This window comes from Athene cunicularia (assembly GCF_003259725.1).
Source record: "Athene cunicularia isolate RWA chromosome 6 unlocalized genomic scaffold, athCun1 chr6_part1, whole genome shotgun sequence".
Taxonomy (NCBI): domain Eukaryota; kingdom Metazoa; phylum Chordata; class Aves; order Strigiformes; family Strigidae; genus Athene; species Athene cunicularia.
In genome coordinates, this window is record NW_020799105.1 from 15420552 (window position 1) to 15484167 (window position 63616).

Below are 63616 nucleotides of genomic sequence, written 5' to 3' on the forward strand. Positions count from 1 at the left end.
GTGGGTCAAGCAGCCAAGTGACCATGGAGACCATGAGGGGGGGGTGTGATAAAGTGATATCCACAACAACTGGGTTGATAAAATGATATCCCTAACAACTGGCAGTGTGAAAAGCCAACACACATAAGCAGCTCTCCAGACTCCTCTGATCTTCTGATCTCCAACTGCCCTTCATGGGATGGACTTTTAAATCCTCTTGTTTTGCATAGCTGACCTTATCTCCCCCCTGCCCCCAACCACTGCCATCGCATAGGAAAAATATGTTCCGTTTACATTAATAGGCATTATCTCAATTTACACCCCAGGTTGTTCTTTTTTACTCTTGAATGAACACAGAAATCTGTCTGAGCCAAGTCAGCATGTGTGTTTGAACAGACATGCATGTCTCATGTCTCTGGGGCAGCTAAGGCATGCAGCTGGTGAATGGTTAATTACAAGCCTTGGGGATCAGGATATTTGCAGGCCATTCTTACAATGAGTCATCTTCTCATCCCTTCCTCCAGCAATCTCCTCTCTTCCCCCTCCCCATTCAACCTAGCTTCCCTGAGGTCATTTCTGCAAATACTAGATTGCTCATCAGAGAGGTGGGCTGCGCTTCGGTTTTAATCAATAAATAATAGAATCCTTGTCAGCACCAAGGGAGGTTCCGTTATTTTATCTTTCTGCAAGCTCTTCCCCACCGTGCTGGGGCTGAGCTCAGAATGAAACCGCACCTACACAGACAAAAGATGTGACACATGCCACCCCTGGAAGCCAGAAAGTGAGGGAAGGAATGGGGTCTGGCATGCAATTTGACTTGCAATTGCTTTGTGCTAGCTGCCCTGTCTGGGGCCAGATCCCCAGGACACTGGGTGACCTGGGGGGTGGGGGTAACCTGCTCACATCTTATCAGGGCAGCTTCCAAGGCAAGACCACTTTAGCCCTTAAGTAGTCAACACCTCCTCCCAGCTCCCCCACACCTAGGGAGAACAGGGCTATAAGGGAACCTCAAGGAGGATTTTTTTTCGGATGTTTTTACAGCCCATTATTTGCAAGGTCAGTGCTACAGACCCCCAAAGGACACTTTATTGTGATCAGTACCCAGTGCTTCAGGGTGATTTATATCCCCACTGTCCGAGAGCTTCCTCCAGACCACAACAGCTTCCTGGGGGTCAGTGGCCCCGGTGAATCAGCAGCGCTGCCCACTGAGTCACTGGCTCCTCAGGCCACACCAGATCTGAAACAGAGCTGCGGACTTCATGGGCCTGATCCTGCAACCCAAGTTTCCTCCTTTTTCTGCTGCTGTTCCCCTTTGCTGGAAGGGCTTTGGGTTGCAGGAAGCTGCCCTGATAAGATGTGAGCAGGTTACCCCCACCCCCCAGGTCACCCAGTGTCCTGGGGATCTGGCCCCAGACAGGGCAGCTAGCACAAAGCAATTGCAAGTCAAATTGCATGCCAGACCCCATTCCTTCCCTCACTTTCTGGCTTCCAGGGGTGGCATGTGTCACATCTTTTGTCTGTGTAGGTGCGGTTTCATTCTGAGCTCAGCCCCAGCACGGTGGGGAAGAGCTTGCAGAAAGATAAAATAACGGAACCTCCCTTGGTGCTGACAAGGATTCTATTATTTATTGATTAAAACCGAAGCGCAGCCCACCTCTCTGATGAGCAATCTAGTATTTGCAGAAATGACCTCAGGGAAGCTAGGTTGAATGGGGAGGGGGAAGAGAGGAGATTGCTGGAGGAAGGGATGAGAAGATGACTCATTGTAAGAATGGCCTGCAAATATCCTGATCCCCAAGGCTTGTAATTAACCATTCACCAGCTGCATGCCTTAGCTGCCCCAGAGACATGAGACATGCATGTCTGTTCAAACACACATGCTGACTTGGCTCAGACAGATTTCTGTGTTCATTCAAGAGTAAAAAAGAACAACCTGGGGTGTAAATTGAGATAATGCCTATTAATGTAAACGGAACATATTTTTCCTATGCGATGGCAGTGGTTGGGGGCAGGGGGGAGATAAGGTCAGCTATGCAAAACAAGAGGATTTAAAAGTCCATCCCATGAAGGGCAGTTGGAGATCAGAAGATCAGAGGAGTCTGGAGAGCTGCTTATGTGTGTTGGCTTTTCACACTGCCAGTTGTTAGGGATATCATTTTATCAACCCAGTTGTTGTGGATATCACTTTATCACACCCCCCCCTCATGGTCTCCATGGTCACTTGGCTGCTTGACCCACTGCCTCACACTCCGAGCTCCAGGGTGAGCTGGCTGAATGTGGCTGGGGCCCAGGGAGTAGGAGGAAAGGTGCAGGTGCTGAGTGCCCGTTGACTGCAAAATCACCCTCCTGCCCTCCGTCATGGAAAACAGGCTTTCATCATGTTTGGTGGGCTTTGGATCATGCCGGCCGCTTGCAACTCGAGGACCCCATGGCAGGACTGAGTGGGCGACAGTAGCACGTCATGAATTTGAACACACATCTGCTCAAACATTGCAAACAAATGAGACACCGGTGCTACAGGGCTGAAATGTCAGAGGTAGCTGTAGTGGGCAGCCCTGGCAGCGAGGGCGGCAGGAGCCCTGCGGCTGCTCAGATCCTCAGCGCTTCCTTTGTTTCAAAATCCTTCCTTGCACCAGGGCACCGATACCTCTTATCACAGCTTATCAGGGCGAAACAGTTGCAGGTGAATGAATCGCATCGGAGGGTTTGCTTTCCGAGCCTTGTTTACTTGAGGGCCACACTCTGCAGGGTTATTGAATCTAGCTGTTCAAGAGCTTTCGCCATTCATTTCTGTTCTGAAAAAGCACAGGTGGCAGACATGTGGCACACCACTGACGTTTTCAGGCTGCTTCTGCTACCCGACTTATTCACGTTCAGTCTGGAGATCGTATACTTCCGTGCAGCATATTCCCAACCTGGAAACAGGCAACAATTAGCTGACAACAAACTTTGAGTAACAATGTAATAATAGGATTAATTCCTTTTCATTAGCAGTGCAATGAATGAAACAAATGCAGTACTTAACCATGCAGAATAGCTCATGTGGGGCTATTCAGTTGTCAAATGCTGTCACAGGATTTCATTGAGTTTTATAGCTGTAACTTAATAGATTGGTTTCAGTGGGACTGCCTTCCTTACTTTGCTGTCTCGTGCATTGTGGTGATTAATGACAGTTGCAAGCATCCCCCTCTTGTGCTTATGTCCATTCAAAAATTAAAAAAAAAAATTCTTCTGTTGTCACAGAATATAGAGTAATGACACATTTAGAGAGGATGACGCCTGAGTCGGAAATCTGTGTCAAATGCTGGAAATAGTGCTCGTATATAAAACCTGGAGGAGGGAGTTTAGTCCCTGCTGTACTGGAGTTAATGGTTGCTAGACTCAACAGAATTACGTTTGCTAAGAGTTTTAATCTTGATCCACCGACTTTTGGCAAGTTAATAATTTTCAGTGGTATCAAACCCATTTCCCAGGGGAGCACTGTCCCCCATTAACCCCCTGGGGCCCATTGCTGTGTGGCACTATCCCACTGCATTGCAATCGCTGGGGCTTAATTTCTCCTCCACTTTAATTAAACCAGTTTTAGGAAGCAAAAACATTGATGGTTTGGGTTTTTTTTCCCTTCCCTAGGGGGATATGAAACCTTTAACTCACAATATCCTGAGTGCTGTGTGGATGGAAAACTCCTTTCCCCAGAGAGGACTGAGGCAGAGAGAAACCTCACCAGCCACTGTGAGAAGCAGAGTGCCAACCACAAACCCGCGTATGACCAGGTGTGTGTCACGGCTCTGGTGGGTGACCTTTCCCTTGGGGCTTTTCCCTCCTGCCCCCGGGCTCTGTTGCAGGCTGGCAGGGTGCTGGTGGCCCTCGTGCTGTCAATAAGTTGTTACAGTCCGGGTTAGCAGCCTGTGTGTCAAATAGGATGTCATGTGCGTGCTGTTGGTCAGCATCGCCTCCACCTAATTTCAAAATTAGGCAACAGAAGGAGAAAAAGCACCCTGTCTAGCCTCAAAACTGTATTTGTGACCTGTCTTTATCACACAGCCAGGCAGCATGAGCCATGAGCAACTTGTACCTCCCCAGGAGACTTAAAGCAGGCAGGGGAGAGGCTGCCAGGAGTGTAAGTTTTCCAGCAGACGGAGCATGCTTTGCCTGTGCCCCCTCTGAAACCCCAGGAGGGATCTGAGGCTGGCAGAGGGGGCCGTGGCTGTGGGGCTACTTCTGAGAAGAGGCAGTGGCTCTTCAGAGCTACCCTTGGGCAGGAGGACTGGGGTTTTCCACAGGCAAAGTCATCACACCCCCATGCCTGTCTGGCCCAGGGAATATGTGTGCTCTGAGATGTCAGCCTGTGGTCAGGCTGCTTCCGCCGGGGGTGCGTGTTTCCTGGCGCTGGGGGAGCCCCCCGGTGATGCCCCTCTGCTCCCCTGGGAGCGCCTCCTGCCTAAGGCTCCATCCTGCCACTCCAGGCAGCTCCTGGCTGTCCCTGGTACGTGGGATCTGCCAGGTGGGCAGCTTGGGGGGTTGGAAAGCCAATTTTTCACAGCTGGGGGCTGGCAGCAGCTCTTGTGCATCATGGAAACTTACCCTCAAAAACCTTTGTGTCAGATGGTGGCTTTTTTCTTTTGTGGTCTCGTCACCCAGCCTTTGCTTGCGCTGGGGGAGGAGGAACCGAGATGACATCTTGGTGCAGGTGATGTGGCGGGTGCTGCACCCCAAGGAGGTGCAGGGGGACAGGGGAGCCTTGCTCCAATTTTTTTTGCTTTCCTTCACCTTTGGAGGTCGGTAAGTGAAGGAACTGAGCTAAAGCAGCCTCCTCTTCCGTCATCCTCTTCCTCCCTTATTGGACATGCCTCCCTGCCTCACCTGTATTTCAGTAAAGCCTGAGGGAACAGCCTCACATATGGAAGCACTTCAGGTGCATCCTGAGGGGCTTTAAAGAAAGCCAGAAACATTCTGCATGCGAGTGGGCTGGTTCTGCCTTTGTACCTCGCAGATGTGAGCAAGAAAATGAAAACCTTTTCCCTGCGTGGGCTTTGCCATCACAGTGATTCACTGGCCAGCAGCACTGGGGTACAAAAATGCCAGCGAGGGAGGGACCAAGGCACTCACGAGGGCTCCCTTGCCTCTCTTGGGTATCAGGACTCAAATACCCTTGAAAAGGAATTACATGCTTCTGCTCCTTCTCTTCCAGGGCGGTCCAGTTGAAATCCTGCCTTTTCTCTACCTTGGTAGTGCCTATCATGCTTCCAAGTGTGAATTTCTTGCCAACCTGCACATCACAGCCCTGCTCAATGTCTCCAGGAAAAGCTCAGAGTCATTCAAAGACCAGTATTGCTACAAGTGGATCCCTGTGGAGGACAGTCATACAGCAGACATCAGCTCACACTTCCAGGAAGCCATTGACTTCATCGGTAGGTCCAAATTAACAAACTTCCAGATCTTCATGTATTTTTAACTTGGATCTTCATATATTTTAAAGATCTTAATTTATTTTAACATACATATTGGCGGGAAGAAATATGTTCTCAGATGTCACAGCAAAATTTTAAGCTCCCTCCCTTCCCCAGCATCTCTCCTGGCAGAGGGATTTCCTCAAGGAAGGAAGGAAGAGGGACAGCTGGAGTGATGCTTGCTAGCTGATGCCTGCAAGCAGTTGGTGCTAATTGCTGTAAGGGGCCTCAAGCCAGAGCGTGCCAAGGACACAACTTTTGTAACTGTGATGGGTACATCTGGGACAGGGTAGACAAACCAGCAGACACCTGTGGAAGCTCCTCAGGGACCCTTCCCCAAAATTTTGTACACTTATCAACATATGCATTAGATTCTCTGGAAATAGGCATATACTCAGAAATTACATGAATTTTCATTTCTTTTGTTGTATATAAGTGTGCCCTTCGCTTCCGGTATGCACATTAGGTGGAATGATCCCCTGTGCATCCAGTGCTGCAATACAGAATGCTTGCCTTCTGAAACTTCAAACTAAGTCTTAGAGGTTTTTTTTGGAGACTAAATTTACAGTAACAAGAGCAAGGTTTTTGTTCTTTCCAGGCTGGTAGGCCAAGGAAGAAAAATGTTTTTTCTTGACTGCCATCAGGCAGACAAGGCAAGTGAGCTGGTTAGCCTTATCTTCTTTTCAAAGCAAGTGTAGGTGTAACATTGACACAGCAGGAAACAAAGAAGTGTGGCGGAATAACACCAAAGTCTATTGATTTTTTTGTAAAGGAAAAAAAAAAAATATTGGTTCCTTGGACTTGCATGCCAGACCCTGTAACAGCCAGGTGAAGCAGAGTCAGCTTATTGCCTTATTGTGCTGAGATATCCCAAAGCCAGGGTCTTGGAAATCCACCATCTCCACTTATCACAGAGCTCTTTCTAGTTCCTTTTGATTACGATGGCATCTCACCCTTTAATCAAAAAATATGAGGAGGCCTTTAGAAAACTTTGGGCCATCCCCTCCCAAATCTTCCTGCACTAGGCTGGGTAGATGAGCAGCACACCAGGTGTCAGCCGTGCCAGGTAGTGCAAGGGAGCGGCTCCTTCCTGAGAGGCAGAGGGTGGTTTAGTGGGGTGGAGCAGCCTGAGCTGGGGTGGAGATGGTGTTGAAATCAGTGCTGTTGCTCTCCAGGAACATTCGAGAGAGAAACAGAGTCAAACCCCAGTTATAGACTCGCTGGACTCATTGCTCAGCTGAGATCGAGTCCTTCGATAGTGCAGGCAGAATTGTAAAAACTTGATCTGAGAGTGCCCTGTGAGTCCTTCCCCTTCCTGGTAAGGGACTTCTCATCTTTCAGGGAAATGCTAATGCACAGCACTCTTCTGTCCCATCCCCAACCCCTTCTGATAGTTGTTGAGTCACTTGGAAGTTTCCCAGATTTTGAGTATGACTTTAGTTTTCACTTTTTCTTAAAATTGAGTGTGTGGTGTAGATGCTGGGGATGACTCAAATCCATGTCTTCCTTATTTTGTGCAGTAGTTAAATATAACTGGTTGTGGTGGCACCAGTCCCCCAGCAGACAATCGAAGACAGTCAAATGATAACTTGCTCAGCTATGCCTTGTTTCACTGAGCACTACACTCAGCGCAGTTATCCATAAATTGGAGCTTGCATGTATTGCTCAAGGCAATAGAGCAGAGAACATCTATTTTTGAACTGTATTTTTGTGTGGAAAGGGCTTATTTTAAGCACATTCTCTTTAATCTAATAACAATCATTGTGTTGTGTGAGTAACCACAGTGGCTCCTGTTGTGTAAAATGGGTGCTTTGCATAAGCCTTTTATATCCTGTCTTAAGTCCAAGCATCCTTTAACCAGGCTGTAATTAGCAGCTGCCTACCAGTCCCTGTGTGCTTTGTGGTGAGGCCCCAGGGAGTGAGCTCAGGCTCTCCACCCAAGGGTACCCACCAAGGGTTCAGCCCCTGGTACCACCGTTTGCTGCTAACTGGCCAAGCAGGGAGTTAGGTTCAGACTTCAAAGAAAAGTCCTGTTTTTCTAGCAAAGTAGATGAGAAGGCAGCCCTGCAGCTTTTGAAAGACCTGACAGTGGGAGGGCTGGCCTTGGGTCAGCACTCTGAGCCACAGGCAGAGAAATGCAGGTACAGCAAACTCAAGAATTGCTCAGATACCTGTTCTCTGTCTCAGTGCTCTGCAAAGGCTGTTGTTCCAAAAGAGGAATAGGCATGTGGGAAGGAGACAGGGAAGGAGTTTCCTAAAAAATACAGAAAGAACCAAATCAGGACCCACAGATTCTGAAACCAAGTGTTATCTCCACCTCAGGCTGGATTTTGTCCCCCTTCTATTTTAATCTTCATGTTACCCTTAGTGCCCAGCAGAAGAGCAAGCCTCTCCCTGCTGGTGGACTGGCTGTGTGCCATGCTCCACCTCCAGGTGCACATCAGTGTCGTCTCCATTCCCAATGACAACTGATGTTGGAGAACGGCTTGCAGAGAGCAAGGCCATAGCTCCCTGCAGGAGCTGGTCGGCCATAGCTCCCTGCAGAAGTCGGTCCCAGCCACCTGAGGTAAACAGAGGAAAGAACCCAGCGTACATTGATGATAACAAGGACTGTTGTGAGAACGAAGAGATAAGCTGGGGCACATTATGACCTTGGGGGTGAGAGGAAGGCAGCCCTGGGAGGGAAGCAGGTTCGCAGCAAGAAAGATGTTTATGCATACCAGAGATGCCACAAGGGGCTGGGATATTATAATGTGACCTTTTAGATGTACCCAATGGCTGAGACATTATAATGTAGTTTCTTAAATGTATCCAATACAGTTACAAGTAGTGTATTGTAGAGTGCTTATATAAGGTGTGATCTCTTTCAATAAAGTTGAAGCTTGCTCTATCATTCACACTGAATTGGCTGCTTGCTTCCTCCGCCCGCCACAAACTGACATCTGCAATGACTTTTTTTCCCCTAGATTATGTCAGGCGAACCGGGGGCAAGATCCTGGTGCACTGTGAAGCAGGGATTTCACGCTCTCCCACCATCTGCATGGCATATCTCATGAAGACAAAGAAGCTCTGCCTGGAGGAAGCCTTTGATTACATCAAGCAGCGCCGGAGCCTGATCTCACCAAACTTTGGTTTCATGGGCCAGTTGCTACAATATGAGTCTGAGATCTTGTCTTCCACTCCCAGTCCCCCTGTTGCCTCGTGCAAAAGAGAAGCTGCATCTTTCTTTGCAGAAGAACTGACATTAGGCAAAAACTTTGAAGGCTCATGTTTCGCCTTTCCTACCTCAGTGTTGAGTTCTGTGCCCATCCACTCTCCCGTCCACCAGCTGAAACTCAGCCCAATGACAGCATCTTCGTCCTGCTGAACATCCTGGGGAGATTGGAGCTGGTGTCTGATCTGAACTGTGACCCCAACAAGAACATTTCATGAACGTGCAATAGAGAAACCTCATCGACTTAGTCTGAGAGGGAGTGGTTGTCGTGGGTCATACTTGCTGTATGCTGACTGTAAGACGCAAGTGCTCTAAGTGTGGCAGGTTTTCTGAACTTTTATTGTCTTTTTTTAAAGAAAGAAAAAGTGCTTTTTTTAGGTTTTTATCCTCAGAGTGTGCACCCACTACTGTATTTCCAGATTCTCTGGGAGCAACGAGAAATCTGTTTAGTATGTTCTCAGTTCCCACCTCCTTCCCTTCTTATTTTTGAAAAGACCCTTATTTAAAGTTTCAAGCAATAAACAGCAGCAGCAGGGGAGAAAGCAAAATGAAAAGCACCACCTTTGCAACCACAGAAGTGGTGGGAGTGAATATTCATTCTGCTTTTTCTCTGGCTTTCCTCTTCCCCTTCTCCTATGTCACGTTTCAGGGAGCAAAGCGCTGGGGTGGCGGGAGGAAGCTCTTTTTCCCAGGACACTTGCACAACCAGGTGAAAATCCCTTCTTCTGTTCCAGCCTCTGAAGTGTCAGGTATTGACCACAGTGTAACTGGATACCAAACCAGACCATGGATCCATTCAGGTGTGGCATTTCCTGTACTTCTGCATTTGCCTTTGTACTGGGTGTGCTTTTAACTAAGGCAGGGGATTTAACTGAAGCTACTAGGCTACCCTGCTGAGCTATTATCCTCACATCTGTTATTTAAGAACAGCCCTAGAATACTTGAATGTCTCCACAATCCTCATCTGAGTTATTTCCCATCAGATAACACTGTAACTGCTGGATCTTACACCAAAAAAAACCTGACAAGTTTAGCTCCAAGCCAACTCTTTCTCCATCCCTTCCCAAGCGTTCCCGATGTGTATCGTGTGTGTCAAGTGGTCTTGTTCAGTGTTATGTGGCTTGCTTAGTGTGTGTGTGTGGTCACCCCTAGCCAGCCTTTGTCCATGAAAAATCAGTTTTTCTCTCTTGCTCGCATTGGCTTCTGTGTCTGCAGGGAGTTTGGAATGAGTGTCTCTCTTTGTCTGTTGACCTTTTTATTTTTTTTTTAATATGTAATGTGTATGGGAAATGGCAATAATTTCCAGGAGATCTCGTGAATGTGAAAGAAAATCTGCAATGGTTTTTATGGAGTGTAAAAAAAAAAAAAAACAAAAAACAAACTAATAAAGGAAAAAATAGAAGGAAAAGAAAGCTGTTTGTGCTTGGAATGAGCTGCAAAAATGCTTTGGCAGATTTCAGTGGCAGAAGAGGTCACCTGAGAAAAATGCCATGGCCCAGAAGTAGTGTAAGGAGGTAGAAGAGGAGGGTAAGCATCGCTGGACTCTGCTGAAAGCTTCCAAGGTGCATCTCTACATTGAGGAGAAGGTGAGGGGGAGGATTGTTTTAAACAGAATGACATGAGTCACGGTGGCGTCACTTCCCAGCAGCCAGGCAGGCACTTCTGTTTTGATTCATGCATGCTTTATATAAGATTTGCCATCTTGCTGAATTTGAAAATCTGTACTAGGCATGGCCCCCACTTCCTTCCTAAGCATGTGCCATGGGATGCTGCAGGCCCTGGTTCCTGGTGTGATGCAGGCCACCCACGAGCGTCACACCAGGGACCAGGACATATGGGAAATGCTCATATTTTCTTTTTTTTTAATGAAAAAAAAATAATTTGAAGCACCAGCATCTCTGAGCCATTTCATACACCTTTACAGCTGGAAGTTTTTAGGCTCTTTCTGGCTCACCACTGCAGCAATTTATAATCTGCTTTTCCAAATTAATGAAAAATTTATGGTAGGCGTCTGAGTTAAAAAGCATCTATGCTCTGTGGAGTTCAACCATTTGTAACTTCTTACCCCCAGGGAAGCAAGTGTGACAGTGAGAAGCTGTCGTTGGAAATGAGCCTTGGATTTCTTCCCTGTGTCAGGGGCCACAGCAGCAGTCCTGCTTGGGCTCTGGGAAACCTGAACATGGGAACCAGCAGCTGGGGAGGTGAGGCAGGTGATCTCATAAGAGCTGGTCAATTAATTCTGAGAGATCTGATTGCTCTGGAAGCCCATGGCCAGCTGTAGTGAAAAGATCTCTCAGTCTCCACAAGCTGCCTCAAGCAGAAAGGCTGGTAGGCTTACCAAGAGGGGCTGCATTCTGACCACAGAGATGGAAACAGAGCAGCCAACAGCTCTCATTAAAGCAGCATAAAAACCCTTTCTGGGGGAATGACCAGCTTTGTTTCTCAAGGATGAGGAAGCTGAAATCTGCAGAGGTGATATTTGCCATGGGAACCTGCAGAGCATGAGGCTGTGGGCTGAAGGGGTTAACAGAAGGACTGCTGGCCTTGGCAGATTTGACCACAGCAGCTGGAAAAGATCATGGGCCCAGCTGAGGAGCCAGGTATTTAGCAGAGAGGCAAGGCAGCTGCTCTGCTTTTAGAGAGGGGCTCTGATCCTGGGCTTTAGCACAGCACATTGTTAGATAGTGTTGGCAGGGGGAGATGTTGGGCTGGGATTCAGCAAGCAAGGAAGGGCCAGAGCCCTGTGGAAGCCTGAAAAGGGGTTGTCATGCCTGGGCACAGGAACCAGGAGGTTTGTGCTCCTGCCCAGGGCACCATTCCCCTCTGCTTGGCTGGTCCCAACTCACATCAGGCAGAAGGAAGCCCCAGCATCCAGGGCAGAGTGGGATGTAAATGCTGACTCCAAGAGGGATGCAGTCCCATGCTTGTGCTGGTGCCTGCTTTTCTGTGTCATTAGCTAGACCTCTGCTCCTGTGTTGACCAGCTTGGCAGATCCCACCTTTCTGAGCGGACATCACAGCCATTTGACTGCAGGGTTCTGAGGTGAGAGTAAGTGCTCTTCTTGCTCCCTCCCTCCTTGGCCATGCTGCTCTCGTGGGCAGGGAGGAGCTGGGGACCCAAGCGCCAGTGTGTGAAGGTGGGTGTGACAAATCAGAATGGCACCTACCTGGGAGATGTGTGAGTTTGAACCTGCACGGGCAGGAACTCTGCTTCTCTGCATCTAGACACCAGCACACAACAGCTACCTACATCCTTAGGGAAAGGAACAGCTCTGACAATGTTTTGTGGCTTGTGCGCTGAGCAAATTCACCAGACTGGGTAGGCTGGAAGATTTAGGGGGGGTTTATAGCCTAGATGGGCTTGGGTTTGGGTAGTTTACTCCTAGGGATGGAAGTTCAGATCAGTGCAGGTGCATGGGTAATGTCAGAGCTGAAGGATGGGGGCTGGACTGGCTGGTTCAATGTGCCTGTGTCCATCTGCCAGCTAAGCTTGGTGGAGGAGTAGGGACCTCAAAAACAAAGTTCTGATGGAAAGTAGAAACGTTATGTAGCTGTAACAGCAAGGGGAAGGCTACAGCAGGATGCTTTCAGACATCAGAAAATGTGAGGGAAAGATGCCAGGAATGCTGTACCCTTAGGCAAAACTTTTATTAGAGCTTATCCCTTATGATACCTGAATCCAAAGAAGATGAGAGGAAATGTCACAGAAAAGGGGATTTTACAGGTTCTGCTGCCCATGGAAGTGCTGGTTCGAGGCTGCCCTGTGATGTAAGCATCTGTCTCCATTGATGATCCTGATGGTGTACCCTTACGTCCTGGACACCTTGGTGTTACTCAGGAGCCATTTCAGATCCTGGTGTGGGACTGAAGAGGGCTTGTGCCATGTAGCTTTTTGTCCCTTGCTTTTAGGCTTGCAAAGAGCAGTTATCTTGCAAGCATGAGTGCTGTTGCTCAGCCCCTGTCTCTGCTTTGCACATGCTGATTTTCCTTTCTGCCTCCAAGACAAACTCTTCAGAAAACTGCCACAAAAAATACATGTCTTTACATGGTTGCAAATCAGATTGTGAAGAGATCTTGGGGTGGGAGTGGATGGGTGGATGTTGTCCTTAAGTGTCCCTATGTGTTCATTTAGTCCATATATTTGCTGGTGTGATTTGCAGCCTATGCTGGTTACAAAGGCTTCTCCTGCTTCTCTGATTAAAGGACTTTTCAAAAGGCAGAAATTATATCCTGACCAGAAAAACCCAGGTAAAATATACCTGCTCCATGGGGAGTTTATCCTGAGGTGCCCATCTCCAGTCCCTGAGCAGCACTAGGTAGGTAGCTCTTCTTAGCTTCTTGCTTTCTGGTGGCAAGCTTCTTTTTTCAGCAGATAAAGCGTGAATGAACAAGGTATTCTGCAGGCATTGCTATCTGTATGCTAAAAACAATACTTGCCTTGCCGGGAATTCAAAGGTGCAAATGTGCCTGTAACATGGCAAAAATAAGTGAGGGTCCAGGCATGGTGAATTTGACCCTCCATCTCCACTTTTCACAGCTTCATGCTAATTGGAGAGAAGACACGCTGCCAGCTCACTCTCTGGGGAGAAAAAGGCAGGAACCAATTTGCAGAGCCACATAAATATGGAAGCAGGATTTTTTTTGGCGTGGGAGGTGTTACCAGCACCACACATTACGGTTCCTTGGCTTTATCACATCGTAGGCTTTTACCGAGACATGAGTAAGTTCACTAAATAAGGAATATGAAAACAGCTTGTGAAATAGGTTGAGTCATCGGAGAAAATCAAATGAAGTTCTGACACCGGGGCCTCAGTTGTAAAGTCCTACTTTGTTTTACCTTTGCATTATAAACAGTTGGGTCACTTCAATCTGTTTATTTCAGCTTCAAAATTCAAAGTACCCTGACATCTAAGTAAGGCTTACCAAATGAGTTTTTTCTGTTAACGGCGGTGCTGTGTCCCTATGCATCCAACCCATGAATGCTTGCAGAAAATATAAAGGTTACCAAGAGAAATAGCTTCTGTGTATATAGCTGAAATGCTCAGCACTTCTTCCAGCTTTTTCTGGCTATTAAAGAGGATTTATAGCCCCTAGGTATCCCTTTCAAGTACTAGCCTACCCCATGGAAGTCACTGGCTGTTATTTGTAGCTCCTGGGAATCCTAGCAGGAACTGTTGTGCTAGGAGCTGTTACAAACAACAAACCAACCCAGAAAGCCAGTAACTCAAGACCAGGAGTGACTGTGGTACGTAGAAAGGGACACAGAAGCTCAAAGCTCCTTAGGGACAGCATTGCCCTAGGACTCTCATATTTCTGTCAGGGGTTTTTTGCATACGCCAGAATATGAGCCATGCTAGGGAGACCATGGGTGGAAAGCACCTCTAGGAGACAAGCATGGGATCCATGGGACCCATTAGACATGCTGTACATGATCAGAAGTGGGGAAACATCTGTAGTAGAAATCCTACAGCTGCATGACACAGCCTCAGCCCACGCCTGCTGTGGTCACGACTAGGATTTCAAGACAGGCAGCACATAAATGTGTCTGATCTGCTGGGACTGTTAGACACTCAGAAATGACAGGCAAACTGATAAAGGCCTCAAATCCCTTTGGCATAACCATTTTTCCAGATTTGGTTTTAGTGAGCTAATCATATTAGTAAAGTTACTCACATGATTAAGCGTTCATTGGACCTCGCTTAAGTCTCCCAAGTGAAATGATGATGTAGTTTTTCATGGGCGCTCTCTTTTTTGTGTGTGTGTGTGTGTGAATAATGGTTTATTTCTGTCACACAGATATTCCACTTCTGAGATTCCTTTGTAAAGCAGACAGCACTTGATAGTGAGTCATCTCTTGTTATTAAATTGCCCATACATTGCGAGCTGCCTCCAGGCCCTGATCCAAAGCCTATAGCCTTCAGTGGGGAGGACAGCTCCTGCACACAATGGGCTTCACATCAGGCCTTGGATGAATCTTTACATTAAATCTTTATTTTAAGGAACTGTTTGTTCTAATTGGAACTAAATTTGCCACTGTATTGAAATGGAATATGAGGTCTACAGGATTCAAACTGGAACAACGGATATATCCTCTCTGCTCTAATGCCTCCAGCCATGTTAAGTCAAGTTAACTGGAAAATCAATTGACACGAATTCCAGCATGACCATTAACTGCCAACTGGCTGGGCCCCAAGGGGCTGGCCAAGATGAAGCAAATTTCTAACAGGGATGGAGCAGAACTGTGCGTGTCCATCTCCTAAAGATGCTTTCAACCTGAGGTCTCCCTAGCAATGCCAGTGTTGCCCCAAGTAATTACTGTGGCTAACAGAGCCCAGGGGGTCAGGGAGTCTGGGATCGATTGTGGGCTCTGCCCTTGGCTTCTCAGGGCAAGCAATGCAGTTGCTCTGTACAATCTTGCTGGCACAGTCACATATATCAAAAGCATAAAGGAAGTGAGACCTGAACTGACCGAGCTGACCAGATGGATCCCCTGAGTATACAGAAAAGGATTGTAGTAGCAAAACTTTGTTTTCCGCAGCACAGCTCATTTCTCCTGCAGAGGATGTTTCTGCTCTGTTGGTAAAAAGCAGAGCTTTGCTGATATAGCTTTGCTCACACAAGAAGCATTTTGCTGCTAGAGTGGACCGAATTTCTCTCTAAACATTTATCTGTATGTCTCTGCATACAGCCTTGCATCAGGGATAATGATATCGATCTCATTTTGAGAAAGGCATAAAGCTTTTTTCATATATTTGCAATGCACGTTAGACCCATGCACAAAGGCTTTCCTAAGCACAAAATCTCATTACTAAGATGGATTTGTACCGTGCTTGTGAGGCAGTATGTTCCATATTACACGAGTTTGTTGCTTTTTTTTTCCTTTTGCCCCCAGGATATAATGTTTTACTTAGTTAAAAACAAAACCAATCACGCAGCACTTTCAGACAACCACCTCGGGGTAAAGCAGCCGCTCTGCCAGGAAGCAGGTGACGGGAGCCCTGGGTGGGTGGCAAGAAATCTGTGTGCTACCGAGTGCTAAAGCATTGACATGGTTCAGTTTACTAAATCCAGCTGTGAAGAGCAGCTGGTTTTCTGGCAGTCAGCATGACATAGGCAGGCGGATATGCTCGAGAGAATTATCAGGGGCCACCGCTGGGGAGAAGGGAAGGGTATGTTGTTCCCTGTGCTACTAAGTGCTAAAGTGGCTCCTGGCAGTCCTGATTACCAAACCCAGCTGCAAGAAGCTTTTCTGGACTTGAATGTGACATCTGATGGGGATATGCCTTGGCCATGTGCATGGGGAAGAAGGGGGAGACAGAAGGTTTCTGCATAACCAGCTACTGCCGTGCTTGATGCTCTGGCTTGCAGGAACCTGGGGAAGGGTCATCAGGACAATTGGAGAATGTCTGCAGACAGCAGGGGAGGCTGCCAAGAGCTTTCAGGCAGTGTTCCCACCTCGGTTTCTCTTCCCATTTCCTTCTCTTCAACGCCCCTCTGGGAGGTAGCTGGAGATACCAGGGGAGGCAGCGGGCACAGCAGGCCAGGGCAAGGGGAGATCATGTAGAACAAACAGCGAGATACTTCTTTGGAGGGCTGGAAAAGATAAAAAAGATACTCATTATCTGGACTGAACTGTGAAAAGCTGCACTGGTGAAACTTGCCAGCTTGGGTGTGATAGGAGAAGGATGTCCTGCTGCCCCTGAGCTTAGCCAAGGAAGAGCCTGAGAACTGCTGAGCCCGAGGGGGAAGAGAGGTCTGAGATAATCCCTGGCATAGTGGTTTTAGTTTCCATGATAAAGCTGGAAGTTATCATTGCTTTCCTTTGATCTTCAAAGGACAGGAGGAAAATTCACACTTAAGAGAGGCCACCCTGTGTCAGGTGAAGTTGCTGCAGCTTGTTGGTAAAATGCTATAAGGTCAGCAGTTCACCTGCCTTAGTGTATAAATGCCTCACAGAAAGGAGTCTGCCTTTTCCTGGGGCCGGTTTTGGTGCCCCTGTTAGAAAATCATATTTGTTTGTGGAATCAGAGGCTGCAGACACATCGCTCGAAGTAAAATCCAAGCAATGCAATTCTGATGTGATTCATCAGTTTGGATGTGTATTACTTTGTTGGATGGATGTGGTCACTCAGGATCATGATTTTTGTTCTAATCTTATTACAAATATACCTCAGGCACCTCCTTTCAGGGTGCTAATGATGAAAACAGGCAGGATGAAAGGGATTTTTCAGCATTTCAGGATGTTCTGTGGAAGTCAGATGTCCAGTCTGGCGTCTCTGTCAAATGTAATTTTGTCTGTACCAGCCACAAAGAGTGAAAAAGCTGCCCTGAAATGAGGCTGTTCAGGTCACAGGCCCATGCGGGCTCTCTCTGCCCCTTGCCCTGCAGCCTGGTTCACCACGTGTGCTGAGCACAGACATTCAGAGATTTCTCTGCATCCACCCACCAATTCCCCCAGAGAGTCTTTGTGGCCCTTGGTTAGTCTGTGTCCTGGCACTGCTGGGAATGGGTTGCAAAATATCCCTTTGGTCAATGATATCATCCAACCAGCAACACCTCCGGGGCCAGGACAGGCACTGCCACTTCCCCTCAATCCCTCATCCACTCTTTTGTAATAGCAAAATATCAGTCTTTCTGTGGATGCAGCTTCAGAGCAAGCAGCCAGTCCCGCAGATGGGATGCATATATTTATGTCTGCGTGGCTCTCTTACTGCCAAGATCGCATTTACAAGGAGATTCTTTGGAAGTTGGCTGTTGTTAATTCAGCTTCTGATCTCCCAGGCTTGCACTGCTGTCTGACCTGGCGATCTTTCACCTGGAGTCTGAGATTAGGCAGGTCTTCAAAGATCACCCTTGTTTATGATTTATTTTGATGGGAACCAGTTGATCCTGTCCTCCCAGGGCTGTCCCCAAGCCCTCCTGGTGGATGAGCAGATGGCCCCACTGGAATGTCATTCAGTCCTCTGAAAGCAGCCACCCCCCAGCCCTGATGCGGGTGAGCTGGTTTAGACCCAGCCCTGCTCCAGGACAGCCGCCACCAAAGCCAAGGGGTGCTACAGCTCTGTGGGGTCCCGAGTCCCTGATTCACCTCTCCTTCCCACCTGACCCAGCAAAAAACAGGTCTGGGGGTCCCCTCCAGCACGGCTGACTCCATTAACAGCCCACTACAGGGCTCTTCCCTTGTCTGAGGGTTAAAAAAAGAAAAAAGGCAGAGCAATAGTTTCTTTCACAGAATTTCCAAATGCAACAAAGCTCTTTGTTGCATCAGAGCAAAGAAAAACATAGGCAGGATGTGGCCCCTCTCGCCCCATGGCAGGAGCCGTCCGGCCCACGCCGCCTGCCGGCAGAGCTCCCGGCTCAGCCCTGCCACAGCACCCGGGTGTGTAATTTGTTTCGTGTGTATGCAATGGCTTGCTTTATAAAATTAGCGAACCAAGGGAAATTAATTCAACCACAACCACATTTTAATCATAGAGAGGCTCGGCTGAAAGACGATGAGCATAACAACTGCTTTCCCTTAATAAACCTGCAGTAGATTCATTCATAACAAAATACAACGTTTTTAAAAGGAACCTTTTCCTATTGTTCATTTTACGCTGTTGTTTTACCCTGCCACTCTCTTCTTGACAAGCATGTTAGCTTTCTTAAAATGTTGTTGGGTGAATGGATTTATGGATGAATACTTAAAACTCAACAATGATTATTTACCTTTCCACATTCAAAAGATCATAAAGACAGAGAGAAATTATATTTTTTTAAAAAAAGGAAACTGGCTGACAGTTGTGGATTATTTAAAGTGAATAGAAACAGAGTCAGAAAAGGAAAAAACAAAACAAAACAAAACAAAACACAAAAAAAACACCCCAAAGACTCCAGTGCTTTTCATGGTCGGCAGAGGCACCCACCGTGAGGAAATAACAGAAGAGTTTGGTAGGTCTCCTAGGGCCTGGCAGAACAGCTGCCCTTCCACCCCCAGCAGCTTATAAAACCCATGGCAGCTGCCTCACAGAGACGAGCTAATGACCTGCACACAGTGCCGGGCAGCGGGGGCATATGGCTACCTACTGCCTGGCTGCCTCCTGGAGCTGGGCTGGCAGAAGCAATGAAGCAGATACCACTCTGCTCTCCTCCTCTGAAAGGAGCTGTGGCCAGCACCACCGGCTTGCTCCCAAATCAGAGAAACAAGTGCTGTTATCACCGCTGATTGCACGTGTGCACTTTGGATATAGGTACATAGGTGCCTTACAGCCTATTAGCCCTTACAGCATATCACCCCCCTGCATCCCTCCCGGGCCCACTGTGGTTGCAGGCAGGGAGAAGGCATGTCTGCTCTCTGCCTGCAACATTGGCACCAGAGACAAAAAAGTACAAGAAAGGGTCTGTGGATGGTGGGAACGGATGCCCACCATTGCAACACAGATATGCTGTGCAGTCAGCATTTGAGTCTGTAATTACATCTACCTCTTATCAAACAGAGCTTTTTAAGGATCTTGCATGCTTGAGGTTTCCTCGTCTTTTTTGACAGCTCACTGGCAAAGATACAGGCATTTCTGCAGGCTTGGTGAGGGGCCAGACTCTCGCATTGCAAGGCACAGGGGTGACTATAGGGCTTGAGGGCACAAGAGCTTGGCAACTCCACTCTAGAAAAATATTTTCTTGATAAGGAAATCTACACGTGGCTGGCTTGCACGCTTTTCAGAATAGATGTTCTTTGTTCCTCGAAAGCCTGGTTGGTTGGGCACACGGAGACAGGTGCTCATCTCCAAGACCAGTGTTGAGAAAGGGCTGCTTTCTCTCACTTCATCTGCTATCCACTGAATCCAAAGGTGGGAGAAAGTTGCACTATGTCCTGGATGCATCAGGATTCAGGCTTGGCACAGGTAGTTTAGGAGGAGAGGTATTCTTGGTGATTCCAGTTACCCTGCTTGAGCTTGGACAAGATACTTTCTCACTGTCTTTGTTTCACAAGCTGAAACTAGGATATCAGAGTATCTGGTTACGTGTGCAGAGTGCCACTGAACACCCGTTTCTGGCAGGGTCTAACCAAAGTGTCAACCAAAGCCGAGTTCCCGGTTTGCTCCTGAGATTCTGCCACAACACCAACACGAAGAAAGGCCCCCCGCAGTGCTCTGCCTCCTCTACAGTCTTCAAGTGATGAAGCGCAAGTGATTGATGTTGTGATGAGCCTACTGATTTCTACAGTCATTTAAAATAGCAGTAAATACCTCAGTGATTGCAGCCATTCATGAATGAAAGCAGTCTATACACATGTTGGTTCACAACTGGAAGTGGTAATGGAAGAGTTTAATAATACACTTAAAACGCTCCCCTCCCCCAGTATGTTAAACATGTTTTTTCTAAAAGAAATTTTACTATTTGAGAAGAGAGAAAAAAATACTACAGACTTGAAATCCCATCTATATGTTCCCATTAAGCTTCATGAAAGAAATGCCTGATACGTTTTCAGCCAGTGAAGCCTAGATGAATTAAAGCAGTGTTCCCACTTTCTCCTTTCTAATGCTAATGTTTCATTCTAGCGTATTTATAGAAAAACACTGCTTATAAAACAGGGCCATAGAAAAAAGCTCTGCAGCACCTACCGAAGCGAGGTGAACTCCACGCGTAGCTAGTACTGATTATACGTTTGCAGGTTCTGAATAAAGTGTGCTGTTTTACTAACTGCCAGCTTTCTGCACTCCTACAGCCACAGCAGCTTGACAGAATAGATGACGCATCACCCTTGGGTTGGGTGCATATTTTCAACTTGGACTACAAAATCAAAAGAATAACAAAAAAATATAATACCTACCCCACCCCTCCGCTCCCTCAAATACAAATCTCTAAAAGCTATGTGGTAAAACCTGTATGCAGGGGCCTGCATTTGAAACATTCTTTGAACTAAACAATCATTTGCCACTTAATCCTTGATGAATACAGTTGCTATTTTTGGAAGCACTGGTCACACTGGTGGGAGTATTAGTTGATGATATATCAGTGAGATACGATTTTATTCCTATGAGTAAATATAACCTGATGTCTGTGAACATCTGTAGGCACACATAAGACATCTCCAAACTTCAGGAGCATGCTGTATATCCGAAACCCTCAAGAGGGTATGAACAACCTGGGGATAAAAAAAGATCCCAGGTCCTTATTTGTGACTGTTCATAATACAGAGGGTGATGCACTTCCTGGTACACCTCACCAACAGCAAGCTGCTGGGGCACCAGACATGGACCAGAAGGTTATGGGATCTCAGCTTTCAGGAGGACTTGGTGCATCCAGGCAGAATAATGTCAGTGCAGCAGTCAAGAGAAAAAGCAAAATTTTCCTCAGCTGATGGCTACCCTGGTGACGCTGAACCTCCTCTTTAGGGAAGGAAGATTAAATCCTTGCTCTGGGAGTCTATGATTAAGTGAAAATAAGTTTCTGAACCACGAAGAAAACCTCAAAAACATGACTCAAGGCATCCTGTACCTCTAAAAGCAGACGACAAAGAGGAATGAACTGCAGAACCTGTCAATTTAAAAACATTTCTATGCCTATTACTGCCCTGAGAAACAGGGATGATTAACAAAGGGTGGTTCTTCCACCGGTAGTCTTTAGCAGGAAGAATGGCGAGGTGATATCCCAGATGTTTGTTGGGACAAAACCTTCTTCGTTGATGTGTTTCAACAGAGGTTAAACTACATTGCCTGCTGTACGGTGCCAATGGAGTCTCAAATGCATAAAAGGTTGCTGTTTTCTCCTGCCTGAGTGCTTCAGGGTGGTTTTGAAAATTACAAATTTGTCTAGAATATGTACATCTGTGCAATTTATTTACAAATATCGCAAATATTCACATAAAAGTGGATGCAAATAATTCTTTCAAGCAGACATAGGATTGGTTAAGTGTACTGTGAGGAAAAGTGGGGAATTAGATTTCCCTTTCTTTTCAAAACTCTCTTCTCTGCCCTCTCAGTGAATCTCCTTGGAAGGTCCTGATTTGTGGAAAAAAGACTCTACAACTCGAATAGAGTTATAAAGCAGGTATATTTACTCCGGCACCGAGGTGCAAGGGGATTTCTCCGCAAAGCTTGCACACCCACCGCATATTTTACCAAAAACTTGTAGAGTGTGGATATCCATATTAATTGTATTACATAACACAAACATACATATGCATGAGTAAGGCAGGGATAGTCCGAAAGGCTGATGTCAACAGTTTATGTTCTCTCTGCACCTGCGCATTGCCTCCTGGTGGTCGTCTTCGGGGGCCTTTGGGAGAAAGGCTCGTAGTTTTTCTCACCTTGTTTTTTCCCCCGAAGCATGCTCAGGTTCTCTTGGCCAATTTCTTGAGTAGCAAAAGTTTTTCAGACAGTTTACTTTCTATCTTATCTAAGAGAACCAATAGAACTTCTACCATTCGTGTATGGCTGTCTTTACTCATCAACAAAATTCCAACTAGTTAGAGCCACCTGTTCCTCAAGGACAAAAGCATAATATTTTGCTGAACATTGTAGTCCTTGGTAGATTTTCACAGTGAACTGCTTTGTTTTGATGAACACAGTAGTCCTTGATAAAATTCCGCAGAACAGTCTGGGCAAGCAGGATTTTTAGCAATATTTTAAAAAAATACTATAACTTGCTATAAGTAAGTAAATAAGTTGCTAAGCAGTTTTCTATAAGTAAATAAGTAAATAAATCTCAAAACAAGTAATTATTTCTCTGTATCAGTCCAGGCAGCTGGAATCCAAAGTACTAGTACCTATAATTCACCTCGCCCTGGAGAAAGTGAAGAATAAATTCCATTACACAAACCAATCCCAGAAAGATATTGTGAGATTCCCCAAAATCCTAAAATGAAAGGGATTTTGAAAAGCAAGTGGAAAAAAATATTTCTTTTTTTTCCCCCCAAGTCCTATTGAATTGATCTATGTAAAAGTAAATGCAGAACAGTCAGGCAGGAAATTTTCATTCTGAATTTGTTTGTGGAGCAATGATTGAATGCTTTAGTTTTTTAAGCACTGTGCTTTCTGAAGAAACAATGAAGCCTTTCGTTAAAGGTGCAGGAAATCTGTCTACCTTTAGTAAAACCATTTCATTACATGGCAGCAAGGAAAGTAATTCATCCACCTATTATTCTAGGGGAGGTAGGAACTAGACCATTCTGTTTAAATAATTTTTATTAGTGTTAAGAGGATCAGTGCAGGAATTCTATTGCTTGTATAAAAATGTTGGCTACAGCTGCATTTTTGAAGGAGTATTGTCAAATTGAAAATTGCATTTTCTCTGAGACATTGTGCCCCTACTGTTGTCACAATAACACCTGAAATTACTGTAACTGAAAGAGATTAGAAGAAAATTAATGTTTCTCTTCTTTCATTGTGCTGATTTTGTGTTTGACTGCTCCTTCAGGGAGATGAATAGTGGCTCTCCGGGAGATAAAGGAGTGGGTACAGACTCAAGCTAATCTTTCTGTTTTCCTGAGAATATTTCACATCATTTGTGTTACTCAGCTCACCCTGGGCATGTATTTGGCTTCACCCAGGTGTTTCACAGCAGATGAGGAGCTGAACTCACACAGGCACCGAGGCCTGCCAGGGCACCCGGGCCCCATGCTGCAGCACCTCACACCTGGAGGCTGCTTGGCCCTGTTCCACTTGACTTCATGTTGCCTCACTGTAGGGACTGGGGTTGGCATAGTGGGAACAATGAGCAAAACCGGAGATAAATACGAAAAAAAATGGGAGAAGGGACTGGAATCCACACCTCAAGGCCCTGTACTCCCAGCCCTGGGCAGTCACGGGGGCAGGCCACGACCTTCTTGGCCTGACGGGATGGCTCGGGGCCATGCTGGAGCCCAGCCACAGGCCCTAACACTGCTAGTTCCTCTTTTTTTTTTTTTTCTTTTCATTTTAATGGATTGTTTATTTTTCAGATATTCGAATAAAAGACGGGATTTAAGATCAAAGTTTTATCTGACGCAACCTGTGAGCACTGGTACCGCGCCCCGCCTGGGACGAGGGCTGAGCACTGCGTCCCGCCCTTTCCCCCCCGGGCCACAGCTCCGCCATGTCGCGGCCCCGACAGCGCCCCCTGCAGGCGCCGCAGCCCTCCCGCCCCGCCGCTCTCCCCCGCTCGGCTCACACTTGCCTTTGGCGCCCAACCCGCCCCTCAGCGGAGAAACCACTTGCCCTGACTCTCTGGGGGGACCCTCACTGCGGGGAGGGGCAGTGTCTGCAGCCTTCTCCGCTTCGGAGCACCTTCGGGAAGGTCAGTGGGGCACTTCAGCAGCTGACACGAAGGACAGCCTCTACTGGATCTTGCGGTGACGCTTCTCCGGAGGAGCAGGGGCGCGTTCTGGGCTCCCCGCCTCCCCCTCCATCTGGTGCGGGATGGTTCGCGCCGGGGCGGGATGGGGGAGGTTCCGCCGCCATTTTGTTTGCGTGAGGGGTGAGAGGGGCGCTCTGCTGGGAAGTCTGGGGAGGCTGAAGGGGCAGGAGAGGGCGGCGGTGGTGGAGACCCGGGGTCGCGCCGAGCACTCGTGCTAGGCAGAGACGGTGAGGACGGGAAGAGTGGCAGCAGGAGGCACCACGGCGGGCACCTTCCCCATCCTTCGCAGACATGTACATCAAGCAGGTAAGCTGGCGGGGTCCAAGCCGCTCGCCTTGTGCGGTGCGGCCTGGGCCTGGCTGGGTCGGTTTGACCCTGCCTGCTCTGCCCTGCCCCTCCCCGGCGCTGGAGGGTCTTCGACCTCCGGGCGAGCGGCAGAACCATGTCCCGGCCCGTAGCAGGAGGCCCGCCGGGTGGTGGCGGGTCCGAAGGCCTTTGCTTGGTTCGCTGCTGTCCCGTGGCGGGAAGCCGCGGCCCTGGCTGAGGGGGAGCATCCTCGGGCCAGCCACGGAACAGGTCCTCCGTGTAGGTTGCCGGGTGCCTTTCCTCCCCAGGTTCCCGTGGCTAGTTTCATTCATTGCAGGTGTGAAGAGGCGTTGGGACGAGGCCCGCTTGGACTCGGGAGTGTTCGCGGGCTCTGTGAGGATCTTTTGGACGGGCCAGCGCTGCTGTCCTGGCACTCCAGGCAGCAGGTGACCCAAGGCCCGGAGGCTCATACCCACGCGGGGCTCGTACATAGACAAAGGGCTCTTCTCAGCTGTTAGGCGGCATCTTTCAGATGTTAAAGTTGTTGGTTCTTTTCTTCTTTACTTTTTTTTTTTTTTAATCTGTATGTGGTTTCAATGGGGAAATGTAAATGTATTTGGGGTTTCAATTCAAACTGCTTTTGTCTGTCCCTTCCCCCGGGAGAAACAACAGTTAACTGTTTGTATTGGGGTGATGCTTTAGGCCCCCGGGCATGGACTATTTAATCTGTTATACTTTATCCTTGATAGGCAATCTGCAGCTAACCCTCAGTTAAAAAGAAGATCCTTGTATGGACCTTTTCAAAACATTTTTTGAGATAGAGGCAATTATTGTCAGTTCTGTAGTTATCCGTGCAGTCGTGTTGCATGGTATGGTTGAATTTTTATGGTTGCTTTCGTACCACTACCTATGCATGTTCATAAAAAGCCTACTAAGATTCTCGTTTCTCAGTGGACTCAAAATTGACTTGGCTTTCTGATACCCTAAGGGTATCTTAATCCAAAAGAATATCATGTTTGAAAGTGCGTATTTTACATAGAAATAAGGTTTTCATCAACTGGCTGACTAGGGAGTGCTGCAAATACCTTTTGATTGTGTTTTAGTAAATCAGTTTATTGTTGCAGGTGCACACATTGCTTTAAAGTCTCTGAATAAGAATTCTTGTTCTCCAGATTTGAACTGCACAAAAGTAAACAGTAGTGAAGATGTATAGAATCAGAGTAAGAAATCCACATTAAGAACAGGGGAAATAAGTTTCAACTGGAAAAAAAGAAATTTTAGGTGGTCAGCAACCAATACTATTCTAGGAGCTATAGAATAGAGCATAACAAGGTGTGAACATGAGAATAAAATGGATGAGGGCAAATTTGGTTCAACCAATATCACTTATTTTGTGGCTTCCCAGAAATCATTCCTGGAGTTTGAAGATTAAAATTGTTTAAATCTTTATTCCTTGTATAGCCTTGGATTAAGAAGTTATGAGGTTGCAGAATATGTAGGATAGATTAAGTGAGAACCCATCTAGGAAAAAACTTTGAGGGAAGGGGAAATGGTTTTCCGAGTCTGCCTGGATGATACTCTGGTGCCTGGGTATGTGAGTGATAAAAGTTTGTGGTTTTGTAGTAATATCCAGTAAATAATTATTGGTTGTTTTTACCTTTTTGGAAGCTTTCAGGCTCTTACGAGAATAAAGTAGATGAATTATTCCAATCTGGATGTTTTTAGAATATTACAGGCAAACTGTAAAAATACTGGAGATCAAATACTTTGTCCATTCTTTTTTTTTTCTTTTTTTTTTTTCCTTGAGATCTAGTGAATTGGGAAGCAGTATTGTTTACAAAATGTGGGGGAGGGTAATTTTCATTTATTTTTCAAAACCAGAGTGAGTGAACGTATTTGATGTGTCCTAGAGTTGGGGACAAGGCTCGAGTAAGACTTGCTTATTCCTATTTTGCCTTTGAAAGCAAGTATGGAGACAGAAAGTCTCTGGCTGGCTGATGAGGCAGATTGGTTTTCTAGAAGAGGTGGGGGTCTGTGCTTACAGCCACAGCGACTGGGTAGTCTTCGGCTAACACGTTGTCTTAAACTTGCTTTTTGTAGTTTAGTCCATTACGTTCTGAAATCCTTAGTTACTTCCAATATAGTTGCTTTGGATTTAGATCTGAATACAGCGCAGGTACCTAATGAAAACTGTCTTGCCCGTGTAGAGGGAGCATATACAGTTGCAATTCCAAAACACTGTTTAGATAGGCAAGGCGTTGGAGGAAGGTATTGGAACACCATTCCTTTTCCAAAATAGCTGCTGTTGCTTACATCTTGTGTTTGATGGTCAAGAATTAGTGATTTTCTGGCTATCCATATTCTTACCTTTAGATTCCTGTAAGGAAATAATTTTGCAAAGAGGGTTTGACAAGGCGACTGTAGTGCCTGGGAAGAGAATGGCTCAGTGATTTTTGACTAAAGTTAGTTAATGCATTTAAGTTTTATTTCAGTTTTTGTAAACTCCAGTGCTTGATTTTCTGTCTGACATGGCATTTTCATTCAGTATTAGTGAGATGTTTTTAATCCGTTAGTACAAACAGGTGGTAAGAGGAGTTTTCTGTGTTAATCCTTGATAATGGGCTGTCACATAATGGGAGAAAGACTTATCTTGACATGAATAAATCAGGGAGCTTTCTTCTCCCGGTCTTTTGTCTAGTAAATTTTAGGAACAGGATTTTTTCCCCACTGTTTGTATAGCACACTACCAGAATATTACAGAATATGAATGTTGTTTTAAAGGTAATTGTTTCTTGAGTTGCTCAGGTGTACATTTAATGTAGGATTTTGTAGGGGAGGTGAAGGCTTGTTTCAGTGTTTACAGTTAGTACTTCTAGGTTTTTTGCTGAAATTTTGTGTGTGCTTCCTGGATTCAAAGTATTATGCACGTCTTCTGGAGCGTGGCCTGTTTTAATATTTGAAGATAGGAGAGAAGGGGTGACATGTTCAGAAAAAGAGAAAATGGTGATGGGACTATAGACCTTACAAACTAAACAAAGTCTAAATAACTTCATATTCTAAACTTCAGCGGTAATAATACTGAGAAATATCTTGTAAGATGTTTTGCTGTCTCCCTAGCAAGTCATTCTTAGTTTATGATAGCCAATGTGAAAACGTTGGCATTATTTTCACAGTATCTTGCTTCTGTTGGAGAACAGCTGGGCAAAGCGCGTAATTAAATGTCAACTGTAGTCCTTTTGTGTAGGCATTCTTGCTGAAAGATCTGCAAACATCAAGACTTATCAGGTGAAGGCCGTCTTTCTCCTGTCTTGCTGAGCAGAGCAAAGCTGCTGTATAGCCTTTTAGCACAGCTTTAATGGTTGGAAAAGGTTGCTTAATGCTGGAATGTGCATGCTGGAAGTTGGATCAGTTTTGCTGCTATGCAGAACTGAAGCATCGGGGTATTGTCACTCTGTACCTTGTATGTTACCTGGCTGGGCAAACCTCAAATCACTACTGAAATGGAATAGTAGTAATTTGACGTGCTGCTTCAAGGTGACTGCTGTGTAGCTCCTTAAATTGTGTAGGTTTGTATTTGTTTAAGAAGTAAATCCACTAGAATGATGTTAGCTTGCTTTTTTTAACTTTAGGTTGTACAGTAAAACAAAAAAAGGTTGAATTTCATGTAAAATAGGTAGAGTCTGGTACAGGTTTTGCAGTCTGCAATTGCTCAACTTGGAGAATTTGCAAATAGAATTATTATGCTGTATGTGGATTGCGTTATAAAAAAAAAAAGTATAAACTGGCCCTGCTAGGATAAGTCCATGCTATATTGTGGCTTTCTTTCCTGTATGTAATAATTGATGCAAATACATCTTTTTTTGTAGTCTGATACAGAAACATTTTTAGGACTCTCTTGTTCACTGTGCTTTGGCCTACATAAGTATCAGCATCTCTTGTGATGTGGGGAGAAAAATCTGTCCATAAAGAGATGCTCAGGTGAGGGGCAAGTTTTATAATGTAAGTTGCTGATCTTGAGCTGGAAGGTTGAATTGTGTGGGGGAAATCAAGTATATTATAATTGATGTAAATATTCTATAAAATCTTACAGTTCAAAAACTGCTTAAGAACAGAGAGAACCTTGTTAAAATAACTCCCTCTTCTCATTAGGTAATCATCCAGGGCTTTCGAAGCTACAGGGACCAAACCATTGTGGACCCATTCAGCTCAAAACACAATGTCATTGGTAAGTTTTGGTACTTGTCTTTTAACACTAGAGTTGCAGTGTTATTTCAGATGATGTTCACATTAGAGTCCTTTATAGTTTTTAATGTTCTGTCTATGTTTGCTGAATGTATTTTCTGTTTAAAAAACTTCTTTACAGTTGTTTGTAACATATCACAAGGTGTATTCCACTTACAGCAAAGTAATGCTAACATTCAGTTTTACTGTGACAGTAGTCTGAGTATTCAGAAATAGGGTGAGGTCTGTAAATGCGTTCATATGTGTAGATCTCTTGTCAACCAGATCCCCATTAAAGGCTGTCCTTGCAGGAGCAGCAGCAGAGAATTCGTATGGGATTCTTTTTGTGTGTGTGCCCAAGTGTGATCATTCTTGATAAGTGCACTACCTACTATAAACTGCTGCAGAGATGATCCTCTTTCTTCCAGCTTTGGAGGAATGAATATCTGGAATGTGGCCTGTCTAAAAGTATAACAGGAATTTAAAGTGTAGTTTTATAAATAACACCTACTTTAACAGCATGTTTAGGTCCACCATTTGAACGCCTTTTCCTATTTTTGCCCATGGATGCCTGATCCTGCGTTTTCATTTGCACTGATTTTTAGTGACTGTGCAGCAGCTTTGAGGCTGCTGATGCAACAGAAAACAGTCAATTTTGGACATAAAAACTTAGTAGCTAGGATTTGGAAAAATGTGTGCACGACTTGAATAGAATGTTCTCTTATGTAATGTTAATTCAGCAGGACCTCAAATTTTTTCCAGGTATTGGTGTTTTAAAAATATTTTTTAAAAAAGGCTAGATTTGCCTTTTTTTTCCTTTTTAAATACCTCAGTAGCAATCACAAGTAGTTTGGGGGATGAGGTGAACCTGGAGGGCATGTAGGCAGGAAGGGATGAAAAGCCTGGGATGTTCATTGCTATTGGAATGCAATCAATTTCAAAATTAATACAGTAGGTGCTGATCTTAAAGATAAGACACTGAGCCTTGCTGAAACACATAGGAATAAACACTGGGATGACTCTGTTGGCATAGTGCTGTGTTCTTAAATCTTTATTTTTTTTAAAATAGAAATAGTACTTCTTCCAGTCTTTTTAAAACAAAACATTCCTGAATTAGCAAGTGTAGTATTAAGAAGCTCATACAGTTGACCTGAATGTACAGGCAGTGAATTCCTGTGGTTAAATATAAAAAAACTGATGCTGGGACCAGAAGAATTGGATTTAGGTCTACTGTTCTTATCCCATCAGGAGATCAGCATTTAAAAAAAAAAAAAAAAAAGGATGGGAATAAATAGGATTGTTTTAACCATTACTCTCATTGTGGAATAGTGTTGGGAGTTACTGTAATGTGTTTGAGTGGGGAAAGGGCTGCTCTCTTATTCTCACACAGTGACTAAGTCATCAACCTAAATTTGCCTCATCCCATTGAGATTTTGTTCAGCTGTTATATTTAAGTTTCGTTCTTGCATATTTATATGCAATTTTTAAGGTACATTGCAGTGTTAACCTATGCCAATTTGAGATTATGCTTTGTGATTCAATTTTCAGTGGGAAGAAATGGATCTGGAAAAAGCAACTTTTTTTATGGTAAGCATAGATTTCTTAATACAATAGCATGAGGATGCTGATGGTAACAGTCTGGCAAAGTTTTGCCAGAAGTTGATTTACCAAATGTTACTCCTCGGTAAGGAGTGGCAGATTGATAATTATTTAACAATGATCAAAGGCAGATCTCTGCACTTGTTTAATAGATACCTTCAGGTTTTTCCTTAGTATTTGGCTTCTCTTATTAAGATTTAAATGGCAAAAAAAGTATTTACAGGATGAAACTGATTCTAAAAGTCCACCTTGAAAGCTGATTGCGATGTTTGCAGTTGCTTTAGACATTCTCAGTGGCTAAATTTTAAGCTAGTTCCATAGCGGTATGGCACAGTTTATATCACCGTTTAACATAGGGCTATCTGTGAGGAGCGTTTTGTGGGGTGGGAGCATCAGTGAAGGAGCAAAGATGCTATTCAGAGGTGGTAGTGGCCTTTGTGATGGTAGTCATTATAAATTGTCAAGTGTTAAGTATTTTAGCAATACTTTTAACTTAGTCTGTGTGCTGTGTATTTGTAGAAGAAAGCTCATGAATCTTTAGTTGGGCAGCATTGTCAGTGCTTACACAGTGAGTTAGTAAGGTGGCAACAATGACTTCTTCAGAGAAATTCTAGTGTATAGCAGGCTGAGTGATGAAGATCCAGCAATGAATGTTTTTAATGAAGAAACATTGTAAGGTATTAGCAATGGTATGACTATACTATATAACAGTAAACCAGTATGTTTTGAGTTAAAGAAACGGCTCCATATCTCCCTAAAGGAAAGAATAAATCTTCTGTTTCATTACTATTTTATTACAGCAATTCAGTTTGTCCTCAGTGATGAGTTTAGTCATCTTCGCCCAGAGCAGAGACTGGCTTTGTTGCATGTAAGTGAAGGTGTACAACAACAAGACTAAAGAATAAGCTAATGCATGTTACTGCAAAAATAGTAAACTGCTGGGCTGTGGATATTTTAAGCCAATTATTTTGAAAGCATCCTTAAATGGTTTTTGTTTCCCTTTGGCAAAAGGGAATTTATAACAAAGTAAAACATTATCTTGATAATGCACACTGGTGAATGTATATCCAAGATTTTCAGAAATAAAAATATATGTACTGGATCTTACATAGATGCTCTTGATTTTCAAATTCTTGGAAAGAAAGGGGAAGTGGGATTGTTAGGGAAAAGGAGATATGAGTGAGCTCAAAATCCTCCTAATGTGACAATTATGTAACTAAAATATTTCCTTTCTTAGGAAGGTACAGGTCCTCGTGTTATTTCAGCGTTTGTGGAAATTATTTTTGACAATTCAGACAACAGGTTACCGGTAAGTTGAATATGCTACTTCAGAAATAGATTATTATTTCTGACTCTAGTAATCTCAGTGTGATTGAAGTTTTCAGTATGGTAACTCCTTTTGAGTCAGTTCTACTGAAAAGTACCATAAACATTCTGGATTAGTAATACATGCCTACTGTAAGCAGTTAAATTTATTGGTTTTTGTTTTCTTAAGATTGATAAAGAGGAAGTATCACTTCGCAGAGTCATTGGAGCCAAGAAGGACCAATATTTCTTAGACAAGAAAATGGTGACGTAGGTACTTCTTTTCCTTAGCTGAATGAGACCAGTAGGATTTCTGTAAAATTCTCTAGTCAAACTGAACACTTGCATCTCTGGTCTGAAATAAATCAGTTGTGTAATACCAAGTTCTGGTAGTTTGAGAGCAAGGGAGTTAGTCCTTGTGCGGTAGACGGCAGACTGAATTTACAGTTTAGTCTGTTCATTAGCATGATGTTTAACTGCTTATATGGTATTTCTTTCAGGGCTTTTTTTAAATAGAAGAGTTGCCAGACTTTAGGTTTTTTCATGTCCTTCCTTGTGATATTATTTGCTTCTTTGCTTCAAGGTGCTTTTTTTCTTAATCTCTTTCCAATACTAGTATTTTGGATATTTTCCATTTTCATTTTCTCATTTCCTTCTAGAATTAGCTATTATCAAATAAAGAAGCTTCTTCAAACAGAGCATGCATTGCACACAGTGATTATAGTATGTGATGTATAATTGTGATACTTGACTGAATTTTTACAGGTGTCACTTTTACTGTTAAGTGTTTTTAATAAATTCACAATAATGTTTCAGGAAAAATGATGTAATGAATCTTCTTGAAAGTGCTGGATTTTCTCGCAGTAATCCCTACTACATTGTCAAACAAGGAAAGGTAAGATTATTTTTCACAAAGTGGAAGAAATCATTATCAACAGTATTATGTTTCCTGGATATCAAACTTAGTTCAATTATTGCAGAAGTACACCAAAACCTATATCCGTTGTAGCTGGAAACAGTTCTGTAGTTCCTGCTTTTGCAAATATTACCGGTTTAGTAGTTTATGTCGATTTTAAGAAAAATAATATCTGTAATGTTGATACTTAGAAAAGTTTGTTATTTCATGGTAATCTTTGCAATCATGCTCTTCTGTATACTTAAATACAAAGCAGACTTAATTCCTGTGACTATTTCAGTGTAAATTCATAGATTTCTGGGCCTTAAGATGAGGCAGTAAGGTAATTGTAGAGAATTTTAAGAGGCTAAAAATACTGTCAATGGAGTATGAATGGAATCTTGTGTGGAAGCACCAAAGCGAACTCCTGGCAGGGAAAGGGCTCACAGCATGGCCTGTATTAACGGGTCTTTCAAGACCCAAGCACACTTACCAGAGCTTCCAAAGGACACCCAGATCTGGAGACAAAGGATGGATTACTTGTAATGGCTCACTGGGTAGGACACTGTGGAGATGCTGATAGCTCCAAAAGATTACCAAAAGGGGAATGCAGGATACAGGAGCACTTAATGGCAGAAATGCTGACCCAGTGGTGCAGTCAGGGATGTTTATCAGGATAAATTTTCCTGTAAGGCTGAACATGTGTATTTGGAAGAAACAACTTCAGCTGGAAAGTCACTTGTGTTTTGTCACAGGGATTGGTGCACATGACTCAGTCAAAATACCATACTGGGTTTAATATAGTACAAATCAGAAACAGTTACCTTATTTACCTTCTTATAAAAGGATGCAACCACTTAAATTCTCCTGAAGGAAAGTGAGATTTACATGGGGTTTAATTGTATGATTAATTTAATGTTGGGTGAGTGTTTCACGACCTGAATTATTCTATGATTATAACCCCTACGTTTTGGTGTGGTTTTATGGAGGCACTTAAACAATTTGGTTTAGCACCAGGAATTGAAAGCCCAAGCTTGAGTTTCTTTAAACATGTTTGAGTGCGTAATGAAATCTTCAGTTTACGTAATACTGGTATCTGAAGCTTTAGCAATAACTGGTAGCATTTGAAAACCAACAAAATTACAAGCAGAATACTTGCCATCCTAAAGTGAATCTTTTTGCCAAAACCTCAGCCAAGCAGGCACAGCAAATAAAGTGTGATCTTTAGTCTGTTGTGTTTAGCTATACATCCAGAGCAGGCTATTGAAATCATAGATCTTGAATTTTTAGATCAACCAGATGGCCACAGCTCCTGACTCTCAAAGACTGAAGTTATTAAGAGAAGTAGCTGGTACCAGAGTGTATGATGAGCGTAAAGAAGAGAGTATTTCACTAATGAAAGAAACAGGTAAAAATAGTTTAAGAAATGAATGTTTTGTACCATGTGAAGTGTGTTCATCTGATTTGTGTCAATGTGGGGCATTGTATGATGAGTGATGAACTGTGACCCCCTCTGCACATGGAATTCTTAACCGTCCTATTCTGTTTGCCCTTATCTGGTCACAGGCTGAGGGGGGGAGCAGGGTGTGTCCTGTTTGCCTTTACATAGCTACCAGCTTGAAGGGAACGAGACAATATGTGCATAGTTCTTGCCTTTTTCTTACAAATGTTGTTTAGGGAATGTTATAGTATGTTAGCAACAACCCGATTCCTGTTATGATGAATTGGATTGAGTGCATGCATACTCCAGTGACCATTGGGTGAGAGTCAAGAAGATTCCAGGAGATAAAGAGGGCATGCGTTAAGGAAGATACGCCTTTTCATGAATATGTAATAGCATAAGAGATAAATACCAAAACCAGAACTGTACATTGTGCATTCTGGTAGAGCAGAGACTCCCGGTGCACCCAGCACTGTTTGCTTGTCCCTGTTCACTTAATAAATTAGAAACTTTGTTTGAAATCCTGTTTGGAACTAAATTATTTATCAGATACCACATTAATTCCACTAACTCTAAAGGTTTATGGCTTTTTCAGTAAGGCTAATTGCTAGATAGATCTTATTTGTGGTATGTTAAATGATACAGAGCATGTCATATTTACTCCTTGAATTATAAATATCTCAAAAAGGTTTAATAAGTGACTTAATGTGTGCTTTTACTAGTAAAACTTTTTAGCTAGGCTAGTAGGGGTATTTGTACTGTTAAAAACATGAGTGATGTCAGCTGGCAATGATCCAAAAATCAGGATACATACTGCTATGCAAATGCTAAAATTTCTGTAGTATAGTATAAAATTTTAAGTGTACATGCTTGTGTTGCCTTACATAACTAGTATCAACAGTTCTGCTGTTAGGATGTTTCTTTGAGGAACTTCTGAACATGAGTTCTCCTTTTCATATTTTGTAACTGTTGACATAGTTAATCCCTGGAGATTCAGTAGCTTTTAAGTTGTGGGAATGTATTCCAGTGTTGAACTGCACTTCGATCTTGTAATCTTTTCTCAAGAGGGCAAGCGAGAGAAGATCAATGAGTTGTTGAAATACATCGAAGAGCGACTGCATACCCTAGAAGAGGAGAAAGAAGAGCTGGCTCAGTACCAGAAATGGGATAAAATGAGGCGGGCATTAGAATACACCATTTATAATCAGGAGCTTAATGAAACCCGAGCTAAGCTTGATGAGGTAAAATATCTTGGCTAATGCAAATCATAACATGAGCTGTTGATTTGCTGTTTGCCAACATCTCCTTGCATTGCTTGATAGAATCTGTCAATGTTCTTCACTAATTTAACAAATTATTTTCTTTCTGGAACTACTACTAAACCAGGATCTTGGTACTTAAGCTATTGATGATCTTTCCCTACAGCTTTCTGCCAAGCGGGAGACAAGTGGAGAAAAATCCAGGCAGCTGAGAGATGCACAGCAAGATGCTAGAGATAAAATGGAGGTAAAAATAATTTTAACAAGGTCTCTCCAGAGGTATGGTTTGCTTTCTGTTGTTTGTTTGTTTGCGGGTGGTTTCTAAAACTGTTAAATTCTATTTTATGTTTTCATCCTGTTTGGAAACAGAAGTTTTTCACACTTTAAGCCTATCTTGATCTACATAATAATACTCTTCTGAGTTTTGATACTGAAATGTGCATGCAGTGTTTAAGTTACTGCATACTTAAATTTGCATAGGAAATAGAACGACAGGTTCGAGAACTGAAGACAAAGATTTCGGCAATGAAAGAAGAGAAAGAACAACTTAGTGCTGAAAGACAGGAGCAGATTAAACAGAGGACTAAATTGGAGCTGAAGGCTAAAGATCTGCAGGATGAATTAGCTGGCAACAGTGAACAAAGGGTATGTAACAGCAGTGAAGTCTTAAAACGTCTTTGTCACAGTGTATTGTGCATTTGAAGTTTTGGTTTTAGACTGCAGCATTTCATTATTTTCTAAGGTTTGTTGGACAGATATCTTAGGGTTTTGGGATGTTTTCAGTATGCTTCCAGGGGAAGTAAACATAGACTACTGTGTTATGATTCTTTATTTATCATAATACAGTTCCTGATACTACCTAACTTTAAATACTGCTTTGTTTGACTTTCAGAAAAGGCTGTTAAAAGAGAGGCAAAAGCTTCTTGAGAAAATTGAGGAGAAGCAGAAAGAATTAGCAGAAACGGAGCCGAAATTCAACAGTGTAAAAGAAAAAGAAGAGAGGGGAATTGCTAGGTCTGTGCCATTCTGTAATGGGGAGTCAAAGCATTTAGAAAAACCCCAAGATACTATCAGTACTATCCATATGTGCAATTCTGAGTTGTACTTGTTGCTTGAGAATGGGGTGGTAGCTATATATACTTATAGATGGTCTGTAAAAAGCCTTCTTTATGTTGGGGGGGAAAACTGTATTTGGTGACTTGATTTTTTTTTTTTTTTAAGTTTAATCACTTCGGGATGTTGTCAAATTTGTTGTTTTATGAAGTGCTAAAATTTTAGAGCCTGATTTGATGCTTTATGAAAATTCTCATGGTAGTTCTTAATGCTTGCTCTTAATAAATTCAAAAGAGTTCTTTATAATACCACGTGTCTTTCCCTTCTCAAAATAGACTTGCACAGGCTACACAGGAAAGAACAGATCTTTATGCAAAACAAGGTCGAGGAAGCCAGTTTACTTCCAAAGAAGAAAGGGATAAGTGGATAAAGAAAGAACTGAAGTCTTTAGATCAAGCCATCAATGACAAGAAGCGGCAGATTGCAGCTATACACAAGGATTTGGAGGATACAGAGGCAAACAAGGAAAAAAATTTGGAACAGTACAGTGTATGTTTTCAGCTTACTGTCAGTATTTTTGAGAGGGGTTAAACACCTGATTTTAGGACAGTTAAACTTTAATGCTTATTTATAAGTACGATGAAACTTTCTGGTCGGATGTGGTCTCTTAAAAATGTGTTATTGAAAACATCTGCAGATAAACTCTGAGCTCCCTATAGCACTGCATTTAACTTCACTCTTTATGTTGACTTTCTGGTACTTTCCCCAAAGTGTTTGGCCTGAGTTTTCAGGAAGAGACTTCCCTTGTCTATGTTAAACATAGCCATTTCATATAGATAACAACTTGCTATGTTTTTATAGAGGTCTGCACTGGTTGTTTTAGCTCTTATTTTCCCTAAACAGTGTATCTTTTAAACTGTGCTGCAAGCACTGCACCTTTGCACCACAATTGCAGCTGGCTAGAAGTTGTGTTCCTATTGATGTTAGAAGACCCAAGTATTATTTGCATAACTTTAAGATTTTCATTTCTATTCAGAAACAGCTCTTACACTGCAAATACATCAGTCCAATCCAAAAATGCCCAGGTGCATAGCTCAACTTGGTGCCTGCCTTGTAGTCCACTTGATAACTTCACCTTGTTACTGCTTTCTTACAAAGATGTATTTATTCTTAGTGCTTTTGCAGATTGCCATAAATTGGTTAAAATGTTTGTAGGAATAATTTCTGAATTTTTAGTAATTAAATATTGAATAAAAGAAATACTTTTTTTTTGACCAGAGAGCTGTAGTTTTCATGCTGTTCTTTTCTGTTAGAAACTGGACCAGGATCTTAATGAAGTGAAGGCTCGTGTTGAAGAACTGGACAGAAAATACTATGAAGTGAAAAATAAAAAGGATGAACTACAGAGCGAAAGAAAGTTAGTAATTAATTGAAATATGTCTGAATCTCACTTAATGTGAAGGACCCCAACTGTGTAGTTGTTAACATAGCATGTAGGTATGGGTTTTTTTAAATACAGCCATGTATGAATTTCTGCACTTCACCTTCCTGTTAGATTAGCAGTCTTTTAATTGTCATTATCATTCTCAAATCTTCAGACTTCGTTCACACTTAAAATATTTAATTTTTTTTTGTTCTGTAGTTATCTGTGGAGAGAAGAGAATGCGGAACAGCAAGCTCTTGCTGCAAAGCGGGAAGATTTAGAAAAGAAACAGCAGCTTCTCAGAGCAGCAACAGGAAAGGTAAAATACCTTGTATTTGAGAAGTTCTTGTGGAAGCTTTTCTTCTCATTCTTAAAGGACAAGTCATAGCTATATCTGAAAGATATGACAGTTACTTCTTTTGGTTATGGTCTTACTGCCATAACTAAAATGGACAAATTGTATTTATAAGCTGAATTTTTCAAAATATTTATAGCTCTAGACCTAACTAGAAATTAGTTTTGTAAGTGCAAGGTAATTGAGGAGGGGTAAGGAGACCAGGTAAAACTGGAATACTTTTAAAATTTCTTCTGATATCTCTTTGCTATTAAGGAGGAAAAAAAACCCAAAGTCCTTGAGTAGTGGTGGACTCAAATATTTGGATATCTTCTGTTAGAGCTGTAGTTAGCAGGAACTTAGTGAAAAAGAAGGTTACAACTTCCACAAAGTTAAAAGTAAAATGGATATTACTTGTGCATCTTTTAATTGCAGTACAATGATGAGTTATATTTTAACAGGCCATTTTGAATGGTATAGATAGCATAAACAAAGTCTTGGAGCACTTCCGTCGAAAAGGCATAAACCAGCATGTTCTAAATGGCTATCATGGCATTGTGATGAATAACTTTGAATGTGAACCAGCTTTCTACACCTGTGTTGAAGTTACTGCAGGGAACAGGTAATTACATACTATTTAGTGTTACATAAGTTAAAGTAGCTAGTGTTACCATTTAGCTGTTGGTGCCAGTTGCTACTGAAAGTTTTGCTCCTGAACTTGAGGTCTCATCCTTATTTTGTCAAAGTGCCTTCTGTATAGCATGATCAAACTGGTACTTCTTTGAGAAGGAACTAAGAAGAATTCTATTTAAAAATTAATCCTAGCTGCTCTTGATCTTGTCTTAAAAAAAAAAACACCAAACAACCCAAAACAACCAACCTAAACCAAAACTACACAAAGACCCCAAAAAAACGCCCCATATCCACACTCCTGACATTTGCCAGAAGGGTTGGTGATGAGCCTGAGCTATATAGAATAAAGTGGATGGCATCTTCTGGTGTGGAGAATTCTACAGTAAGCAATGCTGATGTTTGTGGTAACAATCAATAAGAATTATTTTACTTAAACTAGAAAATATCATGGGTGAGGATGGTTTCTAGACTGTCAAAACCAGCTATCTGAAAAGATGTTGGGTGTTAAAATGAGTCTGTAATGTGTGTTCTAGAAGAAGTAAGTGCCTGCTGGGTAATCCACCACTTCCTGCAGCATCTGAAACTTCAAATTAATTTAAATTGTCTCTGTGTGATCAGTCCCTTGTTTCAATTCATGAGTAGCTATACAAATTCTTGTTCCATTGAAACATAGATGGTGCCTAAGGGCAGGAAGTAGGACAGAGGTGACATGATCTTGCCACATAGAAAGAAATCTTGATGCTACCACAATTTAATATACAGTCCCTCATCTGAAACATCTCTATCTGCCTGAACAAGGGTGTCTACTCAAAGTACTTCAGTCCTCTCTGAATCCTGTTGTGCCCCATAGTTTGGAAAAAGCAGTAACAAACTGTAGTTGAACTTGGAAGAAAGATCACTTATTTCAGTCGCTCTGGTACTATAGTCCCAGTCATGCACAGGGAGATATGTGTTCTCTGTTTCTGTTGAATGCGTACAGAAGCATAAGATGCAAACTCTGTAAATCCATGCAGAGGACTCACTACTGTTTACTGAAATGGTGTGGAGGACAGAGGGTTGCAGTTGAACCAAAATAGGCTGTTTACACAGCAATGCTCTACACGTATTGAGCTGCTCTTGTGACTGGAGGGTGGAATATAAAATTCGTGGCTGATCCCCTTTTAATGAAAGTGAGTATCAACTTATTCTAAGGCATAGGCTTGAAAAGAAAATGCAGTGCAGCTTTATGTTGGTATGTTATTTAATAGTACCTGCATGCTTACTGTTCCCATAGAATATGTTAGCACTTTGAGCACAGTTAAGTGTTGCTTATTTGTTGGGCTTGTTCATTAGGTTGTTTTATCATATTGTGGATTCTGATGAGGTCAGTACAAAGATCCTAATGGAATTTAACAAAATGAACCTTCCTGGAGAAGTTACTTTCCTCCCTCTGAACAAGTTGGATGTTAGAGATACTGCTTATCCTGAGACTAATGTGAGTGAAAGTTCCTTTTGAATCTTCCTCTACAAAGTCTCATATTTTGTATTGTTTGTGTGTATTGCTTTTTGCCCACCACTTGCTTTGCTGTTGAATGTCTGCAATCAGATACTATTTTGAATTTATACTTCACAACATAAACTCTGTTATAGGAAAATACTTTCCTACTAGGTATTTGCTCTTTAAAGTTTAACTTCACCTTACAAGTAAATAGGTGATACTAAAAAGAAGTAGCATTTTATTGTAAACTGATAATAATTGCCTGAATTACTGAATTGTAATTCATTAAGCTGAAATGCTGCCATGGACAAAAGCTGAAGAACAATGTTACAACCATGGGCAGTTTCTCAAAGTTGTTGGAAATAAGTTGTGGGTTTATATTTTAAAAATGCATAACTAAAACTTCAGTGACAACCATTTTAAAAGTAGATCTGAAACATATTTCAAGAAAGTATCTGTTGTTTGTAATTTTACTGGTGAACACATTGTGTAAATGTTAACTGCTTCCTACAACAATCATGGTAGAATAAGGGTTTTTTTAATGTGTTTTCCTAAGGTAAACAGGAAAAAAGAAAAAAAACAATAAGACTTCTAGGGTGCTTATTTGGGAGGTCTTTACTAGTAAAGCTGTGTTAATGTTTGTGTCCTACTTTCTACAGAAAGGAATAATTTTTTTGGAGGAAAAAAATTTTACTGCAAATTTATGATACTTAATCAACTTGTTTCAGGATCAATTTAATACTCGGATGAGAGTCCTGGCAGACTTAGTCAACTTAAGACTTAAGCCTAGCTGTTAAAAGCTAAAATTGCAAAATCTTGCACTTGATTTCAATAGTGTTTGTATTTATGTTCAGTGTGTCATCCTTCTACCAACTGACAGCTGTTTATTTCCAAAGTATCATTTACAATATTGTGCTTCTGAGTTCAGGATTTGAAATCCTCTATGTAAATAATGAAACACACAGCTCTGGAAGTCTTCATTCTAGTAGCTTATTGATTATGAAACCAATGTTAATATTCAGTGAATTTGAGATACACTAAGCTTTTAGAAATTCCTGTTATAAAACTAGAATGTATTCTATTTTTACTTTTGGTGGTATTTTCTTTTTTCCAAGGCTCTCTTTAATTCTGTATATGAATTAATTGCAATATACTTGCCGTATTTGTATCAATATGTTCTCATTAAAATCACTGTCACTTCAGGATGCTATTCCTATGATCAGCAAACTGAGATACAATCCAAGATTCGACAAAGCTTTCAAACATGTTTTTGGCAAGACTCTAATTTGTCGTAGCATGGAAGTGTCTACCCAGCTGGCCAGAGCTTTCACTATGGATTGTATTACTCTGGAAGGTAAATGTTGCAATTTTAGAAATTATTTATTTTAAAAATGGGATCCCTGGAATGTAAGGCTCATTATATATGGCCTGTTAGCGTTGTCAAAGTAAGATTATTTTAAGTAACAGTATACTTGACTGAGATGTACAGTGTTGCACTTGGTCAAGTACTGTACTTAAAAATACATAATTCCACACCTTGTGAAGATTTCCTTATGATCTAAATGTTAGTAACTACATATCTCATCCTTAAGCGTTGTAAAGCAGATTAGGTTTGTATTCATTCAATTTGTTTTAGTCAATTTAACAGGTGTTTGTTTTCCTGGAGTAGTCATGGCGTTTTCCACAAACTTAAACCAGCGTTAGGGTGTAAATGTACAGCCTTAATTACCAATAAATGCAATGTAAATTCTTCTGCATACCATACACATTTACATGTTAACTTTCTCTGTAATGATCTGTATCTTTTGTTAATTGTCTGTTCTTCGAGGGCATATTCCCTGCAGGTTTACTGTTATCTTTTTGTCTCTTAAAGTCAGTTTGAAAAAAATTCCTAAGGATGTCTGAAGAGGAAATGATTACATTTTCAGTAACATCATACTCTACAAACCACAAAGGCTGCTAATTACTCAGCCTCTCTTTTGTTTTCTCCCTTACAGAGTATCTGAGTTGTTTTTTTTTTAAACTGGTAGTGCTAGGCATTTGCATTTTCCCCTTAATATAAAATTTTTTTTCCCTTCACGCTGCATGGTTTTGGAAGTTAATTAAAAACAAAAAAGAAATCAGCTAATGCTTAAAGGAGATCATATCAGTCTGTGGTCTTGAGAAAGGAAATGCACTTTAAATTGAATACAGAAATAAACATTTCCCTAATTACCATAAACATATATATGTGATTCCTGATACTGATGCAGCGCTTCTCTGTAGGTAAGTTGAAATGTTCTAGTTAGTCTCTAAGCTGTATTGTAGAAACTGCTGTGAACATTATGGAGAGCATACAACGGGCAGTTTATAGTCTCATTCTGTTACGCCTTTAGGTGATCAAGTCAGCCATCGTGGTGCTTTGACTGGAGGTTATTATGACACAAGGAAGTCTCGGCTTGAGTTGCAAAAAGATGTTAGGAAGGCGGAAGAAGAACTTGGTGAACTTGAAGCAAAACTCAATGAAAACTTACGGAGAAACATTGAAAATATCCTTTTGTTGGTTTGGGGGAAAGGTTGAGTGATGAAAAGCTTTTGTTTTGTGGTTGTAGTAATAGATGAAAAACAGGAGACTAACTTCTGTTAATGTTACGTATTTAGCTGTGGCATTTGTTTTGACTGTTTACAACCTGGTTCTGTTATGTTACTGTAGGGATTTTAGTAGCAAAGAAATCAATGGTAAAACAAACAACACCTGCATGTGAAAACGGGTTTACAAAGAGTGGAAATAATGGATTTTAATACGTATCCATTGTTTATGTGCCTGAATTGCATTATTTTTGAAATAATATTTAGATCAGTGTAGCTCGTTAAGGAATATTTTCTATACCACTTCTGTACTGGGGAAACTGGACTGAAAAATAGTAATTGAAGGACACCTTTTCCAAATAGTTTGCTTCAGAGAGTGGCTGGCACTGTAGGCTTTGGGGAAAAGGAGTGTTAGTAATCTGTCCCTGTTAAAATTTGATCTTGATTTTAAAGCTTAGAGATGAGGTTAAACCTAAATTATGAGTCTTTATGAGTCTTTCTGTGGCTTCTAGAGTTTGTTGTGGTAAGTGCTATAACCAGATATTCTTATCTGTGTTAATCTTCACTGCTTCTTCTGACTCATGCTGTATTTTTAGTACTTGTGTCCTGAATTGGTGTGTTCCATAGTCCACTTATGCTGTGGGGAGGAGATGAAGAGCATTATATTATAATTAAACTGATTTGCTTGACAGTCTTGGTCTTTTCAGTCTCTTTGTACAAAAATTCACACAACTGACGTTTTTCTCTAACCCCTTTAATGTTACAGTGTCCTTTTGAGATCCAGTATCTAAAATTCGGGGACAAGGGAGACTTACACAGATTTATTCTCCATTATCCAGGTCATTCTGTCCTTTGAACTGAACTCCTTTTGTGTTTTGACCTGCAGCAGTGCATTAGAGACATTTTTGGGGCAGCAGGTGGGCAGAACACTGAAGCCACAGAACACTTAGATCCACAGCTGATTAGCAAAACTATAAAAGTATGTACCTATGACTATGTTAAGTCGGTGGAAGAATGTCAAAATGGTCTGTTAAATGTGACTTAAATAGACTGAATTTGCCAAATGGCTTTACATGCAGCAGCAATAATGAATGTCTTTTTGCCCTTCTTATTGTTCCTGTGAGCAATGTGCAGGACCCAGTAGGAATATCTACAATTAAATATTTAAGTGTGGTATTTCCTCCTTTTAGTTCTTTTTTTAAACTACAGATATGTAGGTATATGGTTTTAAAAGTATTTGTGCAGAAACTGATTTTAACACTAATCCCAGTGTGCATTGTACAGGTAGCTGCCTTTTTGTAACTAGGAACAGGAGCTTGAATTCCTGTTGCTCGTAGTTAAATTTCCCAATTACCTTTTGGACCCTTTGGTTTCAGTATAACTTAACTTTTAACCAGGACTACTATTTTGGAAGTGAGATGTTTCTTGCTATCAATTGAGTCAAAATCTTTAGGCCTGGGTTTCCATTTTGAGAAGGGATCTGTAGAGGCTGTAGGTAGGGCACTCATCTAACTGATAGAAATTCCTATGAGGCATACCCTTCAGCTGTCATAGATCAGTGATTGTAGTAAGAGCTGTTACTGCAGTTTGACAGTAACTTTTAGAACATAATACAAACAGATCTCAGTTATTTTGAAAGTAAAATATCCATTCCCACTAACTTGCTGTTATGTAGCTCGTTCAGTTTCCCAAAATGTTTAATGATGTCAGAAAGTATTTTACTGTAACCTCTGCTTAGGGGAATTGTTTAAGTTTTAGAGCATTTAAGTTGATACTGTGTTAAAATACACATTGTAGTAGGAGTAACAGGATGTTAGTGATTCAACATAAATTAAAACAATCTTCTGCAAGCCCTGCACCATGACTTAAGCCATTATATTAAAATTAGCTTGAACAAATTACACTTTTGCCTTAGAATTGAGTAAGGGATAATTGTATTGTTCTAATATTTATTTTTAAATGTGGGTATCTGCTCTTCTATATTTTGTAGGATCTGAGTTTTCTTTACAAGTTCAAATGTATCTCTGTGTTCTTCAGAGTGCCTTGTTGTAAAATTAACAGTTAAATGAAACTTTCCTTGCTTGTTCTTGGCATCGATAAAGCTACTCAAGTTACTTGAAGTCTCCTGTACAACTGAATGTTTTTGAATGTTTTGGTTTTGTGGGAGGTTTTTTGTTTGTGGGGTTTTTTTTATTTTCATGGCAGCTGAATTTGCCAAGCAGAATAAAAACTGAATGTACTACTATGGAATAAAATGCTTTTTAAAACAAGGACAGTGTTTTCCTTAGCCCATGGAATGGATTAATAATGAGATTGACCAGCTAATGAACCAAATGCAGCAAATTGAGACACAACAGAGAAAGTTCAAAGCTTCTCGAGACAGTATTTTGTCAGAAATGAAAATGCTGAAGGAGAAAAGGCAACAGTCTGAGAAGACATTTATGCCTAAGGTATACTATGGGACTATTGAAAACTGTTACTGTTTTTATATTAGTTGTTTCCGTAATATTACTGATAAACTTGCATTCCTTTCTGGTTAACTTCATAACCATAACATGATTGGAGAAGTCACAAAAATATGTAAACAGAAAAGTGAAACTTACAAATCTTCAGATTGCTTTGAGGAATAATTCTGTCTTATATCTGTTCCATAGCAACGCAGTTTGCAGAGCTTGGAGGCGAGTTTACATGCTATGGAGTCAACTAGAGAATCATTAAAAGCAGAGCTGGGGACTGATTTATTGTCTCAGCTCAGTCTTGAAGATCAGAAACGTGTGGATGCCCTTAATGATGAAATTCGACAACTACAGCAAGTAAGGAAATGAAAATGTCTTGCCATTAAATGTGTGGTATCTTTATTCCCAGTAAACTTATTTTTGTCCTTTTGTGTGAGATGTCACTTATGAATATACTTAGGCATGTTTGGAGTTTTCTCATCTGCAAAGTGTATTTGCATGTTTTTCTCAAATGCTGGGTAAGTTTTAATAGCTGTCTTGTGTGAGAGTTGTGGCTGTTTGCATTGGAATCACCACAGTTTCCTTGCTACTGCTCATGGACTTTACAGCAATAAATACAAAAACACAGTCTGAAAGGGATGATGCGCAGTATCGGAAAATAGTGCCTTTAAGCACATGGTAGATAAGACAAAAACTAAAGTTTTGTCTGATACCCATCTTCTTGAAAAAATACTACTTAAGTAGTTGCTTTTCTGGGTTTAAGAATTGAATTCAGATGCTAATACAGTTTGTTAAAACTTACTGGGGTTTATGGCTGAATTTTACACTAGACAGCTGCAAAAATACTTCCCATTTCTTTCCTTTTATCCATTGAAATTGGAGCAGTCCAAAGCATTGTGTAATATGAAGAGCGGGGTTTTGTCTTAATTTTTTTTTAAAAAGTAAAAAATGGTTGTTTAGGAGTCAGCTAAGGCAATTAATACACTTTTTTTCCAGGAAAACAGACAGCTTTTGAATGAGAGGATTAAACTGGAAGGCATTATCACAAGAGTTGAAACATACCTCAATGAGAATCTAAGAAAACGCTTAGACCAAGTGGAACAAGTAAGGATTTTCTCTTAAATGTTCATTTGCAGTCTGTTTTTGGTTTCTTTCCAGGGCTTTAACGTATTAAATCGTTTGATAAATGTTCATTATTCTGCATTATCTGTGATGGGGTTTGCTTCCCTATATACAAGCTAAGCGCTTTATGTACATTTCAGCACAGTATTTTAGAAATGAATTTTTGACAGAAATCCTACTCTAAATATACAGCCTTTACATATAAAGAGCACCATCATGACAGATTTGTTTGGAAATCTAACATTAATAAAATACTCAATACAGTTATATGTAGAGTGGCAGAAGATAACTTGTCTGGCTTATACTTTTGTTCCCCTCCATGCTGAAGCTTGCTGGCATTTACTTTGTCCCATAGGAACTGAATGAGCTTCGAGAAACAGAAGGTGGCACAGTTCTTACTGCAACAACATCGGAACTTGAGGCTATCAACAAACGAGTGAAAGATACGCTGGCACGGTCAGATGGTTGGTAGCATCATTTTTTGAAAAAAAGTTCTCCAGGATTCTGAAAGTTCACATGTGCCATATTGTGGTCTGTTTCTTAAACTAAAATATGAGAATTACTAATTTCAAATATGCTGTAGTAGTTACAGTGTGTAACAGATTTTTGGAACTTACTCCAAAAGATAAGTGAAATAAGGTTTTTGTGCATGTTGTGCACAAGGGAAGTGTCTGCGGTTGCACACTAATACCACTAAGTGTGTGTTGGTGATAGTGGACTTCTGGCTTCAGGGCATAGTACTTTTGAAACAACCTTCATACAAGCATGATCTTGTATAGTTGTTTTTGAATTTTGTCTAACCTGTCTAAAATTAAGTTGCTGTCAAATAGGAAATAGCATCTATGGCTCAAACTTCAAGCTTCTCTTTCTATACTGTGTATGACCTTAGTATGTTTGTTAGGGTGTCTTTTAAGCCATATACTTGTTGGGAAGAAGATAAGAATTTTTTCAGCTTTTTGTCTTAAAATTAACTTTCTACTCCTTAATAGATCTTTTTCTTTAGATTATCTTTTTGTTTCATAAATACTTGACTGGATAATTGCTGATTTTATGCAGGCATGTAAGACTTTGGGTTTTGTGCTTTCACCCGATATCTCAGATCTGGATAATTCTATTGACAAAACGGAAGCAGGAATTAAAGAGCTTCAAAAGAGCATGGAACGCTGGAAGAATATGGAAAAGGAGCATATGGATGCAATTAACCATGATACAAAAGAACTTGAAAAAATGACTAACAGGCAAGGCATGCTTCTCAAGAAGAAAGAGGAATGCATGAAGAAAATTCGAGAGTTGGGTTCACTTCCACAGGAGGCTTTTGAAAAGTATCAGACTTTAAGTTTAAAGCAGGTAATAAGTGTGCTTGGCTTCATGTACATGACACTAATACTTCAGGTCACCAAACATCTTGAGTGTCAGATGTGGCTAGAATTGCAAGTCACTTAGATACATTAATGTTTTCCATTTACAGTTATTCCGCAAACTGGAGCAGTGCAATACGGAACTGAAGAAATACAGTCACGTTAATAAAAAAGCTTTAGATCAGTTTGTGAATTTCTCAGAGCAGAAAGAAAAATTGATAAAAAGACAAGAGGAACTGGACAGGGGCTACAAATCCATCATGGAGCTGATGAATGTCCTTGAGCTCAGGAAGTACGAGGCTATTCAGCTGACTTTCAAACAGGTAACAAAATGGCAACAACTGTAAAGAAACTGGTGCGGAAATCAATTTGTCCCATTATGTAGCAGCTATATGGGAAGAAGCAGATATTAAATACATCTATAATAATAGAAGGCAGTATCATGTAACTTAAAGTTTGTGGGTTTTTAAATACTGAAATAGGCTACTATTTTAAAGAAGTGCGTGCTCATCTTGGTTGTATTGCAACTCTAGCTTTGGTTTAAACCTCTTAAATACTTCATTTCTGGTGAATACTTCATTTCTTTGTAGTGCATGCAACCCTTTCTGGTGAATGTCTGGTAAAAATCTCTGCTCCAAATCTATTCTTCAGATTTAGTGAAAGTAATTCTTAATGTTAACAAAGAATCTTAGCTACAAAGTCTTTAAAGTCTTCTCTTAAAAGGTGATTTGCTGAAGAGAGATGTCTTCAGTAAACTTCAGATATAAATCATACTTGCTTTTGATGCTGTTTTATATGTTAATTCTACAACTTCCTTGAAAAAACTTGTGAAAATTCTCATGCTACAAGAACAGTTGGCTTAGATGTTTTTAAACCAAGCTCTGTGTAGCGTATGTTTCTCACTTCTACTTCCACTTAAGAATGAATGTTGGTCTATGCTTTGTAGCAGATACTTAGTGTGAGTAAAACCAGCTGTTGTCTGCGTTTGTTTTCACTGTGTAAAAATGAGCTGGTGTATGGCTGTTTGTTTTTCAGGTGTCAAAAAATTTCAGTGAAGTATTCCAGAAGTTAGTTCCTGGTGGCAAGGCCACATTAGTGATGAAGAAAGGAGATGTGGAGGGCAGTCAGTCCCAGGATGAAGGTGAAGGCAGCACTGAGAGTGAAAGGGGATCTGGATCTCAGAGCAGTGTTCCATCTGTAGACCAGTTCACTGGAGTTGGCATAAGGGTAAAGAAAAATATTTGTGTTTCAGTACTCCAAGTATTTGTTTAGATTGCCTTTTAATTATATTTTTAAAAGGCAACATTAAATTGTTTCTTTTTATTTACTGTAAGAGCAAGTGACATTGCAGTTTAATATTTTGAAATCATCTTTCTGTTGCATTGTTTTCTTAGGTATCGTTCACAGGGAAGCAGGGTGAAATGAGAGAAATGCAGCAACTTTCAGGTGGACAGAAATCCTTAGTGGCTCTAGCCCTGATATTTGCTATCCAGAAATGTGATCCAGCTCCATTTTACTTGTTTGATGAAATCGACCAAGCCTTGGATGCTCAGCACAGAAAAGCTGTTTCAGGTAATGGTCTACCTTTATTCATCTTCATTGGGGTTGAAGGTGATAGTCTGTCTTCTCCTCCCTGACATTTAAGATAAAAACTTTTAATCATAAAGGCACATTTTTTAATATTCCAACTTGTGTGTTAGAATTTAACCTTGTTCCTTCTGAAGCTTTCATGAACTTGGTTTTAGGCAGAAGCTCTGTGTTGTCTGCTGTGTCTAAAAGGTGTCCTCACAACATTTCAGTGTGGCGGAAATAATCCTGTTTTGAATTGTAGTTTGATTATAAATACGAACTTTTAGCTCATTGCATTGTTGGGGAAGTGCTTGCTCTGTTTTCATCATAGAAGTCTAATACCCCATTGATTTTTGCCAAGTGGCTGGATTTGTCAGAGTTGATACTGGAATTAATGATAGTGCTTTAAAACCCTGTATGTATCCTTTCTTGATTTGTGAGTGGTTTTGATTTTTGTTTTATTAACTAAAACCTCATTTTGAATAATGAATAACAAACTCTTTGCTTATCTCATACTAAGACCTGTCCTACTCTTTTATGTTCTTTTTTAGATATGATTATGGAATTAGCTGAACATGCTCAGTTTATTACAACAACTTTCAGGCCTGAACTGCTTGAGTCAGCTGACAAATTTTATGGTGTAAAATTCAGAAACAAGGTAAATAAAATATTGAGTTATGGCATTTACTGAGAACCCTATCAAGTTGTGCATTTGAGACTTAAGAGTTCAGAGTGAATCAGTCTTATGTTGTGTTCTTTAAAGGAGATTAGAAATTGATTATAAGCCTGTTGCTGAGTGCTGGAGCCTTCAGAAATAAGTCTGGCTTACTCTGCAGGAGATACTGCAATAACTATGTATTTCTTTTTGTTCCACCAGGTTAGTCATATTGATGTGATCACAGCAGAAATGGCCAAAGACTTTGTAGAAGATGACACCACACATGGTTAAATGAAATTGTACTTACTGCTTGTTTGGAAGCTGTGTATAGTGCTATGTTTATGCCAGGGATCTGTAAATTTAAAATATGAAGCATTTAGTTCTTGTTTAAAATAGTTTTTGAACACATTTTAACCAAGACCCCAGAAGGCTTAGTTTCCGAGAAGCTTGAGTATCCATTTTGTCTCTGTTGCTGTATTTTATAAGATAATTGTTAATGCTACCTTTATACCTCTAGTTTGGAAATCTTATTCTCTTCCCTTAAATCTTTTGTAAAGTGTCTGTTGCTGTTTTAAAGCTTTTCAGAAAGTGCTAGCTATTCCTTCTTAAGTATAATTTTACCATTTATATTGCCTCACATGTTTTTTTTAATGGCTTCAATTAAAATGATTGGTTTTATTGCTCTAACTTGTATATATTAAGTTTCTGGTTTATATTGTCTGTCTTTAGAGGATTCCACTGAGATGCAGTAAATACTATTTGGTCATACTGGAGCTGCTTATTTCACAAGTATGAGACAAAGCGATTCTTTAAAGACATTCTTTCTTCTGTCTTTTTCCCCTTTTTTGCACATTGCCAATGCCGACAGAAAACTACCCTGAACCTGTGCTTGTCCAAATTCATAGTGTTCTGGTTCTTGAACTGAAAAATTAAGTATCAGAAGATACTGAGAAGTCTGAAAATACCCTAGAACAGTGTCAAAACAAATCACAACCCCCACTATTTTCTTGGGACCCTGGCTGGTGTAACAATTCTTCCACTATCTCCCTGGAGCCTGAGAGACCAGCATAACTTGAGCCAAGTGACAGTCACCAGTCAAAATGTGAATGTCTTCCTCCAGTGAAAATGTGAATGTCATCTAGGTTTTTGGCAAAGGGGTATTGAATAATTGAAGTGTTGTTCTGGAAAACTTAAGTTTTTACTATGAACCATATATTTCTTAGCAAAGTAGTTGTAAACCCAAAATCCGTTCATGTTGCAATAGTGTATATATATGAAAAATAAAGCAACCTTAAACAGTACTTTACGTAACTTTAAATAGTACGGTGAGAAACAGTATACTGCCTTGACTTTGTAGGGCACTTTAAATGGAGCAGAAGAATAAAGCTCTCTGGGTCTTCATCTGCAAGCACCCTTGCTCCTCACTGGGAACTTCAGGAAGTGCAGGAAAGGAGATGGAGCTGAGAGTGCATATACTTGCTGTATAAGGCTGGGTAAGAGAAGATGACTAAAGTTGGTATGGAGTAACTTCCCCAGGGAATGATGATCATGTAGGAAATTACTACCTGCAGTAAGTAAACCAGAAGGGGAGGATGTTGTACCTGATACAGTAAAGCTTTCTGTAGTTCTAGGGAGTCAGTAGCTACACACACTAGCTACTCCTTTTAGGGAACAGAGGGCAAGGTACAAAACATTGAAACAAACTGAAGCCAAAGTAACTGCAATGCCCCCAAAATTTTTAGCATGTCAATAGACTTTCTATTTGAGAACCCTGAAGAATTTAAAATTTGTTCTCTGCATACAGAGCTCTGAATATGCATTGAGGGTGGCTACAGAGCAAAGTATTCCTGGATCCAAGTGAAGTATCCAGTCCAGAGAAGAACTTAAAGAACCTAGCCACAGATTCATACCTAAGGTTACTGATTTCATGCAGTTTGATCCAGTGCACGTAAGGACATACCTTGGAGGTCTGTATTCTGTGACCATCAGATACCTAATTTGCCTGCAGTAATAGCAGGCTGCACTCTCAGCTAGCTCATGAGGATTGCCAGTGCTAGGGCAGCAGCTTGACAGTTATTTTGAATTTTGGAAGAGATAAGCAGTTTATAGGACATGAAGCTAATTACTGTACTTAGGAAATGTCTTACTAAATCCATCTACTGATTGTGGATTTTATCAAATAATCTCATTAAAGTGGGAATTGATAGTAGAGCAGAGTGGTGGGTTGGTGGTTTTTTTGGTACAGTGCTCAGCATAATAGAGCCTAAATGCAGCTGAATAACAAGTAATTTCAGCTGTGTTAGGAATTTTCCTCTGGGTTGAATCTAGCATTAAGGTTGTTATTGAGCACAGTAGGAAAATGGGTAGCTAGAAAGCTGGTGGAAACAGCTCAATACTGAGTTGATAATATGCAGAATAAGAATAGACAAGCCTTTAGCTATCGCTTCAATTTCCTGTCTAAAGACCAATGTTTAGAACTACTTGCACAAAAGGAGATTTATCAAGACTTTCAGAGTCCCTTTTCAAGTTAAGTTTGGAGGTGGTGATTTTTTTTTTTGTTTAAGCCTAAATGACTGCTAAACCTCATTCTGTCCTTTAAAAGTGACATTTCTAGAGGTGCTACTCTCTAAGTTGATGATGTGTTTTTCTGTGAGCGTGCTCCTTCCCAAGTGCTCATTCTCAATGCTGTGATGTCTCTGCTGTGCAGCCACATACTGCAAGAGTGAAAAAACTTCATGACATCAGTTCCTTCATCTGGTTCACTGAGTGTGTTACCAGTAATGATGGCATGCATGGGACTGGAATGGGAAAAGCTGAAATAATCTACGCAGCATCTTCTCTAGATGTTAAAGCACTGCCTTTGGTGCTGCAGATGCCCTACAGCAAGCTTGGGTTGCTAAATTAGAAGCGATAGTTAGAATTGAAGAGGGCCTCAAACAGGGACGGAGTAAGGTAGGTTATTTAGCAAAATCCACACTGGCTTGCTCTTTGGAAAATAAATTGCATGAGAAGGAACTGCATGGAAGTAGAAAAATCAGAATCTCATCCACTGTTGTATGTTTTAAGGAAAGTCTTTGTACAGAGGCAGAAGAATTGTCTTGAAAAAATGCCTGTATGTACAAAGTAAAGGAGGATTTTGATTTTTCTCAGCTTGGTTTTGCCCAGGAGTGGCAGAAAAGTTTCTTTGCTCTCTGCCCTAATAATTTGCTTCAGATTGCTGCAGAAATCTGAAGATGTGACACAGCTATTGCAGAATGGAGTGACTGGAGCTATAGCTTTCCAAGGTGTATGTGTGTGTTGTGTTCTGTTTATGATGATTCATATCTGGTCTGTTCAACATTGTAGTTTACAAATTGCCTCTTCTGTCTGCCAGTACTTTAAATTCTGTCTAGTCTTAAAAATAAGCTTTGTTGAGAGTTACTGTGTCCTTGAGTCTCTTCACAGGTGTCCTTCTTTTTCCACCTGGAAGTTTTAAGGCAGAATTCAGCAAAACTGTGCACTTGCTCTGAACTATAAGACATCCCAGAAATTGTAGAAATCCTGGGTGCCCCATGGTGCATCTCCTCTTTAGCCCAGGGAGCCCGCAGGATCTGCCTGGTGGCACTGGTAGATACTTCTCAGAAACGTGGCAATACAGAGCAGGGGGTTGTATTTTGGGTCAGTATCAGGCACACTGCTGCTGTTCCTCAAGTATACTGGGAGAAGATCACTAGTGGTATGATCCAGAAACATGAAACTTTAAGAATGTTACCGTTTTATTTTCACTTTTCTGGTTATACTTGTCATTCCAGTAAAGCACAGCTCTTTGTTTTCTGGATGTCCAACTGGGGCTGCATTTCCCACTGCAAGCTTGAAAGTCACCTGGGAAATAGCAATGTAATATAACCGCTGAATGTCTCCAATATAGATGTTCAGCTGTTAATTTTCTTAATTATAAATATCTGAAACTTAACAGCTGAATCACTGATCATTTCTGATATTTTAGGATAGTTTTAATCTCTAGCAAACATTCTTCAAATACTTTAAGATTAACACCTTTGAGTTTTCTATTTTTAATCTTACATAAATGTTACAAGATGTAGTTTGTAACTTTGGGCAGCAGATGGAGCCAAACTGGACTAAATGCAAAAATGTAATTTGCTTTATTATTAAAGCTGAAGGTAAAATCAAAGCTGTTTTTTTTTGAGGTCTTTGGAATTCCAGATACTCTTACAGTGGTTATGAAGATCCTGAACAAATAAAGAAATACAAATTTATAAATAGTTTTACATGGACAAGGATGTAAGTAAATGCAAATAAATCACACTTTTTGCTTAAAAATTTATAAAAGTCTTTAAGATTCTAATGATTTACTAAAATGTTCTTATTCGATATAACCGTGCCATTCCAGAAAGATCTATGCACAAATTGATGTAAAAACAAACACTGTACTGGTAAAGTAAAAAAAAAATCTGAAAATTGTCACAAAAGTATAAGAATCTGGTTTGTCTGTGAGACATGAGTAATAATTCTTTGTAGTTTGTAGCTGAACCTGTGGGTGTGGGAGGTGATGATTTCCAAGGGAGGGATGAACTGAGGGGATGTGCTGCTTGTGTTTAAAATTCTTCTCTCAGATGGGAGGTATGAAGTGGGTTACTGTGACTGCTGAAGTTGGCAGCTACTGGGATCCTCTCAGCTGCTCCCATCTGAGTGTATTCATCCATAGGCACACGAGAGCACTTCTGAAGAACAGCTGCTCTGCCTTTGGAGCATCAGATTCTAATAGTTAACAGCTTCTCACCTGGGGGGGAGGTCAATTTTTTTATTGAATGTTAGTTGGACCCCTGCTGATTTTACAGGATGATAGTCTTTGGATAATTCTTTCAAAATATTTTCTTAGGGAAAGGTAACCTTAGACCCTGGAAGGTCTTTATTTCCAGCATCTGCTTTCATTCCTCATTAGACACAATGGATGCTTTTACTATCTCCCTAATAGTCAATAAAAGCATTCCCAGTTACAAAATCTAAGTCTTTTCACATGTGCAATTAAGATCATTTCACTATTGATATTGTCTTATTTTTCAAAGAGAGTTATAAAAGTATGATTTGTTTTATAGAAAAGCAAATACATTTTCTTTTAGTGCAGTTATGAGCATATTTGGGGATTATTTTAATTGGAGGCACTTTTATCCTTGATCCTGGCATGATGTCTGTCTTATCCCTCTTGCAGTCAGCAGAAGTGCAGAGAGAAGCCAGTTAGGCTAAGATCCTTATTTCTAGTTATTCTTGCTCTTCCTTTAATGTAGTTTTTATACTTCTCTGTCTTTCATTTGCTACCTTTGACTGTAACCACGAGGGGGCATCTCATGTTTTTTGTTAGCCTTGATTGCCTCAAGTTAAGCTTTTAAATTTTAGTTTTCTGCCTATGTATTTTGTCTCAGACAAAAGTTTCTTATATAATGCAGCAACAATGGTGGACAGAAATCATTGTTCAGTGGTCTTTGGGTTCCTCTGTTTCTGCAGTCTGAGTTAAGTGCTGTGTTCAAAGAGGATACATTTAGCCTAAGAATTTTTTTAACAACATTGAGCCCAGCACCAGTTTTCAGTGCTACTGAATCAGCAGTTGCTTCATGTTGCACTTCACTTCTAGGAGAATCACATTATTCTTCTGAAATACCTCCAGGTTTCCATTTGCTAAGGCAAAGAATTTATTTCTTGCGATAGTCATGCCTTGCATTGGGGATAGCTTCATTTCTCTGAGTGAAAATGTAAAGATGAGAAATGACATGCACATTCTCAGGTTCTGATGCCTGACAGTTCCCACCATTCTAGAAATGAGATTTACAGCGGGTGGGATCAGCATTTAGAATCCACTTCTGCAACTATGCCTGAGAAGATGTATCAGTAAGATGCTTGTTGCATTACAGGACCTCAGTCATTCAGCATCTGTATATACTCTGCTTTAAATAGGAGTCATTCCAGACAGAGCATGTATTTGAGTCAGAAGGACAACATCTAATTGCAGTTGGTATCACTAAAGGTTGGGGGCAGATGCTGCTGGAGCTTTGAGCGTAATGAAAATCTGTCTCTGTCTCTGGAAAAGCTCACGTTTTCCTACTTTAAGGATAAAAATGCATCCATGACCAGTGTTCACCCAAACAGCATCTAGCCAGCTGGATGCAGGCTCTCCGTGCAGGGGAAAACACTTTGCCCCTTGCTTAAACTGGGGGGGGAAGTCTGAGCTTGTAAATGAATTTATGGTCAGTTTTAGAATTCAAACTTGTAAATACTGAGTAGCTGGAATGTCTCAGATAGAGCTGTAGTTCACAACAGTGGCTACTTGGCAATAAATTGCATTCCCACTGCTTTGTAGTTCCCCACAAGCTCGCAGGTACTGCAGAAACCAAAACTGTACTAGGGTTCTTCTATGTAGCTGCTGTAACAGCTAGGAGGGGTTTCCAAATTTTAGAATATATATGTATATTATAAATAATATATTACGATATATTATTAATATAGAAGACAATATATTATTAATATAGAAGACATTTAGAATATATAAAGACATATATTAAGGAAATACTATTTTCCACTTTAGCTTAGTGCTATATTCAATATTTTGTCCGAATTGTTTTTTTCTTGCTTAGATTATAAAAGCACCATAATATAGAGGAGGCATTTGCACACAGTTTTTACAGTGCACAGTGGTATCAATTTTAAATATTTTTAAAAACACCTTTTCTAATTTTTTTTTAATTTTTTTGGAGAGACTCAGAAAAACATGGGTCAGGACAGTTGTGGAGTCCTAACATTTTTTACTCAGTACCACTTGCCTGCAACACTTCTCATGTAGATTTGCCACTAGATAACAGTTTGGGGGTATTTGGTGGGTTACACTGTTGATTATTTATCCTGATACCAAGTAACCCATCATCCTTGTGGCTACAGTCCCTTGCCAAAAAGCAGTCTTTTGCCATGCATGACAATTCTTTGACCCCTCTGCAGTCGGTGCCCCAGTATTTTTAGCTCCCAGGGTTTTCCATTAGCCTTACTGGAGGTGACGCAGACTGAGTATGAGGTTCAAGCTGATCTTTCTTGGTTGGTGCTGGATCCTGGGCGTTAATGGTTTTGTTCTCTGGTTCATTCAGAGAAAACTTCCAAGAGAAAAATGCTCTGGTGGACCAGGCAGTGCTCCTGAGCCCAAGTTTTAAATCATGAAGGAAAAGAGACACTGAATGAATCTTTTCTTACCCCACAAAGGTAATAATGCTGAAGCTTGTGAGATGGCTCTGATGCTAAAGAAGGAGAATCGGATGGGTACCTAGGTAGGTATGCACAACTCGGAAGCATGGCGGCATTGAAATCCCTTGTTTAATAAGGGACACTCTAAAAGGTGTGTTCACAACTGTCCTTACAGAATATATGTAAAAGCTTTCATGCACAGTGCTCTGTGTATTTAGATTAAGTCTGTAAAAGGTCTCTTGCAAATTTCAGGGTCAATAAGAGAAAGAAAACCCACACAGTTGTGCTCTTCCAAAAGATGTGGGGAAATAACTGGGATTGTACTAGTGCGAGTCACCTGAACCCCTAATGACCATTTGGAGTTTGTCTCCTGGGGGACACCTCTCCATCTGCTACAAGAGGCATCAAGGGCCCAAGACTGGATGCTCAAGGTAGGTCATGTAAACATTCCCTCAGTGCCCAGTATAAAGGTAAACCAGGGAAACCACAAACTGGATGGAGGAGGGGGACTTTGTTTTAATGAAGTAATAGTCTGGTGGTTAGCTGGAGTAAGCAGGGAAAACTGGAGAATGCTTGCTTGATTTCTGGTTTTTAGTTCCTTCTCGTCTCCCTTAGGAGGCTGGGGCACTCTCTGAATGCAGAGTAGATCTTCAAACAGCAAGTAGAATGTTTCCTGTCAGAAGAGGCATCAGCTAGCAATATTCAGCGCAGTACACTTCTTTCTGCTTTATTGTCTAATTCCTCCTTGGTTTTGAGTTGTTGAGTGAGGCAGCCTGGGCTGATTTCTGGAATGTGCAGCAAGACAAGGGGAAAGCATGGATGGATACAGCTGGCGTGATAAAACTGGAGAGGAGGTTCCCAGGACAGCTAGGCTTTCAGGGTATTGTTTTTATCTTGTTCAAGGGAAGTGGCTTCACTGTGGGAGCCCATGGGGGCTCTGAGGTAGCAGAAGGGTGTTGTTCTCTGACATACCACCACCTTCTAGGGGAGCAACCCAGAATCATGAACTTGGAGGCTGACAGTCAGATGAGGACACCCGGGTTGTCAAGCATGTTTGCTTAATGAACTTACTTGCACAGAATAAGTCCCTTCTGTCTGATCCTAATGATGTTTCCTGGCAATAAGGAAGGGCTGCTCAGTTTCAGATCAGTGACAAGAATTTGCAGTTATTCATACCACGCGCTCCTAAGGAATCCCTGAAAGGAGACTTAGGATCTACATGTGGGTTTTTACAGTGGCTGATTGTGGTAGTTGCATCAATAACTCTTTGTTGTGTAGTGTATAGATGTTGGCCTGTGTAGAAAGAGCTAAAGGGCTGGACAAAGGCTGTGATCAAGCTCTTTGGCACTTGCTTTGTGACATTCAGCAACTCAATGGCTGCTGTTGTCTTTGCCTATAGTGAAGCTGTACTCACAAACCCACTTAGAGCACTCAGCCTGTGCTACAAACTGTGTTACTGATGCCACTCTCTTTCCTTACTCTTGGTGAATTTCTAGGTGCCAAAAAATCCAAAGCAGGATCCAGAACACTCCTTCATTCTCTTTGCAGAGAAACCAGAGTATGTTGTCTGGGGAAACCTCCGTTTGGTCTGCATGCCATCCCCCTTGAGCAGCATCAGCAGCATTGCCAGTTCCTATGAGGTACTCTGCTTGGTGACTAGAGAACTTTATTTAGCAGAACACGCAATCAAGCAGCTCCAGTTGGGAAACTTAAGAGCAAAATAAGAAAATGCTGTTGAAAGAAGCTAATTAGGTACATAATAGCTAGAATCACATCCATGGAGAACTTAGTTATGCATTGCTTAAATGCATTGTTTGTGCATTTATAATATGTAATATTTCAACTGTAATATCCCATCAATCCCTAACTTCTGCATGCTTTCAGTTCCCTCAGGGCTTGGATAACCATTTTATGAACCAATTTCCTGAGAGCTGAGCACCCTTTATGCTTTGTAGTTTCTCCTGACTTCACCTTTCAGGAGCTATGCACAGTGACTGCAGTATGGGTCTGTGTATAATGGCTTGGCAGGTCTCCACAGTTGTGGAATTTACAGTCATCGCTCTGTGTGTAATGCTTAGAACAGCTTTTTTTTTTTTTTTATTTCTGGTGGATGATGAATTAGGCCATCTGTCGCCAATGTCTGCTGAACCTTCCCCCCACTCTGCTCTTTCCTGGTATGTTGGCACCATCACACAGTCAGCCAAGGTCAAGGTCTGGAGCCCCGGTCTGTGACCTTCACTGTTGAGACCCCGATGGATCAGTCCTCAATTTCCTAGGGTAATTCTCCAGTATGTTATGCACCCACAGGTCTGAGATGCCATGCAAGAAGGAGGGATCCATTTACAGTAACATTAAGAATGCGATAATAGGAACTTCCTTCATGCATGTAGCTAACACTTGAAGAGTACTTTATTTAGGCCTAAAGTTAATAAGTGGGCTAGTTTTTCAAAACATAAATGGGACACTTCCTGATTTGCACCAGAAGTTGCAGAGGACACTTGAAATCAAATGAACTGAACATAGGTCTGAAAACGTTAAATGCAGACATGCTTAGACATCACTGAGACAGATGGAGGCTTTGATGAAACAGAAATAGAAAGCCAAGTAAATTTGTCTTGGCTCATTCCATTTTGCTCCTTGCCTGAAATAAAAATATATGATAGTGACATAAGTATCAGCAGTCAAACAGATAGGAAGGCTCACCCCTATAAACTAAGGCAATATTAGTAACTGTAGAACTTGGTCCAAAGATTTCTGAGATTAATGGGAATTTTTCTACCCAGTTTATTGGGCTTTGGCTTAAGTGCATAGACACAAAAGACAGCTTGCAGTGTAAAAGTGTAACAGCTTGCAGTGGTAAAGATCTCTGCAAGCACTTGGGGAATCTTTGGGAAGCTTTTCTGTAAACAGCTAGATCTTTAGCGTGAGTGTAAGAGTGGAAGGCTTATTTACTGCTGTTGGCAGTCATGATAGGGATATATGAGCGCCTGTGCAGCTCCGCAGGGAAGGGACTTTTGCAGTATTGCCAGTGGTGTTACAAAACGATGAGTCAAGTATAAAAACAAACAAAAACAACAACAACCAAAAGAGAGTGTATGGAAATCATGGGGCTTGGTTTGTTTTTAAATAGAAGGCGGTAGGTTCTTTCTCTTTGATGCTTCCATGTTGGCCTTTAAAGGTGCATGCAAACCATACTTCAAAGCAGTGGTATGTATCCAAGAAGGCCAGGAACTTCTTTTTAATTGAAACCTGAAATTTCCCTGCAGTGATATGGCTATCACGTAGGGCTAAAAGATGGTACAGAGTGTCATGAGATCTGCGTTAACACCTTTTGAAGAGGTGGTACTGAGCTGGAAGAGGGAACAATGGAATGAGATTTAATGCAGTTGACCAGAAATGAGAAAGAAGGGGAAATTCCTACACATGAAAAGTAATCAAAACATAACACCTGATGACAGAGCAGATGCTGCAGGATGCATGAAAAAGAGTGACTCTCTTGTGATTCTAGATCAGGATTACCTTTGACAAGGAAATATTATGAGGAATGTGATGTAAATTCTATGCACAATAGACTCCAAGGGGTTTTTTTTTTTTTTTTTTTTTTAACTTGGTAATTTCAAGTACATTTGTAGCTGTTTTGACTGCAGTGCTCAAGAGTTTTGTCTTGTGGGTCCAAGCAGTGCTGTCTGGACATGAAGCAGATGAAGAGGTTGATGCTAAAGGATACCTGCAAATACAAATATCTGCTCTCCCCCATCGAGAAGAGTCTAGCCTCTTAAAGATTAGAGCCTGCCTAGACTCAACTGTGGTTGTCTATTAACAGATGAGACTGCTGCTCTGAGATGAGGTCCTGCCTATGCTGCACCAAAAGGTTGGTCTTAGAGCTGTCACAGGTATGTGAGTCCCTGTGCTTGCCTGCCTGAGCGGCTGCGTGGAGTTGGGTGCTGTGCTACTGCCTCACACATAGTCCAGAGCATAAATTCACAGGCTCTTGCAGGACCACAATATAGAGAATGAGTAGATCTGCCATGAAGGACCCTTGGCCCTCCCATCAGAGACAGCACAGCCATAGCCTCGTTTTTTTCCTGCTGGGATTTAGCTTAAAAAACGCTTAAGCCTCTCTCAGTGACTTTACTGGGACTTCTTACTATGGAGTGACCTAGAGGAAGAGAAAATAAATAGATGGCGTGTAAACTCAGTGTGAGGAAAAGAGGGCTTGGTAGCAGGATGATGAATAAAAAGTTTAATGCATCTGTTTTCCTGATGCTTTATTAGTCTTGAAGTGTTAATGAGTCTCTGAGCTTGGGCAACTTTTGATCCATTCTCAGTGTATACCACAGCATAAAGGATCTCAGTTTCCAGAACAGAGATGGGCTTATGAGTTGATATGAAAATCAAACATTCCCTTCATGGTTGTTATAATAGTTCTTCTGTCTTAATTCCTCAAGGACTGAAGCAGAAAATGGTTTGCTTCTTGTAGGGAAGAAAGGTTTGGAACAATAAAATTCATATTACTCTGAGAATTCTGTCTCTCTGACTTTATCAATTGGCAGAAAATTAAATGACATCAAAGAATCACTGGAAAGTGGCTTATTTAATTTTGAAACTTATTGGAAATTGTCACATGTGGTTGTAATACTGACATCTGCTTTCATGGCCCTTTACTGCAAAAGAGTGGCATTATGTCTGGATAAGGGTATAAAGGCTGAATCTGTGAACTGTAATAGAGACAAAAGTCGAACTTTTGGGGATACGCAATCAGTTAATTCTGCTGTCTGTGCTACACATGTTAAAGGCTCAAAAGTGCAGGAGTTTAATTTTTTTAAATAGTAATACTGTTATAATGAATTTAATTATATTAAAATAAATAATTTTACTTAAACATTCAGATGAGAGATGCAAATAACAAAGAGTTTGAAACATACCTGGTTTTCATGCTTCTTTTTAGATATAAGACCTTTAAAATACATGCACTCAGTTTGAATTTTCTCTGTGCAAACTTGGGATTTAGGAAAAATACAACCCTTTTTTGAGAACAGAAGTGGGAAAGACAATTCTGGAGGTGCTCATCAGAAATGAGGGTCCTAACTGCAAGTTAGGTGAGAGAGCACTAAAACAAACCCATTTCCAAAGACCATTGTAATGGTGGGTTCACACTGCATAATCTGATCCTTCAGCTTGTCTGATCTTTCAGTCAGATTATGTAAAGAGTGGTGACAGGTGATTTTTGTAAGAAATTGAAATGTTTTATAGCAGTCAGTTTCGAGTTAAATTTTCCAGGATATTTAGCTGTAATTTTCCAGTTGAAGTCCACACTAGTGTGAGGACTTGAATAAAAATTTTTAGTATATTCATCAAATCAATTACATATCCTATGTAGATTTGATTTACAGTTCTTGATCTCTGGAAAAATGATATACAGCATTTTAGCAGTTACTTAGAAAACATTTAAGAAGGTAAAAGAAATACTTTCCACAGAATTAGAAATGGACGCAAGGTGAAGGAGCACACAGTAAATGCTGTGGAAGTGTCTAAATGCTCCACGGTAAGTTCAACCCTTCTGTAGATTCTACACATTGATCTGGGTTATAGGTTTTTATGGAAGGAACCCCAAAGAAGGGAAGTAGTTGTGGTAAAATATCATCTGCTGGCAAACATGTATGAGTTGTCAATGAAGCCTACTTCAGTCTGGCTTATTGGTCGTTCACCACCTGTGATTTGAGTGGCTTACCACACAGCTACTGGATGCCTTGAAAGATTTTTGGAAAGCAGACTGAGAAAGTATGCTTCTAATAAAGCAACAAGATTCGATGCACAGTGTATTTCTGAAGGATTATCAGAAGCCTAGGGCATGCAGTGAGATACAAGGCTGTAGGCCAAGTGCTTTCAACCCCTATCAGTGTAATAATCCATACAAAATGTGCCATCTTACCCACCTAATTGTAAAATCTGCGGAGAAAGAGAGTAAGAAATCAAACGCAAAACTGTGTAGGGTGTACCAATACCTGGTCTGAAAGGCTAAATTGTTTCCATATTTTCACATATACTCTATGACCTAAAAGACTAGCTCCTTAATCAAAACCCCCAGGTTGAGAACAGCCTGGGTGAAGACTTCCAGCTGGACAGTGTGTCATGAATTTGTAGGCCTGCCCATCCCTTACCTTTGTGCATAGGATGTTGTTAGTATTAGTTTCCACTGAAATTCTTCTGGAATATTCAGTGAAGATGCTGAAAAAAGCCAGCTTCCCCCATTGTAGTATGCAATCTATTATGTGGAATCAGAGCTGAAACAGCCCGTCTGGTGGGAATGGGTTTGTTTTGTGTTATCCTTCCAGCAGGGGTTTATCCATGTGTGCTGGAAATTACAATATTAAATGCTCCAGCACGGAAATGTTGTGTGACGATTATCTGACTTGTTTTCTTAGTGTACTGCAGCCTGGGCCTTCTGCTGACACAGGAGTCCTCTGGAGCTTCCACTGCAAAGGTTTTGAAATGCTAATGCCCTAAATTAGGAAATCTGAACTTTGGTGAGGAATAACAGAAGAGAATGTTTTCTCTATTTCACTCTTTCTGCATGACAACACCTATTAAAAACTTTTGCTTTTCTCTCATTTCCCACAAGCAATTTGTTTTAAACTTCCCAGCTGAAACAGAGCCGTAACATTGTTCCATTTTAGAACTGCTGTTTTCTGAAATGGCCAGACATAAACTTTGAATATCAAAAAGTTATGTTTCTCTTGCTTCTCCCCACCCCCCGACCC

The 63616-nt window shown here is 41.3% G+C and overlaps 2 protein-coding genes across 2 annotated transcripts in view; both read left to right on the forward strand.

Annotated features, from left to right (window-relative positions):
• Nucleotides 1-10037, forward strand: part of DUSP5 (dual specificity phosphatase 5) — a 114619-nt gene extending 104582 nt beyond the window's left edge. The window contains exons 3-5 of the mRNA XM_026851518.1: nt 3610-3752; nt 5171-5390; nt 8396-10037. Of these exons, the coding sequence (XP_026707319.1) occupies nt 3610-3752; nt 5171-5390; nt 8396-8796 (764 nt within the window). The 3' untranslated portion in view covers nt 8797-10037. The remainder of the gene's footprint in view (nt 1-3609; nt 3753-5170; nt 5391-8395) is intronic.
• A 14020-nt stretch (nt 10038-24057) lies between these two features.
• On the forward strand, nt 24058-50321 carry SMC3 (structural maintenance of chromosomes 3). The gene is made up of 29 exons (XM_026851103.1): nt 24058-24263; nt 28413-28488; nt 30033-30071; nt 30884-30951; nt 31321-31392; nt 31579-31658; nt 32205-32283; nt 33574-33691; nt 34790-34965; nt 35150-35230; nt 35464-35628; nt 35876-35997; nt 36372-36585; nt 37350-37453; nt 37679-37778; nt 38255-38415; nt 39759-39900; nt 41107-41257; nt 42279-42431; nt 44770-44921; nt 45126-45284; nt 45924-46031; nt 46405-46513; nt 47149-47396; nt 47518-47730; nt 48443-48634; nt 48802-48979; nt 49528-49634; nt 49854-50321. Exons 1-29 carry the CDS (start codon nt 24249-24251, stop codon nt 49923-49925), a joined length of 3654 nt encoding a protein of 1217 aa, XP_026706904.1. The 5' UTR covers nt 24058-24248; the 3' UTR covers nt 49926-50321.
• Nucleotides 50322-63616: the final 13295 nt, after the last annotated feature.

Coding starts and splice junctions, on each gene's coding strand:
- SMC3 (XM_026851103.1), top strand. Junction 34,966..35,149: donor CCCGAGCTAAGCTTGATGAG/GTAAAATATCTT, acceptor CTTTCCCTACAG/CTTTCTGCCAAGCGGGAGAC. Junction 37,454..37,678: donor GAACTACAGAGCGAAAGAAA/GTTAGTAATTAA, acceptor TTTGTTCTGTAG/TTATCTGTGGAGAGAAGAGA.